Source organism: Astatotilapia calliptera, unplaced genomic scaffold (assembly GCF_900246225.1).
Source record: "Astatotilapia calliptera unplaced genomic scaffold, fAstCal1.2 U_scaffold_2, whole genome shotgun sequence".
Taxonomy (NCBI): Eukaryota; Metazoa; Chordata; class Actinopteri; order Cichliformes; family Cichlidae; genus Astatotilapia; species Astatotilapia calliptera.
In genome coordinates, this window is record NW_020535729.1 from 653566 (window position 1) to 724843 (window position 71278).

The 71278-nt window shown below is 39.9% G+C and overlaps 5 protein-coding genes across 7 annotated transcripts in view; 2 read left to right on the forward strand and 3 right to left on the reverse strand.

Annotated features, from left to right (window-relative positions):
• The first annotated feature begins 7486 nt into the window (after positions 1-7486).
• Positions 7487-12123, forward strand: LOC113017748 (uncharacterized). 2 transcript variants are annotated; one of them, XM_026160861.1, is made up of 13 exons: positions 7487-7645; positions 8001-8038; positions 8341-8425; positions 8525-8615; positions 8757-8845; positions 8926-9053; positions 9148-9199; positions 10039-10136; positions 10238-10374; positions 10458-10523; positions 10711-10757; positions 10923-11071; positions 11790-12123. In XM_026160861.1, exons 2-13 carry the CDS (start codon positions 8014-8016, stop codon positions 12110-12112), a joined length of 1290 nt encoding a protein of 429 aa, XP_026016646.1. In that variant the 5' UTR covers positions 7487-7645; positions 8001-8013; the 3' UTR covers positions 12113-12123. The 2 variants fall into 2 exon arrangements, with proteins under 2 accessions (XP_026016646.1, XP_026016644.1); XM_026160859.1 differs by having other exon boundaries at positions 7487-8038.
• A 1-nt stretch (position 12124) lies between these two features.
• LOC113017772 (mitogen-activated protein kinase kinase kinase 2-like) lies at positions 12125-14009 on the reverse strand. The gene is made up of 3 exons (XM_026160892.1): positions 13808-14009; positions 13337-13444; positions 12125-12774 (listed from the first exon to the last, which is right to left on the reverse strand). Exons 2-3 carry the CDS (start codon positions 13400-13402, stop codon positions 12337-12339), a joined length of 504 nt encoding a protein of 167 aa, XP_026016677.1. The 5' UTR covers positions 13403-13444; positions 13808-14009; the 3' UTR covers positions 12125-12336.
• A 2565-nt stretch (positions 14010-16574) lies between these two features.
• Positions 16575-18551, forward strand: LOC113017738 (protein ANTAGONIST OF LIKE HETEROCHROMATIN PROTEIN 1-like). Its single transcript, XM_026160847.1, has 3 exons — positions 16575-16583; positions 16683-16888; positions 17427-18551. The coding sequence occupies exons 1-3, from the start codon at positions 16575-16577 to the stop codon at positions 18322-18324; spliced, it is 1113 nt and encodes a 370-aa protein (XP_026016632.1). The 3' UTR covers positions 18325-18551.
• A 25304-nt stretch (positions 18552-43855) lies between these two features.
• LOC113017778 (von Willebrand factor A domain-containing protein 7-like) lies at positions 43856-57825 on the reverse strand. The gene is made up of 17 exons (XM_026160899.1): positions 57551-57825; positions 54614-54806; positions 53340-53425; positions 53132-53225; positions 52857-52985; positions 52572-52758; positions 49300-49469; positions 48954-49066; positions 48572-48688; positions 48038-48241; positions 47824-47959; positions 47411-47563; positions 47191-47283; positions 46787-46896; positions 46137-46301; positions 45588-45911; positions 43856-44913 (listed from the first exon to the last, which is right to left on the reverse strand). The coding sequence occupies exons 1-17, from the start codon at positions 57743-57745 to the stop codon at positions 44500-44502; spliced, it is 2883 nt and encodes a 960-aa protein (XP_026016684.1). The 5' UTR covers positions 57746-57825; the 3' UTR covers positions 43856-44499.
• Positions 57826-68417: 10592 nt separating this feature from the next.
• LOC113017773 (bryoporin-like) overlaps positions 68418-71278 on the reverse strand; it is a 4581-nt gene continuing 1720 nt past the window's right edge. The window contains exons 1-3 of one of the 2 annotated variants that reach the window (XM_026160894.1): positions 70197-70240; positions 69643-69722; positions 68418-69357 (exon numbers count right to left, since the gene is read on the reverse strand). In XM_026160894.1, the coding sequence (XP_026016679.1) occupies positions 68937-69357; positions 69643-69710 (489 nt within the window). In that variant the 5' untranslated portion in view covers positions 69711-69722; positions 70197-70240 and the 3' untranslated portion in view covers positions 68418-68936. Of the gene's footprint in view, positions 69358-69642; positions 69723-70196; positions 70241-71278 lie in introns of those variants that run through there. The other variant, XM_026160893.1, reaches the window with a different exon arrangement.

Sequence of the window (71278 nt, forward strand, 5' to 3'; positions counted from 1 at the left end):
AGTAGGCGTATCTGTAATTTTCAAAAAGGTAACAAGTGGACTTGCAGATATTTTCTATAAAACCTGTGGGGCAACAGGCTTTGTGAGTCAATACAGTCATCAAATGTTTTTGCAGTGGCACCTCAGTGATTAAAGAAACACACGCAAGGTTACGCTAAAATGATTCTGCTTCACCAACATGCAAACCATTAGGAAAATCAAGCTGTTAAATATGAAAAAAAGGAAATAAGCTCAGACGTCATTCTCGGAACAGACATAGTTGTTAGGAGGAACAAGTGGGGAAGGATTATGGAGTCTGTTGGTCTTCCTTGGTCTCTTGTGTTCTGGGGGCCTCTGGATGTCTGGAGTTTTGATCTCCTCCATACCTGCTTCATGCCCTGGAGGACGGGGCTGTGGCCCCCCCACACCCTCTAGCAGATCATTACATGAAGAAACCTTTTAAAAAAACAAGCGCGTCCATGCTCACAGGTGTACACACGGGTGATCACACCCACAAACTACAGCCTTTTTGGCTCCTACCTCAAAGCACACTGTGTTCTGTTGATCTTATGTGCTGCACAATAATGTTTAATATTTAGTGTTTACTGTCATATTCCCATATATCATTGTGATGTTGTTTATTCTATTACTCTTGTTCTCTTCTGCTTGTTTTCTTTTTTCTTTCTCAACAGGTGATCCAGGTGATCGATAGATGCATTTTTTTTCTCTTTTTTTTTTCTGCCCATTCTGTTGGTTTTTGTTTTTTGCCCTTCTCCCCCGTCCCTCTTCTCAGCTGTTTCTCTTTCCCTCTTTCTTTCTCCCCTTCTTTCCTCCAGTCAAGTCTGTCCCGTATTCAGCAAGTGAAAATAAAATAAACAGTAAAAGGTGAATCAAATGGACCATTATGGCAAGGCTGGGATGGTCCATTTGGTAAAGTAAATCCGTTGGGCATCTTTCTTTGCCTTTAGACAATAATTCTGATGGCAAAAGAGCCAAACGGGACAGGCAAAAAGAAAAAAAAAAGGATTATGGAGTCTGTGTCTCCATGATTCAGTTTGTTAGTGAACCTAAGGGATGGGAATGCTTAGGCCTCTAAATCCTAACCAGTCGCTGGCTTTAGACAGGAAACAACATCTGTAAAACCTGAAAAACTGAAAGCAGCGACTCTGTGCTTTTCAGTAAGATTTGGGTTATTTCAGAAATCCAAGGCATAGTGTCACAGGAGAAGATGAAAGTCAGACAGAGAGTCAAAAAACAACAACATGTAGCTTTGTAGTTCACTACCAAAACTTATTAATATAGTGGTATTTTTGGCCATGTGACCATACCTGTTTCTTTAAAACCAGGAATTCTGTAAATGACGTGCCTCAATGCTTAAAGAAACATAAGCAAGGTTACACAAAGATGATTCTGCTTCACCAGCATGCAAACCATTAGGAAAATCAAGCTGTTGAATAGGGAAAAAAGCAAATAAGTTCAGGCATGGTTCTCCATGATTCAGGGCACTGTACAGGTTGTTAATAAATCTCAGGGATGGGAATGCTTAAGCCTCTAAATCCTAACCAGTCGCTGGCTTTAGACAGGAATCATCCAACTGTCTTTAAACGTCTGTAACACCTGAAAAAATTTCAATGGTTTCTGAAAGCAGCGACTCTGTGCTTTTCAATGAGATTAGGGTCATCTCAGAAATCCCAGGCACAGTGTGACAGCAGCTCCACAAAGCTGAAAGTTTAGAGGAAAGATAGTCAATGAGTCTGACGCAGCTTACATAAAGCTGGCATTTTATTGGACACTTGGTTGTTTTAGTAGGGTTTTTTGTTGTTTTGTTTTGTTGTTTTCTGTATTATTTGCCAAGATTTGGATGTGGCCATAATGGCCCTAATAATACTGAAGTCTTTGAAAATGAGAGCACGGTCACTTTCCAAGCAAAAACCTTGGCCTGTGAACACAGTTCCTAAATCCCAGCAGACAAGACAGGATAGGAGAAATTTAAAAATTTTCTTTTGTTGTTTTCAAAGCTAAAAATAACCCGAATAAAACTACAATGTTTAATGTTGAGCAAACCAATGGAAAATGAAAATGACTTTAATAGATGTGTACACTGTTTCTACCACTGAAAACCAGCAAGAAAGGACAGAGGTAGACTTTGGTCAGATCTACTGTGGATTATCATTAATAATTTTCCTATAATACATGTAGAGTTATGTGTGTGCTGTTAAGTACCAACACTTCACCAAGTTCTTTTGATTCCTCAGAGGCATCCAATGGAAGACAAAACACTGCTCAGTAGATCATTTCACACTTTTATTCTCTTTCACATTACTTCTAGAAGGGAGGTGCGTCCTGCATGACACGCTGTCGCGGATCTCAAAATGGCGATGTGCCCCTGACCGTCTCATTACAGAAGCTCTCATTCCAGTCTAAACAACAGTGTCTCAGTAACTTTCCACTAGAGATGGTCCCTCTTATCTACATTTTCCCAGGCAAACATGAGCGAGAGTCTGCAGCTTTCTACTCCCCAAGGACACATGGTCTCATGCCTTTATTTTTCAGGGCTGTGTCCACTTAATACTACACTGTATGACTTTATAACACTTATTAATATATACTATATATTAATATATATATATATATAGTCTTTAAGTCTTGAATTAGGTTTTGGTTTTTTGGTTTAATTTAGCCACAGTCACGATGTCTCTGATAAGTTTTATTTTACACTATGTTTAGTGAGAGTGCATCTCCTTTAAAGCTGAATCATTTAACTCAGCATTAAATCTGCAAGTTTTTAATGGAGTTTGGTTGTCAGCAGCACGTCTGTGAAATAAAAAAAACCTCCTACATTTAGTCAAATATTGATTTAAAACATTGTTTACTGACAGAGTGTGAGGCAGGTATTGTGTTGAGCTTCCGAAGCGCAGGTGACAAAGCACAACAAAACACCCAGGTCACATGACCGCGACTAAAACAGATTTTGGTGTGCTTCACATCAGTTTTGGCAGGTGGTGTACCTGCTGCTTCTACACTCTGCCGCCGGCAGGATTCACATTTTCATTGAGCACAGTCATTTGTATTCACTGAATTAATGTTTTTGATACGACTACTTCAACTTATTACACGTGCATGTGTAAAAGAAAACAATCCCGTCTCTCTCATTATTATTTTTAGGATACAGGATACAGCATCCATTTTGTTTTGTTTTTTTAAATGTGTTGCTGCATTTTGTAGTTCATACTAGAGTTTTAATAAACAAAACACTAAAACTATTCTGTTATACTTGTCATGGCCTGGTACTAGGGACTAGGGGTGGGTTTTTATAATCGATTCATCAATTAAAATCAATTCTAGCTTGGATAACGTAAAATCGATTCATTAAAATCCTCAATCGATTTTTTAATATAAATTTATTTTGCCCGAAATGCCAGAATCTCTGGTGACATCTCACAAAATTTCAACAACCACCAAACAGCTAAAACAGTAAATGAGAGCAGGTACAGGGATTCTGCACATAGACTTAAACACACAGCGTGACCCGCGGATCAGAATCAGTGAGATGTCGCCTTTCTCAGTCGGGGCTGAAAGCCGACAGCTCGCTGATTCTGATCTGTCGGCGCTTTGTGTTCACGCCCTTTATGAGCCGATTCTAAAGCTGTTAGTTTGATGTCTCTCCAAACAATATTGACCGAACCAGCAGCAGAAGAAGATCCAAACGCTTCACATAAACATCGTCATGAATTCTTTTGTTTTGTTTTGTGAATTTTTGATGTACTGCAGAATATTTTTATAAAATCCCAGGCCAGGAAAATCACCTTCATGTTTTTCTGTGTTTTATCCTCAGCTACTTTGACACAAAGGCATCTGCTGTGATGCTCACACCTTTGATAAAGTCTTGCATGTGTCAGCTTCCTTTTTATTGATACAAAAATATGTAAATGTACTGATCTGAATTATAATATTTCTGACTGTCAAAATTTCCCAGATTCAAATCAAATTGAATCGAATCGTGGATCGAATCGATTCGGGACCTTGTGAATCGGAATTGAATCGATTCTAGAAATCAGTGACGATACCCAGCCCTACTAGGGACCCAGGGCTCACGTATTTTTCTATATGTTTAATTTTTTCTGTGTGTAGTCTTTTGTTGTTTTCTCTCCTTTTTTGCCCCGTCTCTCAGTGTGTGCTCCCAGATGTTTTGGGTCACCTTAGGAATCGCGACCCGGAAGTGTTCCTGTGCTGGAGGCAGCCACAACTGTATGGAGTTATTTTTGTGCCACTATTCTGAGCGCACGTAAAAAAAAAAAATTTGAGTTCATGTAAAAAAAAATTGCAGGTTGCAAGTGTTGCATTTTGAGGAGAAATTTATTTTGAGCGAAGAAAAGCTACATTTGAGTGAACACAATTCATTGCTGCGTCACAATGTGTTGCTCTGATTGGTCTGAACAGTCTGATTGGCTGTTCTGGTCTCCAATCAGCTCGAAATGACAAAATGCAATATCTTAAATAAACTTTCAAGATATTTTCATGCGGTGTAAACTTTAAATATCTGCTTGATTTATCAAGACATCACATTTGCAAAGGTGCTCTAATGTTTTCGGAGATGCACCTTCACAGTGGACCCATTGTAGACTTGAAAATCTCCAGACATCCTATTTAAGGGAGGTGACGGCCAAGCAGAAAGAAAGGTCATAATTCTCTCTGTGAGGGAGAAGGTTTTAAGGATTGGGCTGAAGGTATAGCCCCCTTGAGATATAAGAGTTGTGGAATGTTCTTTATCTGTCTGTGTCTTTAACATGTGAGGGCAGCGGCCAAATTTCAGAGATTATCCTAGTGTTTAGCTGTGATGTTTCTCTCCACATTGCAATGTGCTTATTAAACCACTTCAAAACGCTCCCTGGGGGTGTTGGAGGTTGTTGTTAAAATTTCAATAGCAGCACAGACGTCCGAGATCCATAAATCAGTTGTTAAGGTTAATTTAGGAATGCTTTACAAATATTAATTGATGAACTTACACACTTGCTTTACTTCTCTGGGATACCTTTCTTCGAGATGAAACACTGGTTATATAGCGAGGCTCCAGAAGACTTCAGTGTAAAGTAACTCTAGACCGCTGACAGGTCTTGCACACAACAGCCACTCTATCACGTGACGCACACTGCTTCGACGTGCTAAGGTCATGAGCCGGGTTACGCCATGTCACAAGTTTTGTGAGGTGCTCTTGTGATACTTAATGGATTGAATTACAGTTTTTATTTCGCCCCGATATGTATTGGTATTGGTCCATCTCTAATATTCAGTATGATATTAATTATTAATATTATTACTACTTTTTATGTGTAACTTTACACATAGTGATTTATACTAAGTTGTCAGCAAATCAGTTGCAAATCACGTTATTACATTAAATATGACTGAAATGTACAAGACTAAAATTAATAAAACCCAGATAACAATACTTTTTGTTTGAGCCTGATTATTGGATCACTTCCATTAACCACACTGATGGTGTAAACAGTAAGCAGTGGACTGATAGCTTCCACAGATAGAGGAAAACTGGTGGATGTGGTCCATACAGGTGTGGAAACACGAGGTCGTTATGGGTCTAAATTACAGTCTAAATCTAATGTTTTCATTCTCTTTTGGCTGTTTGTCCTACAGCAACAACTACAGGATTATGCATTTGTATTGGGAGAGGTAAGAAGTCAGTTACTGCAATCTACTAAAATCTAGGTGATGTCATTTAAGTCAGTGAGGGTTTATTTATTAATGATGTTATAATGCACATTGGGACTGTGCCAAAAACCTGTGAAAAATAAAGCCTGACAGACACAGAAACGCACTGTCTTGTATATGCAGAGCACCAGTTTACAGGCTGTGTTCAGCCGGGAGGATGATCACACACACCTGCAGCTGATAAAGCCTCGTCAGAGGTTGAGCTCTCTCCAAGCCGGATCGTTATGTGAGACTTCCCGTCAGTTTCCCAGCAAGTCAGTCTGCGAGAGTGCTCTTACGTCTCCCTCTGTGATTTTCCAAGGAGGACTGCAAAAACGAGAGGGCCGCAAGCACGAGGTGCACGGAGATTAGGGAGTGAGGACATTAATCACGGACACTGGGAGAAGACACGTCATAGAAGTCGGGGACGCATGAGGATTTTTTGTTGTTGTGTATGTGTAGCCGCTATGACTGGTGGACCTACATCTTACCCACCACGTCTGTATACATACAAGCGAGAAGGGGGGTGAGCGGGTCAGCGCTCAGGGCACAGAAACTAAGCTGGCTTCAAACACCATTTATTTCCATAAAAAAAACACAGCCAGAGTCACAAATACAAGATAAAATTCCCCGTATACAATAAAAATAATGTTGCAACCCGCTAAAAACCCTGCCGGCAGAAATAACTATACACTATTAAAACAAGGCTAAAACATGTTTTCCATATACTAAAATTACCCTCCCATAGTCCCATAATCCCACAGTTCAGCCACACATGGGCGAGTGGTCCTTATATAAAAGAGACAGGAGAGGAACTTTTCTTCCGGTATGATAAAACTCATCAGCAGTAGACCAGGGAGGAGGCCCCTATCACAGACCTGTCTCCTCCTGACAGCGCGTGGCCGCACAGTCCCGCCCCACTCCACACCTGAACACGGCCTCCCTCGTCTCACCGTCAGATGCAGGCAGAAGGGCATCCCTGCCCTGTTGTGCACTGCAGCCATCGCCACCCACTGTTGCTGTTCCTGCGTTGGGACTGGATCGCCGAACGACTCGCGGCACCCCACAGTCAGGCAGCAGTTCCTTCCACACCCGTGCGGGCTTGCACGCGTTCCTTTTTCTCCTGCTCACCTTTCGTGCGTCACTCCTCTCTTTGTCTCTGCGCTAGTGATGTGTTGTTCGCGAACGAAATGGCTCTTAGAGCCGACTCTTTGAAGTGAACGACGCAAGCCGGCTCCTTATCGCAAGCCGTCACATGGGTTTTTTTTTTTCTCTCACCCTCTCTCTCGCACTTTTTTTCCACTTCACTCTGCACGTGAGCCTTGTGCTTTAGATGGGCAGAGGGGGGAGGGGCGGTAGTTATACTCAGTAGCACAGGAACAGAGCCAGAGGGAGAGAGAGAGAGAGAAAGAGAGCAGGGTACGGTGTACATTTTAGGACATCGTCAGGTATCAGACAAAAAATTGTCAGGTGTCAGTTGTCAAAAAAAAAATTGTCAGGTATCAGACAAAAAATTGTCAGGTGTCAGTTGTCAAAAAAAAAATTGTCAGGTATCAGACAAAAAATTGTCAGGTGTCAGTTGTCAAAAAAAAAATTGTCAGGTATCAGACAAAAAATTGTCAGGTGTCAGTTGTCAAAAAAAAAATTGTCAGGTATCAGACAAAAAATTGTCAGGTATCAGAAAAAAACTTGTCAGGTGTCAGAAAAAAAATTGTCAGGTGTCAGACAAAAAAGTTGTCAGGTGTCAGAAAAAAAATTGTCAGGTGTCAGTTGTCAAAAAAAAAATTGTCAGGTATCAGAACACAAGGTACCAGAGAGAAAATCTTCCTGCAGGTGGCGCTGCTGTCATGTCCCACCCGAATTGATTTCCAAATATGTCATCAACGTGTGACCGTGGGAGAGGGTAAGGTCATTGACCTCACCGGAGTTTTACCGTGGTTCAGGCTCCTAACGACACAAGGTAAGTTTAACTTTTTCTCCCTTTTGTTCATATTTTTGCCACAGTTGTGTTATATTAAGTTGCAGTTATGTTGTGAAAGTTACATATCAGAGACGGAAAGCCAGTTTTGTACGAAACCAAATCAGTACTATTTTTGTCTGGCTAATTCATTCTAGCTAGCGACAGTGGTGAAACGTGATTCAAATTTAAACTGTTCAGTAATTGTTTTGTGTACATTTCAGCAAATGGACAAGCTGAAAGCTCACGAGCAGCCTGCATCCTTTCTGTCGCTCTTTTTCTTTATTTCTCTTTTCTATATTGCTACTGTCGGGATATTTTTTGATCCCGATATGTTTTTTTCTGTTGTTGTTTTTAGACTTTGCTGCAATATGTCATCTGACGATGATGAAAGGAGTATCCGACTCTGGCTGGTTCCCATGACTGTACCAAAAATACATTTTTTTTTTTTTATTAAAAAAAGAGCATTAAAAATAAATGACTAAAGTACAACTTATTTATTAACTACTGTTCACCTCTTTCGTATCAAAGAAGTGTATTTTTTGCTACACATGTTTTATTTGTGGGCACTGAATAGACGATGCTTTTAGTGTAATTGCCACATAAAAAGATTTAGTACTTTACTGGTTAATTACTTATGTTCAGTGTAAGAGGTGGGTGATCAATTAGACTGTTGTTGTTACACTTAACCTTTCAAGATATGATGATAATAACATTGTTCAACAAAGGCTTAAAACAAAAGGAAATCAGCTGTGCACTGAATTCATATGGGCATAAAATAAGGTAAGTCTGCATTTCAACAGTTTCCGTGACAACTCTCTAAAATGACAAAACATGCAGTTTGCATTTAATATAATGTAAGTCTGTGTTGTCTTTTAACAGTGAGAGGCATCTGAGACGAGTTTTAAAACTTCTAGGGTTGAAGCGAAGATGCCCCCAACGACCTTTTACTGAAATCCACAAAGCTGTGGAGGTAAGCGTTAAAACATCAGTGCAAAAAATATATATTTTCCTGAAGTCTGTGTCATGAGCTATTGTAGAAACAATAAATGTTATTTTCTGTAGTGATTTAAAAAAAAAAAAACATTCAACTGTCTGTTTGTTTGTTTTTTAGAGTGAGATGAAACAGTGGTCTCCTGAACAAGGAATCAGGGCAATGGTAAAGCGGGTAAGGGATGTCAGAGGAGTGCGGCCTTGTTACAGGTTGGTTAAATAGTGTGTATATGATCGAGTGTTCTCTTGTTTTACTGTTGAGCTCAGAGTAAAATCTATTGTTACTGTAGAGACGATGTTGCTAATATAATGAGGTATATGGATGCAAGTGGTCTTCAGAGGAGATCTCCTGGAAAGAAGAAAATTCCCCGTCGGAATTACATCAGCCGTGGTCCAAATGACACACGGCACATTGATGGTATTTATTTTATCTTTTCAATTAACCTTCCAAACATGTTTTGATGGTACTTCTGTTGAAACAAATTGTAATTATTATTTGTTGTTTCATATAGGCAATGATAAACTGAAGTTCTTTGGAATGTGGATACATTTGGGGATTGATGGGTAGGTTTGAATATGGCATTCGCTACTTAATTTATTATATTCAGTGATAGTACAAAGTTGCTTCAAGATAAGGATGTGCGGTAAACTGAGGTGTTATCTCTCCTGAGTAGTCTAGGGCAGGGATGGGCAAGTCCAGGCCTCGAGGGCCGGTGTCCTGCAGGTTTTAGATGTGTCCTTGATCCACAGCTGATTCAAATGGCTAAATTACCCTCACAACATGTTTTGTAGTTCTCCAGAGGCCTGGTAATGAACTAATCATTTTATTCAAGTGTGTTTACCCAGGGTGATATCTAAAACATGCAGGACACTGGCCCTCGAGGTCTGGATTTGGCCAAGCCTGGTCTAAGGGACCAAGATAAAGTATGAATAGTGAAGGAGGATTCAAGATGGCGGTTTTTAAAAGGCTTATTTCCTGCTAGTCTTAAAGTTCCATTTCAGACTGGCAGTTAATTTCAGGGAGGGCCAAGACCAACACAACAAACAAAACATCCCTGATATAAAGTAAACAGAATTTAACTCCAAAGAAAATAAAATGTACAATTTACGATAACCTACCTAACCAACACATAAACAGGAGAATACAAGGGATTACAAAACAAAAGGCAGCTCTCCCCTCGCGTCAGTCTGAACACAGTCAAGAGTCACATTCAATTCCAAAGGCATGTAAGCCTACACAACTATGGCAGTCAAAATGGCCGGAGGAACCAGAAACAACGCCTAGACATAATACAATGGAAAACCAGCATACTCTTGGGGAATGTAACAAAAACCAAACATAGTGCCAAAACATGATTAAATCATATGTACAAGTGGCCACTTTTCTGTTTCTTTCTTTTCAGATTTTCCAGGAAGGTTCTATGGCTAAAGGTGGGCACATCCAACCGCAAGCAAAACTTTGTGGCCAGATACTTCTTTGAGGCTGTTCAAGAACAGGGTGGTATGCAATATAATAAAAAATGGAGGGTTAAAAAAGATTACATTTTGTTAATAAATTTATTTTTTCATCATTCACTAATTATCTTCAGTTTGTGTCTTTAGGCTGTCCTCAAATGATTCGGGGGGACAGAAGAAAGGAGAACCTTGTTGTGGGTCAAATGCAGATGGCATTTCACATGCGAGATCTTGGGAATCAGGCATGGAGGTGCTTCAGAATGGGGACATCAGTGCACAACCAGGTATGTCTTTAAGCTGGTAAATGACTATTTCTAAAGTAACAACCTGACAACAAAACTGATAATGTCATGTTTCTGTTGTTTAGAGAGCTGAATGTTTCAACAGTATTTTAAAGCGGACATGGATTAAGAAATGGCTGACAACATTTGAGGTAAAGCAAATCTTTCACCTGTAAAACCTATTAACAAAGAGTAGCCATCCAAATTTCGTTAAACATACGATGGATTAGTTTATCTGAAAACACAAGGCCAGAATCTGTGTTTATGTACATCTGTACCTTTTCACTAATGAAATTCTCACCTTCACAACTTATGTCTTTTTCAAAACAACATGCGTAGGCCATGATGGAGTCTGGGATCCTTGAACTGGACAATCCTGTGCACATGTAAGTCAATATTTTTAGACATGAAAAATAATCAAGCAGCAGTATGAAAGTATGTGGTCTAGGAATGCCTTTGTTTTTTGAGTACTGATTAAAATTTAGCTTTTACTTATTCTACCTCAAAGAAGCAGATGAACATATTAATTTTTTAATTCTCCTTTTTCATAGCAACTGCTTGCAGTACTCACACTTGCCACTGCTTCAAAGAGACTTAAAAACGGAGCAAACAGTTTGGAACACCCATGACATCCGCAAGCAACGCAATGCACCTGGTCCATTTGGGAAACCCGACCTTCTGTTTACCTCACCACCTCCTGGTATGTCATTTGAAAGCCTGTGGGGTTTTATTTTTTTGTTTGTTTTTTAACTTTCATTAGTTTACTTTTACTTTGATATAGCACTCTTCACAGGATAAAAACCACAAAGTGGCTTCACAATAATATAAAACAGATAAACATAAAACAGCACAATCGAACATACAGAATAAATGCAATCAAGGAAACGTAATGATGGAGGCAGAGCATTCCATGACCTGGGAGCCACCGCTTTGGAAGATCTCTTGCCTCTGGTCTTCTGGTGGGACTACTAACAGCCATTGATTAGATGATCACAGGCTGGGAGAGGGAGCGTGGGGTTCTATAAGATCAGAAATTAAGGCAGGAGCTTCACGATTTGGAGCATTGAAAGTCATTACTAAAATTTTAAAATGAATTTTCTAAAATATACTGGAAGCCAGTGTAATGAGCGTAAAACTGTTATAATGTGCTTTCTCTTTTGTGTCTTCTGAAGAAGCCTACTTGTAGTACAATAAGAGATTTCTGAATTTCTACTGTCAATACTAAAATGGCTTCATATTGACACCTTTAACTAAAAATTTATCTAAATGTTTGAGTGATATTTCCATCTTTAAGTTTCTGTAATAACATCTGTAAACACTGACTGCTTCTTATACAGGTTCTAGAACAGCTTTGTCATTATTCATTTATTTTTAACATTCAAAGTGAACATCTTTTCAATATTGTCTTTCATTCGTAGGATATGGCAATGTGCTGCACATTGTTGACCCAGACCTTTTAGACTATGCCAAGCAATTAATCTGTGAGAGGGAAGAGCCTTCACTGGTAGCAAACCAGGAATTCAGAGACATGTGCCAGAACATTTTAGAAAACAGCCAGTTTCCCTGCACACCTGATGGTTGCCTTGCTGCATACCTCATGCTAGTCCAAGAGCTCACAACTGCCATGAACAGAAATGCAGTTCCTACACTTTCTACGTTTGCCGAGGCAAATGACATATACATCTTTCTGAAGAGAGAGAGGATGGAAGGTGCACCAGTAAACATTTCCAATGACCAATAAAATCATACAACAGTGTTTGTTAACATTTATTTATCCTTGTTTAAAATCAACAGGTAATTTGAAAACTGTCTGACCAACAAAATGTACAATAAAATGTTGAAATACAATTGACAAGGTGCCATCTTTCATAATGATTCAGTGTTTCATTTACCACAACTTTTGTTAACAATAATGTAGAACATAATTCACATTGAAAGACTTTTGAACTGCAGACTGTAGCAACATTACCACTTGTAGCCATATCGGCTCGTAAGATCAAGGCCTGACTTGAGAAACTTAACAACATCAGATGCGGAAGGCCTTGAGTCTGGGTCATAGCTCACCAAACCACCAAGAAAACTGTTTTTGTCACTGAGATGTGATAGGGCATGTGGTGGGGTTTTGGTGGCCATTAGTGCAGCCAGTTCTCTTTGTTTTTTAACCATCCACGGAGCGGAACCCGTCAGGATCTCCAGATATGTGGCTCCGAGGGACCACATGTCTGTCTGGAACGAGGCCTCTTCAAACATCAGTATGCATTCAGGGGCCATGTAAAGATATGTGCCACCAGCTGGACCAGTAGCCTGGGCAGTGAACTTACTCCCTTGACGAAGCATCACAGTGTCTCTTATGTTTGCCATGCCCCAGTCTGTCAGGACTGCCTTCTTAGAAGGGTGGTGAACCTATAAGGTATACATATGAGAACTTACCAGGTTGTCTAAAATTTCACAAATGTTATCAAAAATGTCATTCCAAAGACCACAGCTCATAATTGGGGAAAAAAAAAACCCTCAAAGCTTTTAGCACCCAGATCACCCAATCACTGCAGATTTATTCTGAGATTGTTTATTATACCCAACATTAAAATTAACAGATTGGTTAATGATCCAACCCGGTTTTATAGTCCTGTGCATTTTTTAATCCCCATTCCACTTAAGCAAGTGGTACAGACTAATAAAATAATAGAAACTTTCAGTTTGTAAAGCCTAAACTTACAACATGTTTGGGAATTTTGTAGGTGTGCAAGAACCAACATATTAAAGAAAAATTGGACTATTAAAGAAACAATGTAAGGCTTCTTACTTTAAAAAAAAATCCTTTATATGAATATGCCAGAAAAGTTTCTCATTGTTCAAATGTAGTGTTTAATAGACTGAAGAGAATAAAGTTAAATAAATAATATACTATTTTTATTTTGATCTTCAAAAACAAAGTGGAGAAAAAGAAAAATACAATATGGCTTACCATGACATTTGCTGGCTTTATATCCTGGTGAATGATTCTCTGTGCATGGATGTACTCTACTGCCATGGATAAGTCCAGTGATATGAAACCGGCATCATCCCCTTCAAGCTATCAAGACAATATATAATATTAATAAAACAATGCATAGCCAGGTGTGACAATCTAACATGTCTACCACTGGAAATGTATTACTTCAAATAGGATTAGTATTCAAATGCAACTGCTCGTAAGCTTTCAGCTTGTCCATTTGCTGAAATGTACACAAAACAATTACTGAACAGTTTAAATTTGAATCACGTTTCACCACTGTCGCTAGCTAGAATGAATTAGCCAGACAAAAATAGTACTGATTTGGTTTCGTACAAAACTGGCTTTCCGTCTCTGATATGTAACTTTCACAACATAACTGCAACTTAATATAACACAACTGTGGCAAAAATATGAACAAAAGGGAGAAAAAGTTAAACTTACCTTGTGTCGTTAGGAGCCTGAACCACGGTAAAACTCCGGTGAGGTCAATGACCTTACGCTCTCCCACGGTCTCACGTTGATGACATATTTGGAAATCAATTCGGGTGGGACATGACAGCAGCGCCACCTGCAGGAAGATTTTCTCTCTGGTACCTTGTGTTCTGACACCTGACAACTTTTTTTCTGACACCTGACAATTTTTTTTCTGACACCTGACAACTTTTTTTCTGACACCTGACAATTTTTTTTCTGATACCTGACAATTTTTTTTTGACAACTGACACCTGACAATTTTTTGTCTGATACCTGACTTTTTTTTTTTTGACAACTGACACCTGACAATTTTTTTTCTGACACCTGACAATTTTTTTTCTGATACCTGACGATGTCCTAAAATGTACACCGTAGCAGGGACAACAATGTCACATTAGAAAGGTATAGTGATCATCCACAACTATTTTCAGTTGCAGATGATAAAGGATTCAGAAAGTTTATTTATGCGGGCCCATATGACAGAGAATATGCATCTTCTTTATGTTTTCATATTATAATTTATATTTAATTGTGTTGTGGTTTGCAGTGTTTTGTGTTGTTTCACTTTAAATTTGTAAAAGGAAAAAGCTGAAAATTTAAATAGTTAAAAGTTGAAATGTGAATAGTTGATTTTTGTATTATATGATTTATTTATTACATTTTATGTGGAATGAATAAATAAAAGTGTATTTACGGTGGCTCCTAGAGACGAAGCACATATAAACTTCAAATCACGTACGAACTCTGAAGCATGTACAAACTCCAAAACATGTAAAAACACTTACAAACTCCAAAACACGTAAAAACTCAGAAGCACGTACAAAAGACAACAGAAGTGCTCCAAGATGCTGGGCGCAGTGTTGAGCTTTTGTTATCTTGTGGCTACACAAGCCAGCAAGTACCAACGACCGGCTTTGGTGTGTGGTAGTAACAGGTAAATGAACTTTTTTTTAAATTATTTGAATATATATATGAGTGCTTGTGTATGAATACACAAACAATAGACACATGCTTTCAATTGTGTAATTTAAGTGATCTAGTAGCTCTGCTTTGGAAGTTCAGTTCATGCTAGAAATGTGTTTTGGAGTTCGTACGTGTTTTGTCTCTAGGTGCCACCGCATATATTTATATATAAACATATATAAATAAAACCAAATTTTTTACGTTAGTAATTCCTTTTGTGCATAATTTTATATTATTGTTAATAATAAATTAATTAAAGCAACAAAACAATCTGAAGAGCCGGTTCGGAGCCGAAAGAGCCGGCTCTTTTTAGTGAGCCGAACCGAAAGAGCTAGTGATGGGATTTCCGGCTCTTTTTAGAGAACCGGCTCTTTCGGTTCGACTCACTAAAAAGAGCCGGCTCTTTCGGCTCCGAACCGGCTCTTCAGGTTGTTTTGTTGCTTTAATTAATTTATTATTAACAATAATATAAAATTATGCACAAAAGGAATTACTAACGTAAAAACAAGTGGTTTTATTTATATATGTTTATATATAAATATATGCGGTGGCCCCTAGAGACAAAACACGTACAAACTCCAAAACACATTTCTAGCATTAACTGAACTTCCAAAGCAGAGCTACTAGATCACTTAAATTACACAATTGAAAGCATGTGTGTATTGTTTGTGTATTTATACACAGGCACTCATATATATTCAAATAATTTAAAAAAAAGTTCATTTACCTGTTATTACCACACACCAAATCCGGTCGTTGGTACTTGCTGGCTTGTGTAGCCACAAGATAACAAAGGCTCAACACTGCGCCCAGCATCCTGGAGCACTTCTGTTGTCTTTTGTACGTGTTTTGAGTTTTTATGTGCTTCTGAGTTTTTATATGCTTCTGAGTTTTTACGTGCTTCGGAGTTTGTACGTGTTTTTACGTGTTTTGGAGTTTTTACGTGTTTTGGAGTTTGTACGTGTTTTTACGTGTTTTGGAGTTTGTACATGCTTCAGAGTTCGTACGTGATTTGAAGTTTGTATGTGCTTTGTCTCTAGGGGCCACCGTAAATATACTTTTATTTATTCACTCCACATAAAATGTAATAAATAAATCATATAATACAAAAATCAACTATTCACATTTCAACTTTTAACTATTTAAATTTTCAGCTTTTTCCTTTCACAAATTTAAAGTGAAAAGAACACAAAACACTGCAAACCACAACACAATTAAATATAAATTATAACTAAAAGAACATGCATATTCTCTGTCATATGGGCCTGCATGAATAAACTTTCTCAATCCTTTATCATCTGCAACCGAAAATAGTTGTGGATGATTACTATACCTTTCTAATGTTGTTGTCCCTGCCTCTCTTTCTCTCTCTCTGGCTCTGTTCCTCTGCTACTGAGTGTAACTACCGCCCCTCCCCCCTCTGCCCAGCGTAAAGCACAAGGCTCGCGTGCAGAGTGAAGCGGAAAAAAAGTGCGAGAGAGAGGCTGAGAGAAAGAAAAAAAAAAACAACCACGTGACGGCTCGCGATAAGGAGCCGGCTCGCGTCGTTCACGTCAAAGAGCCGGCTCTAACCGTGTGTTCACACCGAACGCGATGGGCGCGTGAAAAAACGCCCCTAACTTGACGCCTGCACATTCGCGACCTCTACGCGTGTCCAAGAAAAATCGCTCGCGCCCCAAAATATCATATTTTCACGCGCGTGAACCGGAAATGTGGGAGGGATGTGGGAGGGATGTGGGAGGAAGTTGTGCTAGACCGGTATCTTTGAAAGATGGCAGCTGTCGAGCTAGCGCTTGAAGAGAGAGTCTCCCTTCTTTATTTACTGTGGAGAGCAGAGCAGCGGCGTAAGAGACGTCCTCGCCGTACCTGGGTCCATCAGGTCCTCGAGACGCGTGATCAGTTTGGTGAGTTTCACCATTTGCTACAGGAGCTGCGCCTGGATGACGGCAGATTCCAGCGATATCATCGCCTGTCACTCGGCCAGTTTGAGGACCTGCTTTCCCGCGTCGGTCCCAGAATTGCCCGCCTAGACACCAATTACAGGCGCTCAATTCCACCAGCAGAGCGCCTGTCCATCTGCCTGAGGTTAGTAAAAGTGTTTAATACGGTAGTCCTGTAATGATACCTGCGCTAATATATGCTAAACCATCCATTTATACACTGCTAACATGGATGTGCTATGCTAAGAGTGAATGCTCTCGGTGTTTACCGATAGCAAACTGGTACGACACGACTTCACAATATTTGTAGTGATACACTGACGGTCTCATCAGGTCCCGATTTAATTCGATTTATGCTGTTATCAGTGTTTGAATGATAGCATGGCTGTGGTGTCATAGGTATGCTCTCGGTGTTTGCTGATATCAAACTTGTACTAGGACCAATGTGGGTTAACCTTTGTAGTGATACTCACTCCTTTTCACATCTAGACCTGGTTTAATTCTGGGATAGTTGAATATTTGTTTAAAATCACGGCAGATTGTTCCAGATTATACCAAATATATATCATGTAATTATCCTTATATTTACAAAATTTTCTATGCAAGATTCATGTTTTGTAATTTCTATAATGTATTTTGTAACTGAAGTACACATAATACTCATTTTGAACACTGTTGTCCAGGTTCCTTGCCACCGGGGACTCCTTCAGGACCATCGCGTTCAGTTTTCGAGTCGGTGTGTCCACGGTGAGCCAGATCATCCCCCAGGTAGCGACGGCCATCTGGGACTGTCTAGTGGACGATTTCATGGCTGTGCCTTCAACTCAAGACTGGCGGTCCATTGCAGAGGGATTCCAGGAGCGCTGGAACTTCCCTCTCTGCTGTGGAGCTCTGGATGGGAAGCACGTCCAGACGAAGGCACCCCCCAACTCAGGATCCATGTTCCACAACTACAAGGGAACTTTTTCCATTGTTCTCCTTGCGGTTGTGGATGCAGAGCATCGCTTCCGCGTCATTGATGTTGGGGGGTACGGGAGGACCAGCGACGGTGGTATCCTGGCCAACTCCACCTTTGGTCAGGCTCTTCGGGCTGGGACTCTCCATCTGCCTCCAGACCAGCCTCTACCTGGTGGAGAACACCGTGGAGCCCAGCCCCACGTCTTTGTGGCTGATGAAGCGTTCCCGCTGCGGCGTGAGCTCATGAGACCTTTCCCTGGACGCCTCCTCCCTTTACAGAAGAGGGTCTTTAATTATCGCCTTTCCAGGGCCAGGATGATAGTGGAGGGTGCCTTCGGTATCCTCTCCTCACAGTGGAGGTTGTATCGGCGCGCCATGGAGCTCCGTCCTGAAATTGCCGAGAAGTGTGTGAAGGCAACGTGTGTTCTCCACAACTTTCTGCGCTGTGTGGACGAGAGAGGGGCACCTGCTGTGGGAGGTGTGGCGCCTGCTGTGGTGGAGCCGTTGCAAGGCCTGGGTCGTGTGGCAGCAAACAACTCCTCCAGAGAGGCTGTCCTGGTGAGGGAGAAGTTCATGGCTCACTTCTCGGCAGAGGGAGCTGTGTCTTGGCAACCAAAGGAGTAGCCTGTTTGAAGTCTGAACGACTTCCCCACAACGGCTCTTTTAAGAGCCACCCACAAACCTCTAAAGAGTGTTCCTGTCTTTTTAACATTTTCTTAATGAATGGAGCTCTATTCCAAAATAAACTAACCTCTTTTTACTCTGCAACTTGTCTTCACTATGTTCCTATATACAGTGTGGTGCAAAAGTTTGGGCAACCTTATTATTAGTGTCTGTGAAGGTTCACAGTCATTATTTTCCTGTATGAATCGCTGTTACAGTAAAAAATGTTACTTACATATATCATATAGGAGACACACACATTGATATACACTACATATTTATGTTATTCCTCTTTTTTTGTGTTGCCAATTTATGCACCTGCTTCATTTAGTTTAAAGTTATTGCACTTTCTGTAAATCCAGTGAACTGCATTTCACTTCTCAAATATCACTGTGTGTCTCCTATATGATGTATTTAACTGACAATTTTTATTGTGACAACCAACGATTTGTACAGGAAAATAATTACTTTTCACAATGTTGCCCAAACTTATGCATCCCACTGTATTAGTATGTTTTGTTATTGGTGTAATATGAAATAAATTCTACTTTTGTCAAGTCCGGTGCCAATATTTGCTGTGTAGTAGAACAAAGACATTTGTCAGTATAAATGTTTATTTGATAAAATATATAAATTCAGTAACAAAAGGATAAATATATGACATCAACTATTTACAGACAGACAGGAATAAAATATACAAATTCAGTAACAAAAGGACATAAATAACATAAATATATGAGATCTAACTATTTACAGAGAGACAGGGATAAAAAGGACCCAGCTTGGAGTGGAAGAGCCTCAGGGAGAAGGAGGAGAAACATAAGAACATTGTTTCTGCCCTGGAGAGCTGCTGCCTCATCAGTAAACTACTGATCATTAGGGTCCAATGTTTCCAAATTTAGCACAGCTGTGCTGTTTTCAAAAACTGATTTATAAATTTGGAATTTCACGAATTCTCGTGTCTGAGGCGGCATAATAGGTAGCATCGTATAATTCTGGATGATTTGCCACAGCACTGATTAGTTTCTCCTCCATTTTGAATGCAGAATGAATGGCTTTGGCTGGATCTGCCCCTTTGAACTAGGTAACAGCCACGTCACCAGGCTCCTGATTGGTTGTCGCGGCGCGATTTTACGCTGGAGTTCAGATTTTTCCAACTCGAGCGGGGGAGGCGAAACGCGCGTATGCACAAAATGCAACACATAAACTCACGCGCGTGGATTTTTTCGCGAGTCAAACGCCTGAAACGCCCTACACTCACGCGCGTTTCTGGCGTTTTTGCGTTTTCGCAACGCCAAAACGCTTCCGAATTTTCACGGGGGCCGCAATCGCGGGTCAGCGCGCCTTTCCATTGACTTTACATGTAAACCTGACGCTCCGCCTGCCTCTATCGCGTTCGGTGTGAACACACCGTAAGAGCCATTTCGTTCGCGAACGACCCATCACTAGAAAGAGCCGGATCTCTAAAAAGAGCCGGAAATCCCATCACTACTCTGCGCTCACTATCCCCTTTAACAGGTCAACCTGGCGGCTGATAGGCCACCTTGGGGAACGCCCCCACCTCACAGGTGCCTACAATTGTCTGTTTAGTCCGCAGTGGATTAAAGGAACATGGTACAACATTAACACACATAATATAAATATGAGGATAAAACCATGCTGTATAAATATAAATAAACAAACATGCAATATAAATATCACAATAAAATCATGCAAATAAAATCAACACTATGTACCAATACACAGATTGTTAAAACATAAAAACACAAATTTCCACTGTGTGACATATGACTTACTTCACGTAAACAAATACACTGCTTTCATCGCACGAAGTCCAGCATTTGGGTCCTACTTCCCCACATCCCCACCATGACACATGGATACGTTTCTCAGGAGTTTTCAGTCATGTCTTTTTTTTTGTCAACCTTTCTGTTTCCACTACAGCTCCTCTTTCATAGACTGTATAAATGTATAAATGACATTCAGGCCTTTTACATTTGAATGCCTCTGATTTTAACATGGACCTCAAACTTACACAGAGAGGAAAAAAAAACTTAAGAAACAAAAAAACGTCAGTGTCAAACTAGCTTTAATTTTATGGATCTGTAGCAATGTCACCTGATTTATCACTCAGTGTAAAAACCAACAAAGGACTCATTCATTACATATTACTTCTTGTATACCTGCTAACATGACATATTGTTTTCTTTACCATCTGTGTAAGGCTACGTTCACACGTACCCGGGTATTTTTGAAAACGCAGATTTTTCTATGCATATGCACCTTTCGTCCACACGTAAACAGCGTTTTTGGTCACTGAAAACGGAGATTTTTAAAAATGCTTTGGCATGTTCCTAGCAGCGTTTTCCTTCATTTCTGCCTTTACGTGTGGACGGGATTATTTTTTAAAACGAAAACAGAAAATCTCCATTTTCAAAAAAACCGTGTACGTGTGGATGTAGCCCAAGTCCGCCAGAGCTTATATTATATTTTTACATGCTGTAGTGCCATTTTTGGGAGCATTTCAAGTTGCTATACATCAATACAACCATTATAGCCCAGATGTTAATAATATGTATTCATTAAGTGCATAGTACTTTCATAAATTGCAAAAAAGAGCAATAAACTACAAAAAAATTAAAAATCGTTTTTGTCTTTTTAACATATATTTCTAGTTGGAGAAATTTAAGAAGCTGATCCCGCAAAACTGTAAATACAAAAAAGTTGCACAAAACAGTTTCCCACCACAGGAAATTTATTTTGAGTGTCTTCATAATTTTATTTTTGAAATAAACCAACTTTTATACACTGCAGGAAAAACCAAAATAAATATTGTAATGCAAATTTGCAAAAAAAAAAAAAAAAAGGCATATGCATCAAAATAAACTATTCCCAGCAGTGCAATTTGAGTTCTAAGTATCCCAGATATGATACAGAAAGTCATAAAGTCAAACATAACTTTTAAAAATACCAGTATAGGCTTATGAGGCCCTGAAGTAAAAAAAAAACTACATTTCCGCGAAAATGACGTCATTTCCTGTTTCGGGCCGGTCATGGCGGACATGCGACAGTTCGCGCTGACTTCTAATCCAACGTAGGAAGTGTTACAAACAGCTGATCGGATCGGCAAAGCGTGTTTCTGGAATATTATGTTTTTGTTGCTGCAAGCGCTTTTTATACAATTTTTGCAAAGCTATATGTGGAAGGAAACTGTGACCGAGGACAAGCTGATGGCATAAGATTTAAGTACAACTCCTCCGGTTTCATATGCAAAAAAAATTATTGCGCTAGCTTACGTGGTTCCAGTTCTACCGGGATTTAAAAATAGTTACGCAAAACGGAGCGTGCCCGCTCCGACCGGCTTTAAAGGGTTAATGGTAGAGCTGGATCTTTGACATGAACGACACGAGCCGGCTCGTTGTTGCGAGCCGTGGAGTTTTTTTCTTTCTCTCACCCTCTCTCTTGCACTTTTTTCCGCTTCACTCTGCATGCGAGCCTTGTGCTTTGCGCTGGGAAGAAGGGGGAGGGGCGGCAGTTACACTCTCAGTAGCACAGGAACAGAGCGGGAGGGGGAGACAGACAAAGAGAGCCAGGGACAACAACATCACATTAGTGGTTTGCACTGTTTTGTGTTGTTTCACTTTAAATTTGTTTAAAAGAAAAAAGCTGAAAATTTGAATAGTTAAAAGTTGAATTGTGAATAGTTGTTTTTTGTATTATATGGTTTATTTATTACATTTTATGTGGAGTGAATAAATAAAAGTATATTTATGGTGGCCCCTACAGACAAAGCACATACAAACTTCAAAACACGTAAAAACTCAGAAGCACGTACAAACTCCAAAACACGTACAAACTCCAAAACACGTAAAAACTCAGAAGCACATACAAACTAAGAAACATGTACAAAACACAACAGAAGTGCTCCAGGATGCTAGAACTATTTTGTTTAATTATCTGAATATGTCACAGTTCTGGGTCCGTTGGACCCAGTATTTTGAGTTTATTATGTTTTGGTTTATTTTTGCATTATGGATTGTTTTCTGATGTTCTGGTGCTTTGTTTATTATGATCATTATGGATCTGTTTCTGTTATTCTTGGTGAGGGATCAGTTCTTAGGTTTTGGGTTCTCATGTGAGTTGCAGTTTCTGTTCAGTGTCAGTGTCATGTCTGCATCTGGTTTAGTAATTCTTGTTTCCTGTCTTAATGTGAAAGTCTTTGTCTTATGTTAGTGTGTGCAGCTTAGCTCCCCCGTCTCGTTAGCCCTGATCTCCCCCAGCTGTGTCTCCCTTCTGTTGCCCATTCCGTCATTACTACCCTGTGTATTTAAGCCCTGTGTTTTCCCATGCTCGGTGTTGCGTTGTACCCTCAGATCTTGCCTGTGTGCTCCTGCTTGGTTTCATGGTTTGGTTTGGCTTCTGTTTTTGTTTCATGCCAGCAATAAAAGCTGTGGTTTTCAGTTACATTTCGTCTCGGAGTCGTGCATTTGGCTCCACATTTCCACCTGCCCGCACACAGAGCCCTGACAGAATATATATGAGTGCTGGTCTATAAATACATAAACAATACACGTATGCTTTCAATTGTGTAATTTAAGTGATCTAGGTAGCTCTGTTTTTAAATTCAACATTTGTAGATGAGAATTCAGCTGCGTTGTTTTTTTAAATTTCACTGTAAAAACCCCAAAATGCTCTTTATTTAGGATGATATTCTTATGGATTCTGTTTGTTTTTTTTTTTAATATATTTTATTCTATGAATAACATTTATGCTATAAAAAATATTAAATTTTAAATGAAGATGCAGATGTTTGATAAAACACATTTTTAACAGAGCCAAAGAGCACAATGGAGAAGGCTATTGTGTTTTTAACATATATTTCTGAAATTTTAAGAGAAATTTAAGAAGCTTATCCCTCAAGACTGCAAATACAAAAAAGTTGCACAAAATAGTTTCCCACCACAGGAAACTTATTTTGAGTGTCTCTATAGTTTTATTTTTGAAATACACCAATTTTTATATACTGCAGGAAAAACGAAAATAAATACTATGATGCAAATTTGCAAAAAAAACAGCATATGCATCAAAATAAACTATTCCCAGCAGTGCAATTTGAGTCCTAAGCGTCCCAGAAACGACACAGAAAGTCATAAAGTCAAACATAACTTTTAAAAACACCAGTATAGGCTCATAAGGCCCTGAAGGTAAAAAACTAAAATTCTGCAAAATGACGTCACGTCCGGTTTCGGGCAGGTCATGTCGGACATTTGATAGTTCACCCTGATGAACTAGGAAGTGTTACGAACAGATGATCGGATCGGCAAAGCGTGTTTCTGGAATATTATGTTTTTGTTGCTTTTTATAAAAAAAAAAAACCAGCACGCCCCTGTGGGCGGTTTATCCTTCAAGCTCGGGTCCTCTAACAGAGGCCTGGGAGCTTGAGGGTCCTGCGCAGTATCTTAGCTGTTCCCAGGACTGCGCTCTTCTGGACAGAGATCTCCGATGTTGTTCCCGGGATCTGCTGGAGCCACTCGCCTAGCTTGGGAGTCACCGCATCTAGTGCTCCGATTACCACGGGGACCACCGTTACCTTCACCCTCCACATCCTCTCGAGCTCTTCTCTGAGCCCTTGGTATTTCTCCAGCTTCTCGTGTTGCTTCTTCCTGATATTGCTGTCATTCGGAACCGCTACATCGATCACTACGGCCGTCTTCTTCTGTTTGTCTACCACCACTATGTCCGGTTGGTTAGCCACCACCATTTTGTCCGTCTCTATCTGGAAGTCCCACAGGATCTTAGCTCGGTCATTCTCCACCACCCTTGGGGCATCTCCCACTTTGACCTCGGGACTTCCAGGTTATACTCGGCACAGATGTTCCTGTACACTATGCCGGCCACTTGGTTATGGCGTTCCATGTATGCCTCTTGCACCCTGCTGTTATGTGCTGGATTGTCTCTGGGGCATCTTTACACAGCCTGCACCTGGGGTCTTGCCTGGTGTGATAGACCCCAGCCTCTATGGATCTTGTGCTCAGAGCTTGTTCTTGTGCTGCCATGATTAGTGCCTCTGTGCTGTCTTTCAGTCCAGCTTTGTCCAGCCACTGGTAGGATTTCTGCATATCAGCCACCTCCTCTATCTGCCGGTGGTACATACCGTGCAGGGGCCTGTCCTTCCATGATGGTTCCTCGTCTCCCTCCTCTTTCTTGGGTTTCTGCTGCCTGAGGTATTCACTGAGCACTCGGTCAGTTGGGGCCATCTTCCCAATGTATTCTTGGATGTTCGTTGTCTCATCCTGGACTGTGGTGTTGACACTCACCAGTCCCCGGCCCCCTTCCTTCCGCTTAGCGTACAGCCTCAGGGTGCTGGACTTGGGGTGAAACCCTCCATGCATGGTAAGGAGCTTTCTTGTCTTTATGTCAGTGGCTTCTATCTCCTCCTTTGGCCAGCCTATTACCCCAGCAGGGTACCTGATCACGGGCAGAGCGTACGTGTTGATGGCCCGGATCTTGTTCTTACCATTCAGCTGACTCCTCAGGACTTGCCTGACCCTCTGCAGGTACTTTTCTAGCGGCCTCTTCATTATTCCCATTCGCCTGCGGGATCCCCAGGTACTTGTAACTGTCCTCTATGTCTGCAATGTTGCCTTCTGGTAGTTCAGTCCCCTCAGTTCTGACTACCTTCCCTCTCTTTGTTACCATCCGACCACACACACACACACATATATATATATATATATATATATATATATATATATATATATATATATATATATATATATATATATATATATATGTGTGTGGGGTGCAACAATACACAAAATTCACGGTTCGGTTCGATACTTTGGTGTCACGGTTCAATATTTTTTCAATACAAAAAAATGTTCATGCCTTTTTAATTTGTCATTTACTAAAATTATAAATATATATTTTAACTCAAAAGTACAGTTTTTAAATTTAGTAATAAAAAAATAAATCTATCTGATCGAGAAATCTCTCATCTTTGGAAAAGAGAGTTTATTACAGAGAAATGCCTCTTTCCAAAATAAAAGCTATACTATACGGTTCTTCTGGGCTATATTCTCAGCAGCATATTAAACATATCAGGTCCCCATAAGGAGAATCATGTGCTAATGGCTGTCTAAATGACTCGGCTAAAGTTTGTAACATGCATGCTTGTTGTTTTTGTCTGCTTCCACTTGTCTTTGCACTAGGATGATGTCGGAGTAAATGTGCAGTCACATTCATTGTGTTCCCACTAGTGCTGTCAAGGTAAGCAGAGCCAGTTCAATCAATGTCTGCACATTGGATTGCTGTCTAAATTATTCCCACAAGTGTCCTGAATGCTGTTGTTGGTGAGTTGACGAGAAACGGTGGAAAGCTCCAGTCTCTACAGGAGTTAGATGTTAGCAGGAAGGTAGCTCGCTAGCTTCCACCTAAACATGATATACCATGTTCTGACTGAGAGATTTCTGAAAAAATTAAAGTCTACAGCTCTGCTATCACTTCAAACATAAATGAAGACAGAAAACTAAACAGTAGTAACGTTTTTAGGGTTACTGAAGCTGGCGTAGCTGGTATATTATGATACACTACATGGTGGCTCACTACAGAGCTATGGTTAGCATGATATAAAAACATTAGCACAGTGAAGCTGGAGGATGAACGATAACCTTTTTCCATTCGATAAAAGTTAAAGTGAGGGTTCCCGATGGTTAGGGACAAAGGCGATTGTATGGCAGGATGCTGTAAACGGACGAAACTTCAGTCTGAGATAATCCATCCACAATACGAGGTTAGTCATTAATTTGCTGTTGCATGGGCTGGGCTGTAGTTGCATTGTAAGTTTTTAAAAACTGAGCTTAAAAATGAACAGGGATCTCTGCCTTTTTTTAGGGTTCTTACGTTCGTGCCCCTAAAGCCACAAAACGGCCACACTCCAAAAAGTGCTATAAAAATGTTGTATATTAGTATTTTTTCCACTTTAAATGAGTCAGTTTTTTAAAACTACTCCTTTAAATCCCAGTATCTTTACATTACTTTTTTTTTTTTACAGAAAAAACTAGAAAATTAAATTTTTTTTCATAAAATACATTTAAAGACATGTTTTTTTAATTATAATTAGGCCTTTAGATGGATCAAAGATTGGCACCAACATTCATTTTGATCCATCATTTTTTTTTTTTTGCAGTGGCACAGCAAATTCAGTATAAATGCTAAATGATTATTACCTTGTTGTGTTCTAAAATAAAATGAAAAATTATGTAAACAAAAATACAGGAACAGTTTAAACCAGAAAAAAAACATTTATTTTAGAACAATAAACATTTATGTTTTTTGGGAACAGGAAAAGGTATGAAAAAAGAGCGAGTAAGAGGTTGAGAGAGAGAGAGAGCGTATGTGGAGGTGTGTCAGAGTCCTGCTCAGTTGAAGCAGAGGCTGCAAATGGACAGACTGTGGTCCTTACATGCGAGCCTTCCGCATTTGCAGCAGGTGCTGACGATTTGTCTTTTTTCGGTGTAAACTCGCACTGCCTCATGCCCTTCGGTTAAGGATTGGAGAGGGGCCTGCAGCAGCACCCTGCGCTCTTGTCACAAAGTCTGCAGAAGCTGATGAGCGGGGAAGGCGCCCTCGCTTCAATATGTGTGGGTTTACCAACATTTCACCCACCTCTTCAACATACAGCCACCTCCTGTGTGTTTTCCTCTGCTTCCAGGATGGGTCATTGGTGTCCACAGCACGTAGGCATTGTATAGTGAGATGTCCAGCCGGTTGTGGAAGAGGGCCACTGGCCAGCGATTTGTTCTCCTCCTGCAGGAATAGGTGTCAAGAACCTAACAAAAAAAACAAAACCTGAAACATAAAACCTATGAATATATACAAATAAGGCGGAACATCAGGCTTGATTTAGCAAATTGTGCCAACCAGGGCCAGTTTCCTCCTGAGTAGCTTTTCTGCCAGGGTGTAATGAAGTAAAAAAATTGTCACAGGTGATGGCGCGTCCCTGGAGCCCCTCTGTTAGTTCCAGGACCACCCTAATCCCCTGGTTGACCTCGGCACGATCGCCATCTTCTTTGCCCGTGTATACCTGCAGTCAGGCGTTGGATGTTTTTCACATCACACACAACCCATATTTTTAGATCATATTTGGCCGACTGTTGGCATGTACTGCTTGAAGTTGCACCTGTCTCTGAATGCGACGAGCTGTTCATCGACACAAATGTCTCTGAACAGCAGCTCCAGACGATGTGTCCAACAATCCCATACCTTGCGGAAGGCAGACAGCTTGTCGGGGTCGGGAAAGTTTGTCATCAAAACGCAGCACCCTGCTGATTTGATGAAATCGCTTGTGGGACATGATAGCCTGGAAAATGTCCCGTCCGGATTTTTCACTCCAGAGGCTGAGGGTCGATTCGGTAGACACCAGCCAAAATGAGCGGCCCAACATAAGCACAAAATTCATCTGAGTCCATTTCTCGCAAGTCGGCGACTGCGCGTCTCCCGTGCACATTTGTCATGGCCACGGTGTGCTGCACAATTTCATCAGTGAGGAAGAGTGCAAAGCTGGATGTCGGGTCACTGATTTAGGCAGCAGCATAGTGTGTAGGTCCCGGGGTGACACTTGTGGCTGCTGGGACATAGTGGAGCATCTCCAAATTTGTGGGCAACCAAACGATTTTCCCGTTTTTTGAAGTCCATCCCGATGCTGCTTCATTCATCCATCTCCCCTTCGCTCTCATTTTCAGAGGATATTTCACAGAAAATTGGACTCCAGCTACTCTGTTTCTACAGAATAATCCGTCTCATCTCTATAATCCTCGGAGGAGGATGATGAGAAGACATCCTCGCACTTAGAGTCCAGGACCATTTCCAATACCTGGTGGACAAATAAAAAAATTGCAAGTTTAAGGCCAGGATTCTAAAAGGAAATCATAACATAAAATGATTCCTTACTTTATGTTATCATAGTTTTGGAATGAAAAATAGTATTTATAATTGTTGTCAATGGGCCAGAAAATGGCCATTAGGATAATGTGTGTGAGTATTTTTGCTGCTTAGGCATTTTAAGCTAATTTAAGAAACTCAGACCGAAGCTTAAAGAAGCTAAATTTAAAAAAAAAAATTATATCCTTTGGCAAATTTGGCTATATTTCATTCAACAGGAAATGGCTTGAAATAAAAAAAAGCAAGTGGCAGAAAATGGTCCCGGGGACACAAACAGAGTATTACCGAATTACACTAACCCGGGAGGCACAAAACTAAAATACTGCACCCAGCATTTGTCTTCATTGTGCATTCAGCTATTACTCTGAGGCTACGTCCACATGTATTTTTGAAAACGCAGCTTTTTCTATGCGTTTGCACCTTTCGTCCACACGTCAACGTTTTTTTTTTTAGTTTTTTACACGCTTGCATACAGACACACTTACTGTCTGTTTATTTACAAAGACAGAAGCATCAGAGTGAACTTCTCCATTCAACACGGACACTCTCACAACCCTAATCCCGACGTCGGTTTTGAATATTTTTTTTTAAATTTATGTATGCTGTATGCATTTTGTTCGTTTTTAAGTTGTGAGTCTACACCAGCCAAAATACTGTCTTTAGTCATTAACATTTGAAATGACGCAGGCACTTAAAAAGTAACACAAAATTAGCTGCCTTTCCAAAAAAAGTTTTTAGAAGTACTTAAGGTTTTTCTCTCCCAGCCATCTAGACTTCTGATTGACCAACATTTCTACATGGTTAGGATTGGCATGTTCTTGACAGCGCTTGACTTCGTTCTTGGTGTTTACATGTGGACAGAGATATTTCTTAAAAAGTGTACAAGTAAACAGGATATATTTTTTTAAAAAAAACCAAAAACACAAAATCTCAGTTTTCAAAGACACCCGTGTACGTAGTCTGAATATAAATTCTAAAACTGAAAATATTGTTACGCCTCCAATTCACTTGACTGATTTACGCTGACATAGCAACAAGCTGCAGCCACACTAAGTCTCTGGCAGGAGTTTTGAAAAATCTCGGTTTTCAATGATCGAAAACGCCGTTTACGTGTGGACAAAAGGTTCAAATGCATGGAAAAAACTGTTTTCAAAAATACCCATGTACGTGTGAACATAGCCACAAATTATATTTATGTCAAACGTTTATACTTCCTGCATTTGAATGATTTTAACCATATGTAACACCTGCATTTGTGGGTGGGTTTTTTTTTTTTTTTTAAGGCTTTGAATTTGCAAGGCAAAGCTATGAACAGCAGTACAGAGAAATCCAGGCAGCCAGCCCGTGTCTGTCCAACCAATCAGAGAGCTTCTTATGTCCCACAGAATGACTAATTTGCATTGCTTCAGGATTTAAAAAATGAAATTGCTAATTCAGCAACTAATCCAATAGTTAATCCGTGAGTTAACAGAAAAGGTAAATAGATTTTAAATTAACAATTTAAATGCCAGAAATAAATCGTTGATTTTTGAAACTATTTACTTGTTTCTGTTTTTTAAGTTGTGTTTTAAAAACGTTTTTTAATTTAGAATCCAAAAGTGGTTCTGTTCAGAGTTTTTTTGTGAATTTCATTTTATTTAGAAATGTTTTAATAAATTAAGTGATTTTAAATGAATTTGAAAAGGAATTTACAAATGCAGAATTGATTCTACAATTAACTTTTAAAGCATAGAATTCTTTATTTTTAATTGTGTGGCTCTTGTGGTCCTCTTGTTTGAAATTCTAGGTGGTAGCACACATACGTTTTTCTGTAGTGTCTCAGGGATCACAGGGCTACACAGCCAAGAGACTCAAGCCACCAACAATGGAAAGGATTCACTATGTATTTTCCTCTCCAAGAACACCTCTTCCACATGTTGCTGCAGAATTCAGCAAAATGCAGAGGTCTCAGTGCAAGACTGGTGTGAATGGGCAGCTTCAGTTACTTGTTAATCACATCAAAACCTCTGTACATGTGAGGCACATTTACTAATAAAACTAACCATGTGTACTAAACAAAGGTTCATGAGTTGTATTCTTTTTACTGCTTTCAAAATGGCAGGGCAGATTATGTTTTACCAGGTGACCGGTGTGGCATCGTGAAGGAGAAAAACTGGTAAAGGTGCCTGAGCGGTGTTGACAAAGCCACATGGGGAGGTACTTACACCCCAGGAGAGATTACAATAGCCAGTGCAAACGTTGTAACAGTTATAAAAGGCATACAGCTTCATTATTACAAGCAGAGGTGAGGTAAGTCAATTTCACAAGACAAAGGTTATTGGACAAAACAACAGCAAATATACAACTGCAGATAAGAAAACATCTTAAGTAGCAGGGCTGGCAATACTGAATCCTTAATTAAGACACTTCATTAACAAACATTACTTAAAAGAACAAGGTTTGCTGCCACAATGCTACCCTAGTTAAAATAACAGCTCAGAGTACTGCTTTAAGTACCGGCCTCTTGGGGACTCAACCTACAGGGAGTGCCATGAATTACTCACCCGTGCAGTCTCTGCGATCCTCATTGCCAGTCTAACTGCAACTTAAATGGCGCGTTATACCTGTTTCCCGGTGTGCACACTCACATGCATCAGAGAGATTTCCACCACACATGTCTAGTCCCCATAACAGGTGGTCACACTAAAGCAAAATAAAACAAACCACCTTAGGAAATATAAATAAACAGGAACACACACACACACAGACTCACTTGAGTAAATTTGAGGTTGCAGTTTTTAACTCCCACCCTTTGGGGACACCGGTTTCTGTATGGTTTAGAAGCAGGCTCACAACTGAATTTTACACCTCCAAGTCCAATGAAAACACAAGTCACCCGAGATTTTCATTTTAAGCAATATTTCTCAATACAGTAGTTTGACACAAGCATCCCTCAGTCTATTGCACAAGCTTTTCTTTTTAAGGCATTAATGTGATTTCTAATTTCTTACCCCAGTACAGTTTCTGTCTTTCACTGCATAGGGATCTCCATTGATGCATTGAGTGCAGTCCAGCTTAAATCCTATTATTATATTTCAGAGCATCCTAATAAAAATTAGTCTTACCTTCAGGGTCAATGTCAATATCATCAGGTGTTTGGCCTTTTTGTAGTGTGAAAAAGTTCCGTTCTCCAGTGTCAAAAGCTCATCTTGTGCTCATCTTAGCAAGCTGAAGTGTTCCCTGAGGCAAGTGGTATACTGCCCGTGCACACGTATGTCATGACCCAGAAAGTCTGCTAGTTGGTCTGCTTCATTTTCTTTGAGATTAAACAACCACAACATTGTTGGTATATGTTTTCGAAGTCTTCTTGATGTTCAGATTTCAGGGTGTTTGGCCCCACTCTCCTTTGCAAACATTTGGATACAGTCTCCTCTTCGATAGGCAGATAAAGCTCCTGGTCTAGCAAACATGGAGATGTTCTCTTTAGGGACACCACAAGATTCACGAGTTTCCACAACAAGCTCCATTGCAGAGACCGTTGATAGTTATAAGAGAATAGGAACTCCTCTCCCTTGTTTTCCACAGGTTTCTACTCTGGTGAAGAAATCACTTTTTTTTTCAAGTGAGGTCAGGCAAGCAGCCATGTCCGTATAGATTTCTGGATTTCTTCTGTCTTTAAAGGTGGACACTTCCATTCTTGATACTTCTCCTTCTTTTCTTCTGTTAAAAATGATCACTTGAGCAAGTGTCACTTTGGCAAGCTTGCATGGCTACATGGCGGGGGAGACGATCTCAGCATTCTTTCAGCATCACCTTGAATAGTCTCCATATGGTGATCCAAGCAGGAGTAGGCAGGTCTCTGGAACGTATTTCTCTCTGGATTGTGCTCTCAGGATTGTGCCAACTCTTTAACTGCACATATCAAATGGTTGAAGTTTGCAGGATAAATCAGTTCCTCTGCCTTTTGAATGGGGCTATTTTTCTGAAGTATAAGCAGCTGGCCCCCAAATTCCCTAAGACTTTGCCTTATGTAGTCATGTCTGTTCTTTCTTGAACCATTTAGATCACACAAGTTCTGTCCAAACTGCAGAAGAAGTTGGCCATTTTGGATTGAGTAACTTTGTCATATTTCATGCAGGAATCACACTTTTCAAGCTGTGAGGCATAGAGGACACATGAAAACAAATGTCTTCAAGAAAGGGTTTTCTTTATTTTAACCCTCAAAAAGGTTCAAAAGACAAAATTCTTAAACATAAAACTACTCATAGTGACCTAAGGGTAGCTTTTACAGTGGTTTGGCCAAACCATTTACACACAATAGGGGGAAAACAAAAACTCACACTAATATTAACTAACATAGGCAAACCTAAAACACCCCTTTTTCCTGATAAGCACATGGTTGGTCCTGCTGAGCAGGCATTATGTTCTCAGAATCCTCAGCCACACCTTTTACCCAGACAGGAAACAGCCACCACCCAAAACCAGGTAACTCAAAAAAAGAGAAACACAATTAATATAACAGAAAACATTTTTATAAAAAACACACAATGCCTTTTGTGCGCGTGCCTCATAATATCAGTGTTAGGTTTAAATAAAATGATTAATGGATTATATTAATGAAGAAAACTGCAAACCAAACTAATAAAGTGAACAAATGGACTGATTTACCCATGTGTGGCTGATGCCACCACATAAGCCCTCTCCAACGTCACGAGCAACAACAGTTTTCAGTGCACATTTGGATCGAACCCTCTGTTTCCCACCCTGTGAGTCACCTTCTTTCTTTGCTGGGCATCTTCTCATGTACTTCCACAGTGTTTTCAATGAATGAAAACACCTGTTGCACGTACTGTGAGTACGTGCAACAGGAATAATAGTAGTAGGACTATATGTTTGCTAGCTTCAGTCAACTATCTCAATTCTATGGTCTACACAAATATAATATTTGTAAATACCTACAGATCAGAGATTGGGTCAGGAGCCAAACATTAGGGAAAAATAACTAATTAATCTCACAATTTTCTGTCATTAATCACGATTAATCGCAATTACTTGATGAATAGCCTGGCTGCAATTACACTTTTTCAACTTTATATTTAAGCTTGTAACAGACATTTATGCAATATAATGAAATAAATGGAGAATAAACAAAGACTGTATGCTTAAATTCAAAGAGAATTTGAATAGTTTTCTTAAATCTTTTAGCACAGGTTCTCTCCTGTGAAATGCAACTTTAAAAAAAACCAAAAGAAAAAAACCTATATACTAATAGGTAAGTATACACTAATATATAATATATATTAGTGCTGTCAAACAATTAAAATGTTTAATCAGATTCATCACAGGGTTACTGTGGATTAATTTTGGTTAATCACGATTAAATATCATTCATTTTTAATCTATATTAATCGCAGTTCATTTTGTATGAGTAAACAGACTCTGAAAAAAGGTAAAATGTAGACACTTAACATGTTTATTGAACATCTTGAACATTTATGTTAACAAAAAACTCTGTAAACATTTGTCCACTCTCTCTCTCTGTCACTCTTGGGGAGGCACTTCAAGTCCTTGAAACGAGGAACCAAAGCTATGTAAAGTGCGTGTTCTCAACAATATTAATCGGTCTGCAGTTTGTTGCAATCCACTTATCAATTGTGTCGGTCAATATGTCCGAGGTAGACTTACTGAGTCCCTGATGCTCCGTGAGTGGCTTGTCTCAAGCTCGGTGGTGCATTAGCCAAAGTCCTAGCAGCATCCCCGGCTAACGTATACGTCTGGTCAATGTGATATTTTAAGCTGGAAATGCTTCAGTGAAAAGAAAATATCTTCTTGCAAAATGTGCATAATACATTATGTCGGTCGACTGTTCCTTCTTGTTATATTTTTCAATACTCAAATTTCCCATCGAGAGGGCCAATGTGCGTTTATCGTCTTCCCAAAGTTTATTGGTTCAGCTGCCCGTCACTACCAGATCAACTGCCATTTGTGCATGTGCAAAGGTAACTCCACTTGGACAAACTGCCCGAAATGCGTTGACAGAAACATTTCAGGAAATTTGAGTCATTCTGCACTCCAGCGTTAATAACGTTAATTTTTTTGTTTCGCCTTAATTGTGATGACGGCTTAATCTGTGTTAACGCATTTATTTTGACAGCACTAGTTTATTGTTGTCATAAACAGACAAGAAGACAACAACAAACTGCTCCTCCTATTCAACACATTTCAGTCCATATCCCAGCAAACTAAATCATCTCCATTTACACATCAAATAGAAACATGAACCACTTGTAATGATTATGTTACGTCCCTCTGCAGCCTCTAATCTGCTCAGTGTGTTCAGCTGGTGCTAATTGACCACACCTAGTCAGGTGTGGATAAAAGCAAACCTGAGGCAAGCGTCCAGAGAGCTCACTTGTCTTTGCCTTGGTGGTACCAGCCATTTGAGCCAACCTGCTATGCCATTTTAAGATAAAGCCTCTTCTCACTAACACTCTGGTATTCATCTCCTTTTTTATGTTGCGGCTTTTGAGCCGGGTCGTAACAATTAGAAACTTGATAGAATTTCAAATCTAGTTTGGGGAGTCATTCAGTGAGAAACAGTGAAATGATTTTCCATGTGAAAAGGTGGACAGCAGAAACAGAAAGAAAGAGTGAGAACTAAAAGAGAAACAAAGAGCTTTGGAACAACGAGGCAGCAGGAGGACAGCTGCAGTTTAACAGCTTCAACAGTCACACTTTTCATTTTATTGTAAAATTTACACAATAGTAATTGAAGTAGTGAAGTGATTCTCAAGCAATTGGTCAGAAAACTTACCATTGTATTGCATGATAAGAAAGGGTAAAGACAGCTGAGTGCTTTTCAACAATAACCTGCAACACACCCAGTGAGCTTGATTTGAAGTGGGTTTAATAAACACATTGCAATGTGGAGAGAGCATCCCAGTGAAACACCAGGACCATCCCTGAATTGTGGCCACCGCCCTTACATCTTATATACAGAGACACAGACAAAGAACATTCCTCAAACTCTTACATGTTGGCCCCTCTCACGGGGGGGCTATACCTCCTCCCTCACAGAGAGAATTATGACCTTGTTTTCTGGTTGGCCGTCAACTAAAGATTTACATCCCTGATAAGCAGAAGCACTATCTGTTTTAATGTCTCCAATTACAATGGCCTCACTGTGTTAACTTTCCACATGCATGTAAACTAGTGACAGGAGTGCTCTTACTATAGTAAAGTGAGAAAGTGATATTACTATAACTAATGTGAAATGATTAAATATGTGATTAATACATGAGAAAAGAAATCTGCCAGCACAGTTCACTGGTTCCATTGCGTGATCCTAGCTAGGTGAACATTGCCAATGTGCAATTTAACTGAGAATATCCAAGTGCTGCACCCATTCTCATGAGAATATACGATGAAAAGTATGCCACTACACCAGGGGTCTGCAACCTTTAACACCCGAAGAGCCAGTTGGACCCGGTTTCCACGCAAAAGAAAACACTGGGAGCCGCAAATACTTTTTGACATCTAAAATGAAGATAACACTGTATATATTGTTTTTTACTTTTATGCTTTGTGTGAACAACGTAAGTAAGTAAGTAAAGTTTATTTATTAAGCGCTTTTAACAGACAGGCAGTTACAAAGCGCTGTACACAAAGATTAAAATAAACAATACAATCAATAGACATTATACACAATCTAAAAGATCAAATGTAAATAATGTAAAGAATATAAAATACGTAGATCAACAAAAGGCTTGTTTGAACAGAATATTTAACTGCTTTTTAAAAGAATCCACAGAGCAACTAAGGTGTGCTGCTTATGACATCCATGAAGTGCTACAGAGAAAATTACATTTTATTTATGTAATTAACACATTTTGAACTCTTAAAGAAATATAACAAAAGGAAAGACACCCAGCTGAACTAAAATGATCCATGTAGCAAACAAAAACTGCTGTGAGCCGCCACCCTCATATCGCCTTTGGGCTTTTGGAGCCTTGACATGACTTTTAAAAACTAATTGGAAAAAAGCACTATGCTGCTGAAAAGCTACAGCCGGCTGTATGCGAACAGCAGCCGTGTGTGAAAAGTGGTCAGTAAAGAGATGCTGAAAAGCGTGTTCATGGAAACATCGTCGGGTCTGCCGTGATATGTTTACAATGGGACTTCTGCTCCTGAACCTCTGCGCACAGCGTCTGCAAATCAGGGCTTTCATCTTTACGCAGGACTGTAAGCTGTCATCTGTGAGGCGTGAGCGGTGTTTGTTTTTGACATAGTTCATGGTGGAGAACAGCTGCTGACATAATGTGGATCCGAAGATCCATAATTGGCCTACCTGGGGTTGAAAGTCTCGATAAATGCACAGCGTTTCGGCGGGTACACCGGCTTCCGCGAGTGTGACGCTTATTTTGAGCGATGAAAAATAATAAAATATAATTTTATTTTTATATTTCAATATCACAATAATCTTCCAATTTAGAACTAAACACAAATAAAATACACTTCAACTAAATACTTCTAATTTATTTTCCCAAACCACCCAGAGCCTCAGTATAAGGACAAGAGCCGCATGCGGCTCCATAGCCGCAGGTTCTCGACCCCTGCACTGCACAAAATAATCCCAGGGAAGTGAGACCAAAGAATCTACACAACTTACTAAAAGGATAGCACGGGGTCCAGGAACTGATTGTTCAATGCACTCCTCAGTTTTCATTTTCACCTCATGTTATATCATAACTGCTTTAAGTCATACAGAATAGATATCAGAGCCTTAAACAGGTTGACTTCTGCTAAATGGGTCAAACTGGGCAGAAAGTCTACAAACACATAACATCCTTATAGAATATGATGTAACACTATAGAGCAACTTACCTCAGAATATATAAAGCATATAAACAATTACAGCAATATGATGCAACAAACACAGCAGTGCTACTGATCCAAAATACTCAAAGCTTCATAGAACTGAAACAAACATTTATTTTCAGCTCCATTCTGCTGCTGATACATAGTAGAGATCTTTTTCACCACAAGATTGACAAGTTTCCACAAGGAGCTCCATTGCAGAGATCATTGATGGTTTTAGGAGAATGGTACTGGGAGTCTCTGGGAGTCTCCTTCACTTTCTTTCTTTGCTGGACATCTTCTCATATGCTTCCACAGTGTTTTCTTGGCATAGAGTCCCTGGCAGTGATAAGAATATATGAAATCAATGCCCCCCCATGGATTTCCTTGGTCTATGGCAGGCCTGTAGCTCAGGGGCGGATCTAGAAGGGTGGCATGGGGTGGCAAGTGCCACCCTAAAATGATCTCTTGCTTTGCATATGACAGTGTTGTTTATTAAAATAAGATAGCATTAACAGTTTGAGCGTAGTTACAGTCAACAGTGAATATAAATGCTAAAACTGAATATATTGCATAGTGTTCCCCCCCTGCACCATTAACAAATGGTTCAGCCCATAGCAGGACCAGCTTTTTTCTTGTTTTCAGTAGCAAGTGATGCTTATGATTTTGCCAGAGCACATTTTGAACACCATGGGAATTTCACTTTTTACACAGGTGGTTGGATGTTACACTCTGGAAATGGAAGGAAGATGAGTGTTATTAACCCTCTGTGGTCCACGGACACGCTGCACCTCCAAATCACATGACTGATCTAAGGTGACATAAGCTGCAGCCACGCTGAGTCTCTATTTCAGCCCGTATTGAAAGTTCGGACTTCAAAATTTTTACATTTTAATGTCAGGCCAGTAAATCCAGAGTTATGATAATATATATAAGCCACATGTTTTTCTAAATACTGTCGTCACGTTTTTGTGTGTGTGTGTTTTAAGCGTTTTCTAAGGACAGTGCGAAAACAGTAAAGAAAGGAAATAAAGCCACATGTTTCCTATCGGTGGAAAAATGTACCATGTCGACCAATTTTTTTTTTTTTTAAAAGTCAACACGTGGGATTTGGTTGTTTAGGAAGAGGGAAAAGTTTTCGGAGTGACGGCAGCGAGACTGAGCGAGCGAGTGAGAGAGAGAGAGAGAGAGAGAGTTTTTAGATGTAGAGATTTGTGACGTTTAGTGTGGAGTGTATACTTAGTGTGTTGTGTTGTCTTGTGTAGCTGTTCTGTTGTGTAGTCGTTGTTTTGTGTGTCAGTGAGGGAACTAATGAATGTCACAAATAGGGATGGGTATCGAAAACCGGTTCTTGTTGAGAACTGGTTCCCACTGTTTCAATTCCTTGGAATCGTTTGCCATTTTTGCAAACGATTCCCTTATCGATTCCAGTCGCCCCGAATGACGTCACCACGTTGCGGAGCGTCATTTACCTGGCAGGAAACACGGCGCCTATGCGGCTCAAACGCTCAAAAGTTTGATTATACTTTATGAGAACCGATGACAACAGGGCAACTTGCAAAGTAGATATTTCATTTAAGGGAGGAAACACTACGAATATGCAAAAGCATTTGCTCACAAAACACGCGATGACACGCGTTTTTAATTCCGCTCCGGACTCGTGACTCTCAACCCAGCAGCAGCGCTAACGTTTGCACGTCCTCTCCCGTTAATGCGGCAGGTAAATAATCAACTAACAGTGCATATTATGTTAGCGCGATCTGCCTTATTACAAGACCTGCCATTACTGTACATGTAGGTGACCATGATGAGAGAGACAGACAGAGTCTGGCTGGCGCTCGCTGGCAGTTCTCGCTGCAGTCTACCGGTAGCGTCTCCTTTCAGGCCAGGATAGACGAATGTCACCGAGCAGTGTCTAAGTTTGTGGTCAAAGCCTTGCACCCATTTGCCACAGCAGATGCCCCGATTTTTGGTAAGTGAATGTGTTTAATTGTAGGCAGGGACATTACTGGATATTCTTGTGTAATTGCCACAGAACAATTTATGTTATACTTTGTTATTGCTACAGAAGAATATTTATTTTAGTATTTTACATTTACAATTTTTTTTCCTGGGGACCCTGTGACACCCCATTGAAGAGCCGTAGGCTGGATCTCTTAAGATCTCACTGTTGGGTTTGTAAGGCCATGTTACTCCTAAATTTCTATCTTGTTCAAAGAGAAGATATAAAACAAAGTTCTAAGCTAATCAACCTTAGTGTTCTCCTTTTTTAAAAAAAAAAAAGAATCGATAAGAGAATCGATAAAGAATCGAATCGTTAAACAGAATCGAAAATGGAATCGGAATCGTTAAAATCTTATCAATACCCATCCCTAGTCACAAAGGCACATTTGCAACGTAAAAACTGTCACTAAGTAGGAAACCAGCGGAGTGATACACCTCCTGTTGTCAGGCCTGCAGGTTTGTCCCTGTGCTCTTCTGTCTTTTGGTGGACAAACTTTTTTTTTTACTGGCACACATCATTTGTGGGGCATCTTAATGCGACACCTGATTGTTCTCTCATTTTAGTTTTGGTAATATTTTTAAATGCTTGTACAAAATGGAAAAAAAAAACGGCAGGTGTATTGGCTGCATTTTTAGATGAATAGTTGTATATGTTTACAAAATGTACAATTTATATTTGCATTTCAAGTTATAAACATTTACTCAACATGTCTGTGGGGTGTTTTTTACAGTAAAAAATACTACTAGGATTTTAAGTTCTTTGTGTGATTTCAGATCAGTAATACTATTGCAGTATGTCAGTGAAAAAAACAACTAAATCCAGTTGAGCTAAAAAAGAAAGATACCAAACAAGGCAAGGGGAAATAAAATGAAACAATCTGAGGGTGAAATACAAACATAAACTCAAAAGGAGTCACAAATGGCCGGTTGTGTTTCAGACCTCAGTGGGTTAATCCAACAAATCATGAAAAATTAGGTTTAAATATTTGTTCATGACAGTGCAGATTTCTGATATTTTGTGTAATTTAAGCTGTAATAATGTGACTGTTTTCTAACAAAAAACAGTGAAACTTAAGTTAGACTTGTGTTTGTAAATGAACCGCCCCATGTTGTGTAGCTTTCTGGATTTTATACTTATTGGGCTACATATTTATTTATTATACAGGCTATGCAGTACATAGCATCAAAACTCACATGTTTTATGTAACTAAAGTGTGTAATCATGTGGGTAGCAGACAATAATTAAGTTATAGACTATATTTATATGAAAAACATGTATACTTACTGCAATTTAATTATTTTAACCACATGTAACCACCTGCATATGTGTTTGAAAAAAAAAAGGCTTTGATTTTGCCACCCCATTTGATTTCTTTGCCACCCTCATGCCACCCTAAGAAAATTTCTCTAGATCCGCCCCTGCTGTAGCTCAGGCCAGCTCCCCTCTTCACAACACTGCCATTATGGGCAAAGTTTCCACATCTTCTAAGGATGTTCAACCTATTGTGTCTCACTCTTGAATTTTTGGGATATTTAAATGCAAGAGCAACCTCTACATTTTTAAGTACAGCCTCCAGGTGTTGTGCAATTTTTGACGTAGGATGGAGACAAAACAAACAGTAGTTTCTCTTATCATACACACAGCAACTTCCAGACTTTGAAGGTGGTAACAATTTGAGTCCAAAATCTGTTCAACACTGCAATTCTTTGGTGAATGTTCATTGCTATCTGTTGCACTGTGGGATGAGAAGTTTCTGTGGAGTTTCTGAGATGCTCTTCTTAGGAGTTATGACACCATTATCTTTATTAAAAATTTCTGAAGAATTTTCTAGTTTTTGTGGAGATAAATCAGGGTATTGCAGAGAAGGCAGAGGCTTCTGTGCAGCTGGATAAAGAGGCCCATCTTCATCTAGATGACAGGAACTTCCTTCATAGTCTGGAACATAATCAGCATCACTATGATGCTCTTTACAGGAAGGGTCAGAGCAGACTCTACCTGCTGAGGCGGCTGAGGTCATTTGGAGTCCAGGGAGCGCTTTTAAAGACCTTCTATGACTCTGTGGTGGCATCTGTCATTTTTTACAGTGTGGTATGTTGGAGAAATAGTTTATCAGCAGCTGAGAGGAAGAGGTTGGATAAACTCATCAGGAAGGCCAGCTCTGTTCTGGGATGCACCTGGACCCAGTGCAGGTGGTGGGAGACAGAAGGACTCTGGCCAAAATAACATCTCTGATGGACAGAGTCTCCCACCCCATGCATGTAAATGTTGCTGAACTGCAGAGCTGCTTCAGTGACAGACTGCTGCGTCCTCGATGCATGAAGGAGCGTTTCCGCAGGTCCTTCCTCCCTGCAGCTGTCAGACTGTACAATCAGAACTGCTCCCAACAAACACAGATGTTTACATCAGTGCTGTAACTGCAATAAGTTAATTAACCGATTCGCACTACAACATGGTTTGCCTCTTATCTGTAGTTATTTTTTATTTAATTTAATAACTGTACAGTACTCTCTGTATATAGTAACCATTGTCCCTAATGCAAATATGTAAGAAAAATAGTGTATGTTTTAGAGATGGCACAATACCACTTTTTTATGTCCGATACTGATATCATAAATTTGGATATCTGCCGATACCGATATGAATCCGATATAGTGTTTTTTAATCAATAAAACTGTTTTTTTTAATATCTTGCTGCATTTTTTACAAGTTCATACTCAAGTTTAAATAAACAACAACACTAAAGCTATTCTGTTATACCTGAATGTAAAAAAATACACAGCACCCAAAATATTTCATAGTTCAGCAACACTGATCAATCTAATAAATTTAAACCTACTCCATCCTCCTATTCTGGTATTTTAAAGAGTAAGCAACCTAACTAATAAGGTTGCAAACTCCCAGCAAAACAGCAGTCCTGTGTACTGTTTTTTGTATATGTGTCTTTCTGGCTGCTGTTACAACCAAATTTCCCCTTGTGGGACAATTAAAGGATTATTCTATTCTATTCCATTCTATTTTATTCTATTCTATAGTCTGTGCGATTGAATTCATCAAAAGACATTTCTGTATATGTCGAGACCTTGGGGAAAGAATAACATCTCTTTAAGATTTGAGGCATGACTTAAGTATTTGGGTTGTGGGAGTTTAAAGGTTAAAGACATGTATGTTACACATTTTTTACCTGTTTTTGTCTTGATGACCTCTTTTTTTCAGTATTCAACAAAGCAATTCTTAGATGCTGATTGAAGTGATGATGTTGTGGCAATTAGATGAGGAACCGCAGCCTTAAAGGATGGACAAAAAATAAAAACTAAGTGTCTAAAAATACCATACTATTACAATATATTTTTGATATCTATGAAACCAAAGAAGGAAATATTAAACTGCAAAAGTCATACTGCTACAGCACAAAATTTAAAATCACTGGTTTGAGGATGTACATTTGAAGAAAAAAACCTAATTTAGAAAACAAGCTTATGCAGGGCATTTTTTTTAAGAGGGACATGAAAATGAACATTAAAACTAACCTAAACTGCACAGCAATGCACTTGTTTAAATTTAAAGACTTGTTATCAAAAGTTTTGCTTCTTGCTGCACATCTTCCAGTGTTTCATCTCCAAGGAGAAATGATCTCATAAAGGTATCGGCTATAAAGGTAAAGAAGTGCATTATATAGCAGACAAATATTTAACAATAAATAAACCATCTTTGTGAGTGCCATTACATATTAAATTATACAGTACTTGTGACATTAATCAAAGATTAGTGTAGCTAAATGTCATGTTGAAAATTTGTCGGAGGTATTTAACTTGGGCTCGTGGCGACAGCCAACGTGGGATGATTACTCCAAACTGAGAAGTGAGAAGTGTGCATTCTGGTATGCAGCTAGTGCTAATTGTGGACTTTTTGTGAATTTCCTTCTTCCTCCAGGAGAGTCGGGTGGAGAGGAGAGTTGGGGAACACATGCACGCACGGAGCCTCAGCACAGAGCACACGGGGAGCAAAGGACGAGCACTGTTTGAAAACTGCACTCATTGATTAAATTGTTGGACTTACCTGTTTTTCTCACTGTAAATAAACGCACTGTTTTGCCTTTGAAGAGAAATGCACCTGGATCCTCTTTTCACCTTCGTTTCCGTGACAAAATTCATGTCAGGGGTATTTTCTGGCTGGGATTTTAGTTGTGAACAAGAGTGATAAATGCGATGCTAGTTTTCAAAAGAGAAAATAAAACCAGCAAGATCTTTAAATCTTAATCCTCCTCACACCGTGTATGGCCAGAGTGTTGCATATCCACTACACTTAACATAAAAAATGTTATCATCTATCAAATAAATCTGGATACAAGACTTTGTATGCACTTGATAAATACCCAAGTACATTACTCACAACAGCATCCAGTTCTGTCAGTTCCTGTGCCAGCTTTGCACGTTTCATTAAAATCATGGTGTAATATTTTTCCTCAGCATTTTGCTCATCCTGTCTTTCTGTGACTTTTCAGGCATTTCTCATGATGCTGCTGCAGGTTGACTATTTGTGACTAAGTAAACAAACTAAGCAAATTAATGAATACATTAGACAGTAACTTAGTTTGTATATTTTATTTAAATGAAAAAAGACAAATATAATTTCAACTATCATTTGTTACCACACATAATTAGTACCACCTGATTTATTAATTAAACAAATGTGAGCTGGTAATGAGCTGGTAAACTATTCAAACTTTGAAGCAAAACTATCATAACAGATTTCATTTAATCAGCAGTACCACTTTGCCACCAATTACCTTAAATAACTTGACAGCTAAAATGCCTAGGTTGTAAGAGCTGCAAATGTGTGTTCTGATGAAGACATTCAGTATTGTGATTAAAATCACCATTAGCTAGTACTAACTCTGAGTCACCATGCCCTGTTCATTACATTTTGTGTTCATAGTACTTTCATATGTGATTTCATGGAAAACAAGTGAAAATAGAAGTGATACCAAAGGTCTGAGTAGTGGTGTATATATGTAGAGGGAGAGAGCTTGTTGATTAAATCACAACACATAAAACAGCAATTTATTGTAATTTTGTGTGTAACATTGTATTTGGTTAAAATTACAGTCATTACCTGGCCAAAAGGTTTCTAATGAAGTATATTAGCTAAATATGCACCAAGGCTTTAGGTTTTAAAGTTTTCTAAGTTAATTTAAACATGCCAATGTGCATGGATAACATCAGGTCTCACTATCAAAAGAGATTTTTTTCTCAGTGTTTTGCTTCATAGCCCTTCAGCTCAGCAAGCAAGGATAGGTCATTTCACTCATTTGCCACAGATTGACAAATTCTTTGCAATTCTATTTCTGTTCTCTGTTACTTGCAAAGTACTGAAAACACAACACTGAGCCAAAGAAAAGTGTTCCATTCGGAGGATGTTGCTTGAACTGCAGATGTAGTTGCAGGAAGAGGTGTGGTAAGCACTCTAGCCTGTCCCACACATGTCCCCACATTTCCTACACTATCTACAGCAATCACCTCCACAATCTGTGAGCAGCAGGATGCAGTGTAGGTAACCAGTGTAATATTATCACCCCCTGCTCCAACCACTGTGCTCATATTCAGAGTACCATTCCCTTGGCTGATTGTTAGACTCTCAATGCCAGTTCCATTGATGCCATCAGTGAAATTAGCGATGAACTTCCAATGTGAGGAAGCACAAAGCAATGAAGAGGAGTCACAGGTTGATGTACTGACTACCTGGCAAACTGGACGGGTAACATCTGTCACCTGGAGACAGAGAAATAGAAAAGATGGACTGGGTTGGATATTTGTCACATCAGTTATTAAAGGTAAAAAGAAAAGACCAATAATTAAATCTTTGCATGTCAATTAGATTCAATTTATCCTGCCTTCCCTGTCTTTCTCATTAAGTCTGTCTTTGTGCTATTTGATCTCACATTAATGTGCTATTTTAGTAATCTTTTGTCCCTCGTGTCTTGCATTTAGTGTTACTTTCTTTATGATTGTTTTTTTACTTGCATGTTCCACATTCACCTAATTTTCTTTACGCATTAATATCCTCAGTTCACCCTTTGTCATTTTTGTGATGTCTTTCTCATTTTCTCCAGGCCAGTTATTTAGTACTTTGGATTCAGTTCACTTTTTATGTAAAATTTGTTGCTTTGTTTTATATCATCCAAATTACAAATAGGGGTGTTTTTGTTTGTTTAGCCAGTTTGCATTCATCCTTGTATAGCAACTCATAACAGACAATTTAACAACAATAATCCAGAAGTATCACACATAAAAAGCCTTACTGTTACCACAAAACACCAATATGAAATCAAATTATTTAAAAGCAAAATAACAAAAACATGTATTTCTTTTAGATACATTATTTGCATGACTATTAGTTATTACAGAATTTAGAATGACATTGAAATATCACCCTTTTCACTTACCTTAGCAGTCACAGAAAACCTGAGAACTACATAGTTGATGTCGGTGGCAGTAGCACTTTTTGCCTCAATGGTAAGGGTCACGTCTGTTCCTGGTGGAGCACTGGATGGAGCTGTTAGGGTTACAGTGCCATTGGCTTTACCCCCACTGCCAGCTAGAATAGCAACGCTGCTGGGTGAAGTGGAAGCATAATTGCGGTCATTGCTGACTAGCATGGTAAAAGTCTTAGTTACAGAGTCATTTATAACTCCATCAGTAGTTGTGGTGACTGTGAAAGGAATGGAGATAGTGTTGCCTGGCTCTATGTTGGTATTATTAGCTTGGGCCTGGACAAGGAGAGAGAGAGAGGGGAGCAGGGGAAGGAAAATATATTTTTAAAGACTGTAGTAAATAATATTTTGATGTATGAGATGACCTGACACTGAAAGAAGCACAGTGAGAATGTGTGCTGTTTATCATTGTAAACTCATTTCCAAAACTTGTAAAAATGTTTCAGTTTACATATGGTGGCATTAAATATTCTTCAGAAAGCACACATGAACTGTTCTCACAGTGACAGAGATGCTAGAGGTCTTGAGCTGTGTGGACCCTTGTCTCTGAAAGCTGCTTGAAGTGGATTTGGAATTGGAGCTGGTGTCTTCTCCTTTCAGAATAAGCACAAATTCACCTGCTGGGATTCCAGTAAATGTCACCAGAAAATCACTTCTTCCTAATGACTGTGTGAGACAAAAAGAAGCAACATGCATTGTCACCAGATAAACAGTAACCAAACCAAACAATATATAACTACATTTTTACTGCAGGGAAGGGCAAGTGCTAGGACTACCTGTGGACCTTGCAGAACAACATTCAGGTATTTAAGGTTTAAAAATTACCTGCCAGGAAATAGAGTGGCAAAAATGGCTGCCTTCATTGTATGAAAATAAAACTTCTTCCATATAAATTCACACAATCTTAATTAAACTCTTAAATGCCAACAACATCTCTTTATTAGGTAGTAATCGTATAATTTCAAATAAATGTTTCTTCGGTTCATTTATTTTTATGCACAGCTCGTGACTTCCAGTGAACCAATGCAACACATTCTTTTTTTCTTTTTCAGCCATAGCGTGGTAGATGTGCTGGTGACACTAGGGATTATTGCCTTGTTGCATGACCCAAGTTCAACCAAGCCTTATCTGTCAGATAAATGGCCTCACACCTGCAATGATCCTTTGACCTCTGTTGGGCCTGAGTTGTCAAAAAGTGTGATATCTGTGACCTTCACTGTGTCACTTCCTGTCACAGTGACCAAGATGCTGGCATTACCACCTAAAAGAGTGGTGAAGAGAGAAAGATAACAAGGAGTATCATCATGACATGCCTTCAAAGCAAACATAATCTGCACAAAAAGGCAGGTAAGGTAAGTTATGGGAAAGGATTGTTTAGGTTGAACTTTACTAACCATAGCATGATGGAGCATAAACCTTTGGGAGACTGAGTAATAACTTTTTTTTACATTTAGATGACTGTTGTTTTAAAGATGGCTGTGTATGTATGTGTGGGGAAAAAACCGTCTACCACAAGAGAACTTCACAAACTATGAAAATCACTATAAAACTAGACCTGACAGAGGACGTCCTTCTTTTAGACTGAAGTCCCCATGGGCGCCCTCATGCTCTTCGACAAGGTTATAAATGAAGTTCACTGAACTTTGACCTGATACATAAAATAGATCAGAAAGGCTGGAATATGCAAGTTAACATTAGAAACAGACGTAGTCAATACATTTTTTAAAAAACATGATGTAACTCAGAGCCTAAAAATGAGTTTTCATAATACTGACCTGTGACCTTAACTAAGTAAGGGTTGTTTGAGCTAACACTGATTTGCCATAGCCCCGTTTGATTATCAGTGTTAAAGCTTAAACGACGCATGTTTCCTGCTGTGGTAAAGGATGCCAGAGGACCACTGGACTGACTGGAAGTCTGAGAAACACCTGGAGAGGAGATACAAACAATCATAAAGATATTTTCAAAATGACTCCGTAAGAAATAAAAGGTTAAAACCAAACAAAATATCAAAAAGAGCCTCAGAATTAAAAGCCTTAAACCATGAAATAATTGCCAGAAAATATGTGTTTCGAGAAGCTTCTTATTAAATAAAATTTAAAAAATATATGTAAAATAATTTGCATATATGAGTTTTTATTTGTGTTGTATTTTCTACAGGATAAAGAGACATTTGTGATGACAAAACCTGTGGAGCTGGTGAGGGTGAAGGTGAGAGGTGAGTCTCCCGTGATGTAAGCTTTTATGTTCCTTAATGAGCCATCAACAGCAAAAGCAAAATTGCTTGACCGTCCAGGATTCCCAGCTGCCTGAAGAACTGTCACCTAAGAGAACAAGGAGGAAAACATCACATTTACTCACAAATCTTCAGTCAGATATCATTCTCTTGATTCATTTCTTACCACAGCGCTGGCTGATGAGTCTACTATAACACCGGTAGCCAGTGAGAGTTCTGACTTAGTGACCTGAATGGCCTGACCTCCAGAAGACTGAGCTAAGTCTCGGTATAACTGGAAATCAAATTGGCTCATTGCACGAGGAGCCAGACCCTGAGAGGTTCTGCGGCGGCGGCGGCCAGCTGCAATGCTTGTGAGCATGAAAGTAACCTGCAACCACGAGGAAAAAAATCTCAAAAGTTCTATTCACTATCAAGGACCACAAGCCTAAATGCAAATGAAAAACATTATTTGATAATGAAGGTGAAAGAATAATGATAATCAGTGAGCTAGGTTAGGGGCAGCAGCTTCCAGACCCGACAACCATAAGAGGTGATGAAAACATGAAAAGGAAAGGAGGGAGGAGCACAGGAAGGAAGCACCCAAACGTCAGATAATGTTCTTCTATTTTGAGACAAATGATATACAAATAACCAGATCTTACATGCCAAAATGTATTGCATTATTTAAGAGCAAGGATGGTACAAAGTTAATTCTTACCTCAGATTTTGTGCTCTCTGTAAGAGCAACAATAGTGTTTCTTAGATAGGCATCTTTGGCTGGAGCATCAGTGAAGAGAAAAATCTCAGAGAAGGGTGGAGCTGCCGTCAGTGCAAGCTTCCATATTATTTGTCAGACAGGACAAAATATCAACATTTCATTATCAATATTCAAAAATAAAACAAACAAACAAACAAAAACAGTCTGAGTGCATTTCTAGCCACCTGAAGTACATGTGTAGAATAATAAAGAAATTGATAAAAATTTATTTTGACAATACTGTGTTTATATTTTACAACTATTTCTCCTAAATCAAACATGAGATTTATTTTTTAATTTATTTTTGTCTAAAGTAGAAAACAGTCTATTGTACTGTTAACACCTGCAGTCCAGACAAAGCCATTTCTGGGGCATCTCCTCCTCCACTTGCAGTCAGACTATTGATCTGTCTTTTGAAGATGTCTGGATCAGCTGTCATCTTCAATGGTCCAAAATCTGGATACAGAATATATAATATTATATATAATATAATAATAAGAGTTCTACGTGATACATTTCCTCTGTTAGAGATATGCTGTGAACACAGCTGTTATTATATTCTCATTTATGTGGAAGACTAAAAATAACAAACAAATCAAGTCAAAAGCACGATCGTGTTACAAGATGTTTCTCAAAAGCTTCTTTCCTAGTTAATGGTAATGTACAAATTCATCCTGTGAATGATCTACCTGGGTCATTGAAAGGTACCAATATATAACCAGAGGGTTCCTGTCCTGTTCCCCTTTTTCTGTCAATGATCTCAAAAGAAACCCTCTTTGCTTCATCAATGTCATCACTCATACTCCCTGTTGTGTCTATGACAAAACACAACACAGGAGACTGGGAGAGGCCCATTAATCTGTAGAAACAAACATGAGACAAAAATCTACTTACAAATTGTCATATTATTAACGTGATTTATTTTAAAATATGCATAACCCTATGCATTTAGGCATTTAGACATGGCCGAGATGAAATTAAATTTACACTGAAGATCAGAAAGGGGGAGACAAGTGATTTGAGTGACTTAGAATGTGGCTTGGTTGTTGATAAGATAAGATAACCTTTATTAGTCCCACACGTGGGAAATTTGTTTTGTCACAGCAGGAAGTGGACATTGCAAAAGTTATTAATACAATAAGAATAAATACAGTACACAACTGTACAGAAAAGAATAAAATAAAATACTATATACAGTAGAAAAAAATAGAATAAAATATACAATAAGATAAAAATAGAATACAAATGCTATATAAAACTGAGTAAAAATACAACGATGCCAGAAAAGATTATTGCACTTAGTGTTATTGCACATGTGTGGATGTGTGTGTTTGATCAGTTAAAGTCTTTGTTGTGGAGTCTGACAGCAGTGGGGAGGAAAGACCTGCGAAATCTCTCTGTCCCACACCGTGGGTGCCGCAGTCAGAGTCTCCTGCATGGGGTGGGATATGTTGTCCAACAGGGATGACATCTTACCCACCATTCTCCTGTCACTCACCACCTCCACTGGGTCCAGAGGGCTGAATAGAGCTGGCCCTTCTGATCAGCCTGTTCAGTCTCTTCCTGTCCCCAGCAGAGATGCTGCCGCCCCAGCAGACCACACCGTAAAAGATGGCTGAGGCCACCACAGAGTCATAGAAGGTCTTCAGGAGTGGGCCCTCCACTCCAAACGACCTGAGTCTCCGCAGCAGGTACAGCCTGCTCTGCCCTTTCCTGTAGAGGGCGTCTGAGTTATGAGTCCAGTCCAGTCTGTTGTTCAGATGAACACCAAGGTACCTGTAGCTGTCCACAGCCTCAATGTCCATACCTTGGATGTTCAGTGGTTGCTGTGGAGGATGTTTGTGCCTGCAGAAGTCTACCACCAGCTCCTTGGTTTTACTGGCGTTGATCTGGAGGTAGTTCAGCTGGCACCAGTCCACAAAGTCTTGGGTCAGTCCTCTGTACTCCTTGTTGTCCCCATCAGTGATGAGGCCGACTATTGCAGAGTCATCAGAGAACTTCTGCAGGAAGCACTGGGTGGAGTTGTGGGAGAAGTCTGCAGTGTAGATGGTGAAGAGGAACGGAGCCAGAACCGTTCCCTGTGGGGGCCCCGTACTGCAGACGACTCTATCCGACACACAGCCCTGAGTTCTCACATACAGTGGTCGGTCGGTGAGGTAGTCCAAAATCCAGGTAGTGAGGTGATTGTCAACTCCAGAGTTCTCCAGCTTGTCCTTCAAGACCGTGGAAAGAATGGTGTTGAAGGCACTGGAGAAATCAAAGAACATGATCAAAGGAGCTTGCAAAGAAAAGCGTCTGGACTTCTTTAAGTTGCTTGAAGACGTTTCACCTCTCATCCGAGAAGCTTCTTCAGTTCTAAGGTCAAATGGTGGAGAGTCCCAGATATAAACCTAGTGGGAGTGACCCCCCACAGAGGGACAAAAGGACCCCCTGATGATCCTCTAATCGCCTGAGCCAAGGTGTGAAACTGGGTGTGGGCCCCAATCAGCCAGAGTTTCGGGTGGGTTCATTGTGAAACCTGGCCCCACCTTATCATGCGAATTCCTGAGATCAGATGGCCCAGGATGTGAGTGGGCGTTAAGGCGTCTGTTAAGGATCTCAAAACTGGATTGTAGATGGCAGAGAGTTGGTGTCGTAAACCCCCGCCTCTGTTCAAAGATGGTCGCTCACAGTGGACATAGATGGCTTCTTTCACTCCTCTTTCAAACCATCTGTCCTCTCTGTCCAAAATGTGAACATTGGCATCCTCGAAAGAGTGTCCTTTATCCTTAAGATGCAGATGGACTGCTGAGTCTTGTCCTGTGGAGGTGGCTCTTCTGTGTTGTGCAATGCGCTTGTGAAGTGGCTGTTTGGTCTCTCCAATGTAGAGGTCTGAGCATTCCTCGCTGCACTGTACAGCATACACCACATTGTTAAGCTTGTGTTTAGGAGTTTTGTCTTTCGGGTGAACCAGTTTTTGTCTGAGTGTGTTGCTGGGATGTCGTGCTTGGAGAAAACTCTCCTGAGTTTCTCTGATACACCGGCTACATAGGGGATGACAATGTTGTTGCGTCTGTCCTTCTTATCCTCCCTCGCTGGTGTCTGGTCTTCTTTTCTGTGCCTCTTTGGTGACTTTAAGAACGCCCATTTAGGATAGCCGCACGTTTTGAGTGCTTCCTTTACATGTGTGTGTTCCTTCTTTTTTCCTTCAGGCTTAGAGGGAACATGTTCTGCCCGGTGGTGTAGGGTCCTAATTACTCCAAGTTTGTGTTCCAGAGGGTGATGGGAGTCAAAGAGGAGGTACTGGTCCGTATGTGTGGGCTTCCGGTAAACTTCGATGTTGAGGTTGCCGTTCTCTTCAATGTGCACAGCGCAGTCCAGGAAAGGCAAACAGTTGTCCTTTGTGTCTTCCCTGGTGAACTTGATGTTTTTATCCTTTCAAAGGAAGAGTACCAAGGCTCTTGGCTCTTTCAAAGGAAGAGTACCCAGCCACTGGTACAGATATGTGGACGACACCTGGGTCAAAATCAAGACACAAGAAGTGGAATCCTTCACTGCGCACATTAACGCTGTGGATAAAAACATGTTATGTCATGTATGTTACTGTTACTGCTACAGATCTCAGTCCAACAGAACTGCGTTAGACTGGGAGAATCAGATCAAGGACGTGGAGCATCTAGGTTTTGCTATTGTGTCAAATATGGATCAAAATCTGAAAGTATTTTTCAACTAGCTTTCTGAATTTGTGCAATGGAAAATTAAAGCTGTTCTAAAGGCAAAATGAGATCAAACCCAGTACCAGAAAAGTGTATGAATTAAAATGGCCAATGAGATTATATCTAAAATTATTATCAAATCAATGAAAAGGAGGAGGCACTGGAGCATGACTCAGTACTCAGTTCTGTGCTTTAGCTCCATATACCCCACATTTGATTCCTCTTGTGTGAACCTTCAGAATAGGTCAGATATAGCTAGCTTATACCTCATAAAGTTTTTGCCTCCTGCGGCTAATCTAATATCCTCCAGAAGCTCCATAGTGGCACGAATAGCCAGATCAGCCGCTTCAAAGTGACTCAAGCCATGACTGGAATCAAGTGTATCCTTACTGATCCCTCCCACTGGATCCTTCCTGCTTGTGCGGTCAAAAAATCCACCATGGCTGCATTTACCTGATCAGGGATAAGATTTTATCATATTATCAAGAAATACTGAAAATAAACAAAAACGTTATCATAACACAACAAAACAGATGATTTATCCAGGTTACCTGCAGGTTTTGCTGAGAATAAGATCCTGAAGTAGCCTGAAGTCAGAAGTCCCCGATTCAACACATCAGGCAGAATGTTGTTAGTACAGTTCTTTCCTACACAACTTCTGCAAGTTGGAATATTTCGTCCTGTAGCAATATCACATGAAACAGAAAAATATATTGCTTTACATTTTTAAAATAAACATAAGAAATCCCGCTGAAATTTTAATTTAGATAATATTTAAACTGGAATTCTCAACTCTAAACAGAAACAGTAAGGGGAGGGTGCCAACCTGCCAGGTTCTCAAGAGGTTGGTCAGGTCTGATCAGAGCACTGTATGGAGCTTTATTTCCTAGCTCCACCCAGTTACTGTGGCTGTAGAAATCCTTAAAATACATCAAATGAGACAGATTTATAATATCACTTTTGCATTTTGTTTGAATTATACTATGCTGCCATCTAGCAGTCTCAAATATTAGCAGTAAATTATGTGTCAGTACCTGTAGGGTGTGACAGATTTTCCCTAGAGACAACCTCCCTCCGAAAAAGTTTCCTAGCTTAGTGTGGCCCTTCACCACAGACAGACCTTATTATCAAAATACAAAAGGTTGTTACATACAAGCTGCAATAGTGTAACTTGCACTGCAAAACCTGAACTACAACATGAGTTCGAAACTAACTATATCTTATTCTATTATATCTTATTGAAAGATAGCGAATCCTTCAACTGAAAAAAGGTGTAATGCATTTTAAATTTACAAGCGCATTAAAAAACAAAGTAAAAAAAAAAAAACAATTAAAAAAAGGCTTAGTATTTATTTTTTTCTAATGTACAAAACCCTTTCATAATAAAGTTCTAAACACTACAGATCTGTATTCAAAAAGCTTCATCACATAGTATAAAATTGTTATGTTTATGGAGGCATGTGACACACGACACAGGAACTCTAGTTTTACACTCCAACTTTAGTCACCTCTGAACATGAACTGAGCATATTGCGCCCAAACACAGCAGTTATCAGACCCGGAGTTAGCAACATCCGCCAAAAACCCGAGGAGTAGAGTACTGGTCCCTAGCCCTGCCAGTGTAGCAGAAATGATGACGGATGATGATGGCAGCAGCAGCCGTTCTTCTCTGCGTGAGTAGCTTAATGTTGTTCGTGTGTAATTTACGTTGAGTAGGCTAACCACGTTATTACATTAATGCATGTAAGGTGAACTAGCAAACATCATCATAGCTACATGCAGCTGTCCTCTTGTTTGATGGCAGATACTCCCTTCTCCCTGGCCAAAAAGGCTAAAATGACCAAAGAAAAAGTGCAAAACAGCTAAACATGAGAGGTTTTTGGACGAAGTTTGTGTTTTTTCCATTCTTTAAGCACTGCTTCCAGCCAAGAGTGATACCATATATGCCCAATAGCTGCAGAAAAGGCTAACATTATTATCTTTTTACAAAAAAACAGCTGAACATGAGAGGTTGTTGGACAAAGTTTGTGTTCTCTATTCTTTAAGCACCGGTTTGAGCACCGTTTAAGCACCGGCACCGTTTCAAAAGTACCGGTTTGGCACCGGTATCGGATAAAACCTAAATGATACCCATCCCTACACAGGAGCTCTAGTTTTACACTACAACTTTATTCACCTCCAAACATGAACTGAGCATATTGCTCCCAAACACAGCAGAACCCTTCCTCCCAGCTTGGGTGTGAGTGCAGCCCTCTAGTGGGTCGCCACATGTTAATTATTAAACTGTTACTGTCAAGCATTGATATACCTTTAGTGATGATATCCCGTCCTTCTTTGAATGTCTCATCATCAAAATGGTGTGCTGCACTTAGGAGAAATAATAGGTCTACTGCTGCATTGCTTAAGTATATAGTACGAATAGCAGCTTCAAACATAATAGTGGATGTATCTGTAGATAAACAGGCCTTTTGCACCTTTCCAGCTGACAAGTTGTTATCAATCTGGAAACAAAAAGTTTGCATATTATTACTTCTTAAACATGTTACTCTTATTTTAACCAACATTTGTACAAACTACAGTACTAAAGGTGACAGTTGTCTTATTTTATCATCATCATCATCATCATCATCATCATTTTCTGCCCGCCCGAAAGACCTGTACAGCACTCGCTGTCTCAAGAGGGTATGCAGAATCCTATGGGACAGTACACACTAGAGATGGACCGATCCCATATTACGTATCGGTATCGGTCCGATACTGACCTAAATTACTGGATCGGATATCGGAGAAAAATAAAAAATGTAATCCGATCCATTAAATATCACGAAAGCACCTCGCAAAACTTGCAACACGCCGTAACTCGCCTCAGAACGTTAGCACGTCGGAGCAGTGTGCATCACCTGATAGAGCGGCTGTGGCATGCGGGACCTGTCGGTGGTCTGGATAGCATGTGGAGCTTCGCTAGGAACCCGGCATTTCATCTCCGACAAAGTTATCCCCAAGAGAAGTAAAGCAAGTGTGTAAGTCCATCTCTGAATGTTTGTAAAGTATTCCTGCGTTAAGCTTAACAAGCGACTGCCTCTTCTTGCTGCTACTTCAATCATGAAACTGATTAATGATCAGCTGATCGGCTTTTCTGTCGCGAGTCCGTCTCTCTTGTTTGTTTTTGGTCCACTTTGCACCAGAAAGAGGAAACCAGCGGCTGAACAACAGCAGCACGTTTAAGCTTGATAAGCTGTTGTTACAATTTATTTAATATTACTTTCTACACCAGGATCTTTTTCTACGTAGCTGACGCTGGTAACTGTGCAGGGGCGGATCTAGCAAAGTTTAGCCAGGGGGGCCGATAGGGCATTAACTGGGAAAAGGGGGCACAAAGACAGACTTTTCTTTCTTATTCTCATTTAAAATGTCGAGCTTTTAATAAATAATTATCTGACACCCAAAGTTTTAATTTGATGTAAAAGGAATAGAAGTCAATTACTGTATATAGTGACTATTAAGTCTAATATATATACCCTAGTAAGCTATAGTACTTTTTCCTTTGGGAAGGTACCATCTGTGCAGTCTGCAATTTTGTTGAAGAAAGATGTTGAATCTATTTAATATTTCTTGAAAAATAATTGATTTCTGTGCATTTTTTTCCACACTGCATCAAATTAAGGTTGATTACGTCGATTAAGCATCATGAGGTGGAGCGTGAGGGGTGGTTCCCTATTTTTTATTTATTTATTTTTGTTGTTGCTGGGAGTTGGAACCCTATTAGTTAGGTTGCTTAATATTTACGTTAAGTACTCTTTAAAATACCAGAATAGGGAGGATGGTGTAGGTTTAAGTTTATTAGATTGATCAGTATTGCTGAACTATGAAATATTTTTTTTTTGCATACAGGTATAACAGAATAGCTTTAGTGTAGTTGTTGTTTTAAACTTGAGTATGAACTTGCAGACTTGCAAAATGCAGCAAGATATTTTAAAAAAACAGTTTTGTTGATTAAAAAACACTATATCGGATTCATATCGGTATCGGCAGATATCCAAATTTATGATATCGGTATCGGACATAAAAAAGTGGTATCGTGCCATCTCTAGTACATACCCAGGACAACGGGTGTATAAGCAGCTGCCATCTGGCAGGAGATTCAGGCTGCTTAGGTCACGGAAAAACAGACTAAAGGTGTCATGAACCTGGGTCTTTTGACCCAGTGCTTTGAGCTTTGTGAGTTTTGTCATTCTGTATTAAGTTCATTTGTATTCTAAAGATCCCTAGGGTGTCACCAGATTACCTCTGGTATCTTTGACATCTGTCTCCCTTTGTGTGTCTGTGTTTATTTAACTATGAGTTTGTGTGCGTTGTTTCCTGTGTTTTATTCCATCGTGTTTATCATTTTTCCCCCAGCCCATTATGTCTGCTCTCTCCCTTGTGTTCCCTTGCACCCTCTCATCTACCTCTCCTCTACTCCCGCATCATGTTTCCTATTTTATTGTGAAGGTCGCGTCTTTCCATGTTCATGGTGTGATCCCACATCCCTCGTTATACTTCGGTGTATTTATGTCAGTGTCGCCCTCAGTTCTGTGACGCGTCCTCCCTCATAGCTGTGCGTTATTCTCCCTGTGTCTTCCCTGAGTTTATTCTTGTTAGAGTTTCCCAGTTTAGTTTTGTTCTTTGTTTCACTTCTGTGTTCTTGAGTTCATCTTTGTTTGAGTTTTACATTTAGATCCTCTCCTGCCTGCACACATCCGGATTATGACAAAAGGACAGCTTTTACATCAAAGCAATAGCCCTAATTAATGCTACCTCCCTGGACTTTTTTTTTTGGTGGGGGGGTTAACAACAACAATAATAATACTAATGTTAATAACAATGTGCAATAAACATCAGCTCATTCTTCTTTTTATGACTTAAGTTTAGTTACTGTGTTGTACGAAGTGCCAACGTGGGACAGTTTTCCAATTTTATTGTACTTGCTTCGGCACAATCCATCAGGATCTTTCAGACAATGTATGTGGATGAATGTGTCAAAATGACACCAACATGAATACTAGGTCACAAGGTTTCATAGCACAGCATTGAACTGTAAGAAGAAGAACGTAATTTGTGTTGTGGCTGACTGATATACGGTATTTCTCCACTCAGCAACATTTGAATATGAATAATGCATATTTTTAAGTAGTGTTAAACACTAAGCAAAGCACAGGTGCATAATTGTTCTTGCACTGCTTCTTTAAAAATCTTTTCAACTCACAATTAGATTGAAGTCCAGTCCTTTAGAAGCAGCGGTGTCTCTGCAAACCTCTGCTGTCTTTCGAAGGACTGCTATTCGTGTGATTTCACGGTGGGTGATAGACTTTGAGTAGAAGAGTGGTTTGAAGCTATGAAAAAGGCCTGGGAGGGAGAGGACCAGCACCACCAGAAGCATCACTGACTGCCTGGTAGTCATAGTTGAGCAGGAGGGCACGATGGTAATGCTAAAAGAAAAAAAAAATCCTGATGGAATATGCTTGTGAACCTTCACTGTAGTTTTTATTTGTTATAGCATTAATTTAACATTGTTCTGTCAGAAACCAAAAAGAGCAGGATTACCCACACATTCAGTATTTGCAGTGCAACTACTAAAATACATGAGAAAGAAAGAGAGGTTAAATTAAGCGGAAATAGTAAAAATCATTTTACCTAGTTTTATACTTTATTCCTCATATTAAAATAATATGGTTAAAATAAAAAGGATACTCTGAAAATACACAGATGGTACAATATATGTTTAACGTTGCCAACAAAAGAATATTAATTATTATCATAATATGATTGTGCCAGGCCTCTCCGTGAATCGCTACCTTATCGTGGTGGAGGGGTTTGTGTGTCTCAGGTACACCAGGGGCTATGTTGTCTGGGGGCTTTTGCCCCCTGGTAGGGTCTCCCATGGCAAATTGGTCCTGGGTGAGGGACCAGACAAAGAGCGATTCAGAAGACCCTTATGAAGAAAACATCAAGGGAACAGTTTACCCTGCCCGGATAGGGTTACCGGGGCCCCGCCCTGGAGCCAGGCCCGTCCATGGGGCCCGGCCGGGCACAGCCCAAAGAGGAGACATGGGCCCATCCTCGTGCAGTCCCACCACCTGCAGGAGGTGCCATAGGGGTCGGGTGCATTGTGTGCTGGGCGGCGGCCAGGAGTGGAGGCCCTGGCGGACTGACCGTCGGCTGCCAAGACTGGCAATCGGGACATGGAATGTCACCTCTCTGTTGGGGAAGGAGCCCGAGTTAGTGCGTGAGGTTGATAGGTACCGGCTAGATATACGCATGGCTTGGGCTCTGGAACCAGTCTCCTGGAGAGGGGCTGGATTATGTCTCAGTCTGGGGTTACCCACGTGAGCTGGATGCTCACGTGGGTAACGACAGCAAGACCTGGAAGGGCGTGATTGGGAGGAAGAGCCTCCCTGATCTGAACCCGAGTGGTGTTTTCTTATTGGACTTCTGTGCAAATTACAGAGCTGTCAACTGATCACCACCTGGTGGTGAGTTGGATCAGGTGACGGGAGAGAACGCTGGACAGACCTGGTGCACCTAAACACGTAGGGAGGGTGTGCTGGGAACGTCTAGCAGAGGCCCCAGTCCACGAGATCTTCAACGCACACCTCCAGCAGAGCTTCAACAGCATTCCGATGGAGACTGGGGACATTGAGTCCGAATGGACCATGTTCAGCGTCTCCATTGCCGAAGCTGCTGCACTGCGCTGCGGCCGCAAGGTGGTTGGTGCCTGCCGTGGTGGTAATCCCCGAACCAAATGGTGGACACCAGAGGTGAAGGGAGCCACCGGGCTGAAGAAGTAGTCCTATCGGGCTTGGTTAGCCTGTGGGACTCTAGAGGCAGCCGACAGGTATCGACAGGCCAAGAGGAATGTGGCTGGGGCAGTGGCTGAAGCAAAAACTCGGGTGTGGGAGGAGTTGGGAGAGGCCATGGAAAAAGACTTTCGGACTGCCTCGAAGAGATTCTGGCAAACCGTCAGGCGTCTCAGGAGGGGAAAGCGGTGCTCTACCTACTCTGTGTATAGTGCTGGCGAGTGTGAAGCAGCGGGAATGAGGATCAGCACCTCCAAATCTCAGGTCATGGTTCTCAGCCAGAAAAGGGTGGAGTGCCCACTCCGGGTCGTGGATTAGTTCCTGCCCCATGTGCAGGAGTTCAAGTATCTCGGGGTCTTGTTCGCGAGTGATGGGAGAAGGGAGCCGGAGATCGACAGACGGATTGTCCGTCGTGGTGAAGAGGGAGCTTAGTGTAAAAGCGAAGCTCTCAATTTACCGGTCGATCTACGTCTCTACCCTCAACTATGGCCACGAGCTGTGGGTAGTGACCGAAAGAACGAGATTGCGGATACAAGCGGTGGAAATGGGCTTCTTTCTAAGGGTGGCTGGCCTTTCCCTTAGAGATAGGGTGAGAAGTTTGGCCATCCAGGAGGGGCTCAGAGTAGAGCCGCTGCTCCTCCACATCGAAAGGAGCCAGCTGAGGTGGTTCGGGCATCTGACAAGGATGCCTCCTGGGTGCCTGCTGGGTGAGGTGTTCCGGGCATGTCCCACCGGGAGGAGGCCCCGGGGCAGACCCAGGACACGCTGGACAGATTATATCTCTCGGCTGGCCTTGGTGTTCCCCCGGATAAGCTGGAGGAGGTGGATGGGGAGAGGGAGGTCTGGGCTTCTCTGCTTAGGCTGCTGCCCCCGTAACCCGGCCCCCGATAAAGCGGATGAAGATGGATGGATGGATTGTGGCAGGGCATGACGTATGATGCCGGGGACAGGGAAGCGGATGCACCCGGGCGCCATCTGCAATCACGACTCGCCGCATAAAGTCTGTACTGGGTCCTATGGATGTTGTCATTGGAGTGCAAGGCTGCAGGCAAGTAGTATTGTAACACCAACCATAAGAGAATAAAAAGATGCTGACAAGCATGAATGTGTGCACAGGTCTGCTGTTACAGTACTACTGGTTATGAATTGCAAGGAGAGAAACATTTTGGACTTTTAACTGTTTATTAAGTGTTACAGCATGACCTTCTCTTATGCCTGTTCATGTTTTAGCAAAGTAATTAAGTAAAAGATAAACAACTAAATGACAGAAAAGTTCTCTTTATTTACTACTATAAAATACTATACTATAAAAAAATGACAATGGGTCCACAGTAAGAAAAAGTATCTGATGACCCATCATAGAGGAAGGAGATCCTAGCAGGGACAGGAGTTAGAACAGGATCCCCAAAGAGTGAATAAGATCAATCTTATGTCTGTGAAGGTTCTCAGTCATCCAGGTCATCAAGTCCTTTGACTAAGATCAATCTTACTGTTTCAATGAAGTCTGACTGTATAGAATATAAAACACATGAATTATTAACAGCAATATTTCCAGAGGAATAGAATATAGACATAACACCAACTGAACTGAATGACGGTAAGGCGAGGGAACTGAAGCAAGTGTCCTGAAGCAAAATAGAACAGAGGACAAGGCTTTATGATGGAAATGTCTTTTTTCAATAAAAGCAAAAAACAAAAATAACACAAATATAATCTAAAAGAAAAGAAAAAAAAGAAATACAAGAACTACAATGTTGTAAAAAAGTACTAAAAGGCAAGTTAAAAATTTAAATGACACGATTTTTTGAAGAATAGCTTGAACATGAAACAATAACAGTTTTCGATTAATTCGATACTGTAGGAAAACAGCCTGACCGGGTAATTTTCGATTCACTTATAAGGGTCAATGGAGAGCTGACGTTTTTTTTTTCCTGGAAATACAAACACACACAGTTTGTTGTGTGAAGAAATCAAACATGAGCTGAACAAACAGTAAAGTTCCTAAAGACAAACAAAGCAAACTTACAGGTTCTTCACACCGAGACAACAAGCTCAACTCCACACAGGACACTAAACATTGACACACAGGTGAGCTGCTTTATTGAAGTAGGCAGGACTCCACCTGAAGCAGGACAGGTGGGAGGGCCTGAACAGTACCAATCGAGTTCATTTAATTGGGCACTGGAACATTTGTCTCCTTTCTTATTGTTTTATTTGCATTAAATTGCCATTTTATGTCTCCATATGTCTCTGTGTTCAGATGTGACTGACATCTTGTTTTTGACTTTCTGTCACGGTCCTGGGTCTTATGGCCCAGTGTTTTGAGTTTTAGTTCATTTTGATGTTTATAGTATGTTTAAGCTCATTATGTCTCCTATGTTCATTTGCTTATTAGTTCCCTCTTGTGTTTTCTACCCCTGTGAAGTCTCCCTTGCCCTTCGTGTGTTTCATGTCTGTTGTCTTATGTTGTCATGTGTGCCTCTCATGTTTCCCGTTTTATTTTGAAGAGATCTCGTGTTTTTATATTATGGATTATGTTTTGAGTCCTTTGTCGTACTGTTTCTTGTTTTCCTAGATCTCAGTTATGGTTATCATAGGTTTAGTTCTTTGGCTTTGTCATATGGCTTCCCTGTGTTCCATGTTATGTCCACTGTGATGTTTTGTACCATGTTTCAGGTTCCTATGTTCTGTCTCCCCTGTTGCTGTTAAGTTGCATGTTTAGAATTCAGTCTGTGTGTTTCCTGTTTTACTTTGAAGGTCCATGCCTCATGTGAGTGTTTCTAGTTTTTCGTCCCTGTCTCGTCCAGCCTGATTACTCCCAGCTGTGCTCCCCTTCTGTGTCTCATTCCCTCGTTATCCGTCTGTGTATTTAAGCTCTGTGTTTCTCTTTGTCAGTGTCGTAGTCTCCCTCATAGCTGTGTGATTTTTCCCTGTGGCCTTGTGCTTTAGTCTCCCCAGTTTAAGTTTAGTACTGTTTTTTGTGTTTCACTTTATGCCAGCATTAAAGCTGTATTTTTGAGTTTACATTTTGTCTCCGTGAGTTTGCGTTTGGGTCCTCTCCTGCCTGCCACACAGCCGAACCATGACACTTTCCTGTTGAATGTTCATCTCTACAACAGACCTGTTTGTCACACACACGATATCATCTTCCCTAATTTGACTTTTAGACCCCAGAGAGTGTTTTATTTGCATTAAATTACCATTTTATGTCCTTGTGTGTCTGTGTTCAGATGTGACTGACTTCTTCTTTTTGACTTTCCTGTTTAATGTTCATCTCTACAACAGACCTGTTTGTCACACACACAATATCATTTTCCCTAATTTGACTTTTAGACCCCAGAGAGTGTTTTATTTGCATTAAATTACCATTTTATGTCCTTGTGTGTCTGTGTTCAGATGTGACTGACTTCTTCTTTTTGACTTTCCTGTTTAATGTTCATCTCTACAACAGACCTGTTTGTCACACACACAATATCATTTTCCCTAATTTGACTTTTAGACCTCAGAGAGTGTTTTTCTACTCACACATAAAAACAGGAAAGCTTGAACAGAGAATTCAATGACGTTTTTACTTTGTTATAATCCAGTGCTAAAAAAATATCAACCTTCTCATTAATTCATAACAGTTTAAAGAGTTTGGAAAGAAAACCATCTGGACTTCTTAAAGTTACTTTAAGACATTTCATCCTAGAAGCATCTTCAGTTCTAGGGTGAAATGGTGGTGAGTCCCAGATTTAAGGCCTGTGGGAGTGTCTTCCTCTATATTCTGCCATTCACCGCTTCACCGTACACTACATTGTTAAGTTTTTGTTAAGAAGTTCTGTCTTTGGGATAAACCCATTTTTGTCTCAGTGTGTGGCTCGATTTGAAGTATACTGTGATGTCGTGCTTGGAGAAAACTCTCCTGAGTTTCTCTGTGAATGACCATCTTTGAACAGAGGCGGTAGTTTACGACACCAACTGTCTGCCATCTATAATCCAGTTTTTGAGTTCCCTCCCCAGACGCCTTAATGCCCACTCACATACTGGGCCATCTGACCTCAGGAAATCACATGATAAGGTGGGGCTAGGGTGCACAATGAGTTCACCCAAAACCTGGATGATTGTGACCCACACCTGTTTTCACACCTTGGCTCATGTGATTAGGTAGAGGATCACCAGGGGGTCCTTTGTCCCTGTTTGTTTAAATCTGAGACTCCACCATTTGACCCTAGAACTGAAGAAGCTTCTTGGATGAGAGGTGAAACGTCTTCAAGCAACTTGAAGAAGTCCAGACGCGTTTCTTTCCAAGCTCCTTAGACTACGATGACCTGGATGACTGAGAACCTTCTCAGACATAATCAGGCACGCTTTAAATTAGAAATTTTATGAATGATGGAAAGAAGAAAAATGTTCCTTTACTGAAGACAAATCCAATCAGTAACATTTTCATAGATGTTGATCATTATGGAGACTTTACTGAATGTGTAATAACAGATTTTTGTATTTTTTTTTGCCGTCAAACTGCTCAGACTGGTCAGACTGGTCAAAGTAAAGTTCATTTGTTCACATGAAACCAAGCAGTTGTGGCTGCCTGTGTAAAGACACTGATACCAGATCAGCTATGACGAACCCACAAACACACTGCTTTGTTTGTAGTATAAATATTGATACTACAAACATTCAGAGTGAGTTTCTGTTTGTGATCTGTCCAGTCACATATTCTACCTTCACCTGTGCAGTAAAGATTGAGAGCAGAGCTGAAACCAACAGTCCAATCAGTGAGCAGCATCAACACCTGAACTTCATTATAATGTGGTGACAGGGTGGGGTTATTTGCATAAACATTTGCTGGCATGATCATTTAAAAGTGTGTTTCCTTTTTAACAGCAGTGGGCTGGACTGTGACAGAAGGAGAGTGGACAGTAATGTGGAAACAGAACAGTTGAAACTCTGAGTTTAAGTAATAAAGAATCACACTGAAATCTGGAAATGTTCTGCCCATCATCTGTAAATTAGTCTTTCTGTTTTTGATGAACAGACGAAGCTTCCAGCTAAGTGGTTCATAGAGGCTAATTTCTTAAGGGTTTATGTGTAGACAAACACCGTGCTGGACAAAAACAGCCAAACATGTAGCGTTATTACAGTTTATGTTAAGTGCAGTATTTGTGATTACAGGCTTTCATGTAACAGTGCATGCACAGCAGCAAAAATGAGAACTAAATTTATCTGAACACGTGTTTCACTGTGTTGTGTCCTTCAGTTTTTGTTTTCATTCATTCAGTGTTGTTGTCAGGGTCGGACGGTGCCCCGACTGGCCTGCCTGTGTGTATATGCGTGTGTGTGTGTTTTCCTCTCTCGCTCTGTTTCCCCTCCGGCTCCGCTGCGGTGTTTACGGAGGTCACCTATAGCAACAAGGGTCCTCCGACCCTGAAGTGCTGTTGCCCTGAGCTGCCTCACCTGCAACCGATTCTTCACCAGCTGCTGCCAATCATCCACCATCTTGGGCAGGGCTATTTAATGGTGTGGCTGAGCAACAGACAGCGCTGTTTTGCAGTAAGCCTAGTAGTGTTACGAGCCACTCATGTTTGCTCAGTGTTGTCTGCTCTACTTAATTAATCTTTACTATTGTCTGAGTGCAACTAGGAACTGGAACGGAGGATTCACTGGCACAAGGAAGCACTTGGAGGAGAGACGGGCACACTCTACCACTCACGGTCTGAGCACAGGAAGGAGGACGCAACAACTATTATTATTGCACATTCTAACTATGGCCAACTTTTATCCACTGTAAATAAACGCACTGCGTATATTCAGAGCTCGGCGCCCGAGTCCACTCAATCCTCAACCTTGACAGCTGTTGGGCCTGCATCCCCCAAATCACTGCATTCATGCAGTTACACTTTACACTTTACATAATATCCAAACTTTCTTGAATTGGTCTTTTATAAATATATCTTATAATACCTGGGTTGTAGATGCCATGATTGTCTTATCTTTTCTTTCTTCTACTCCAGTCTTCTTGGCATATATCTTAATAAAGTTTGCCGAAAGACTTTACAGCTGGGAGAAGAACTTGGAGTTGGACTGCAAATGGATTATAATTCTCTTGAATTTTGCACTCACCTACAAAAGGCAAAATAATAATCCAATTGACAAAACTCAGTTTGGCAAATAACAAGAATACAGTTATAACTGAGATTTACATGGCACCTTTCAAAAATCAATGGGAAATAATTAACAGAGGATTGTGATGTCATTATTTATCTGTGTTCTGCTGAGCATGGACTCTACTTAAATGTACAAAGCATTAAATGTCTTAAATGTACTTGGGAAGTTTATGTGTGGGCATGGGTAACGTGGCATGTGCCAGTGCTGAAGTTAAAATGTTTTAGTAGCTCATATCTATTAGATAGAGATGCACTACACACCTTACGCTGCCACATCATTCACTCAAAGGACTCATTTTCATCTTCATTTAAGTGAACCCTAATTAATTAATGTCTCGACTCAGTCAATCAGTAAAGACTCTTTCAATTTTTTCAGCCCAGCTACATTCAAACCACAAACTTGATGATGGCCAATGATCCCTTTCATCAGCAGGCATTGATGGGGTTGGATGGCAGCTGCATTATGAAACAGATTAAATAAATTAGTCCCACAGATTTCAAATTAAAAATGATCACCTCACCTAAAATACTATTTGAAAATTAAACATCTTTAAAGGAGGGGACTGCACATCACCAAGTGTATTAAGTAGATAAATATTTAATTTAAAAAAATAATTAAAAAATAGAAAAATATCTGTTCATGTTACGTCTTTTCTTCTCAGTGTACCAAAAACATACATAATGCTTAGGTAAATTACTGTGCAATAGCTGCAGTACAAAGTAAAAAAGAGTGCAAATACACAGTTGCAATTCTGTAATTTACAAATTACATCAAACCCATAAATAAAATGTATATTCATCCCAATGCACTGTTTCTGTGATAGAGCCCAATTAGCCTATGTGCAGGGGTTAAATTATAAACAATATCTATGTACCCAGTATAAGGGAAAAAAAAAAACTAGTTTAAAAAACAACAAAACAAGCAGATTGTGGTAATAAAAGTGGTTAAAATATATAGTTGATAAAAGGTTTAAAAGGTTTGTGTGAATCTGTAGGAGCGGACACAGAAGCTAACTCTGAAGAATACATCAGAAGGCATCGTGGTGTGGATTTTGCATCTAAGTGTATCATTGAGGTCGATTACCCATGGTCCTGATGTTACATATTTGTAAATGGTAAATGGCCTGCATTTGTATAGCACTTTACTCAGTCCCTAAGGACCCCAAAGCGCTTTACACTACATTCACCCATTCACACACACGTTCACACACTGGCAATGGCAAGCTACATTGTAGCCACAGCTGCCCTGGGGCGCACTGACAGAGGCGAGGTGTGAGGTCTGCAAGAGAAGCCGATGGATGCAGTGAAAGGAGAGGAGGGAGAGAGGTTTCTGCCCAGATGGACCTCTTACTGTCTTCACGTCTGAGAGCTAACTTTTTAGCTGCAACTGATAACTGCTCATTTCTGATTACCCCCACTAACAAGCTGGCAGGTCTCGTAAGTACTAATTGAAAAATAAAGTGCTTTTGGTTTATTGCTCAGTTTGAGTGAAACGGCCATAAGTTTTAGGCTTCACCTCACTGGGACTTCGAAACAGGCCTGCAACAAAAATTATGCTTCAGGTTAAATGGACAAGTGAATGTGTGTGAGTGGGCCCACTGATAGAAATTTAGTTTAAATTGATGATAACTGTTTGATGACATTTCAAAAGTGAAGTCCATTCCATTTTAAAGGTATAAGGTTCTAAAACAGGAAACAACATTTGCGGTTAAAGAGACCAAGTGTTTTATTTTGAAAATCTTTATTTATATACCATGTGGTAATTATTACAGCGGTTTATTTTATTTAGATTCATTTAATTCCATATGAAAGTAACTATTTCATTTCATTGAATTGTTTTTCTTTTCCAAATAAATACCAGATCGGGGACAAATGCTGTGTAAGATACAGTTGTAATTATTATTCACATTAGAGAGTACTGGTATCATATTAAGCAGCACAATGAACCCACACTCTAAAAACTAAAACTGACATTTACTTAAAATTTTTGAGGCAACACTTTTACACTTAAAAATATTGAGTAGATTGGAAACCAGTCACATCTGTTCAATGTATTTGATCAATTGAATAACTAAAGCTTAAACATATTAAGTTGAAATTAATAATTGTAGTTGTTACACAAACATGACAAAATTGAGTAAATGACACTGAAATGCTTGGTCAATGCAACTGAAATATCGATGGTCAGTTAATCCAAAATTTTGTTCCATTTCCTTAATATTTGAAACTGAACATAATCAAAATTGTACTTAATATTAAATGGCCTGTATTTGTGTAGCGCTGGACCCCAAAACGCTTTACACTACATTCAGTCATTCAGTTGTAGTTGCTGACAATAAATAATATTGATTTGAATAATTTATGATTTTAGTACGAGATACTGATGAGTATAGATACTTATTTCTCAAATATTTTGATTCAATTTTAAACAAAAATATTAAGTACATGCAACGAAGGTATTCTGTGAACCACATGCTGAATTTTAAATGTAAATAAATACCTTAATTTAACACAAACACATATGTTAACATTTTAGACATTTATTTCAACGTATCTCACTCAAATAATTACTAAAAGGATATTCATAGATTTTATCAGGCTCATCTAACTTATATTTATAGTGATATTTACTAAGCCTCTGAATTACTTTTTAGAGTGCCCAGTCTCACTGTGCCATACACTCCAGCTTTTACCATAGCTACGTGGGACCTGGATTAAATCTACATTTGAAGATGTCGCGTCTTTCATATTAGGCTATCACGCTTGTGTTAGCTTGACATGGTGCTATATTGTTGCAGCAACATGTTGCTGAGATTTGGTAGCACAGGCACAAACTTCATCTGAAGTTTATGTGCAAAGTCATACACCAATTCACACATGATCACTGGTTCATTTTAGTAAGATATTTGTTAACGAATGTATTTTTCTTTCAGCTAACCATGAAGGCAAATTGGTAGTAAGCCTGTACAGTTGTCCAAAAGGATTTTCCTGCTCTTTCCACAGAGCAGTACTGTGAACATGTGTGTCGAAACTAGATTTATATTGTTAAATAAATTAAAAAAAACATTTTCCAAACTGGAACTAGATCAATAAATTGAAAGAAATGTCAGGGAATGAAGCACAGAAGTGGGTTTCAGTAAAGACTGGTTTATTTCTTGATTCACGTTCAGAAAACAAAGAATCTCATGATTAAAGTTATGCACAAGAAACATAAAATCAGTATTTCACAGAAAGTATTTTGAGCAGAATAACAGATGACTAAATCCTTGAAACCTTTATGTTATCTGGATTCACTTACCCAACCACTTATCAGGATAAACAGTTATCACGTTTTAACATTGAATCATTAAAGATCAGCTAAAGCAGGTACAACATGCTGACTTATATGGGATGTAATGAGTTGAATCATTGAAATCAGACTGAAACTCTCCACCAAATGTTTTAGAAAATCATCACTAAACTGTGAGGAAGTAATGGAAGGTACACCGTGTATGCTGAACCTGCTCTGTAGTACAGGGCAATGGTCATATCTTCCTCTCCATCAAATAACTAATATATTTATGCACCTGGCCAATCCTGAAATGAAGGGTGATCAAGTCTTTTCCAAAAACAATCAGACCTCTTATTTCACCTCTCATTTTCATAATTATTTTATGTCCTGTACATCAACTTTCAGTGTAGCAACACTGGAGTTTGTCATAGAGGATTTAATAGTAACATCATCAACTGTGTGAATCAGATAATGACCATCAGCTTTTCCTCTGATAAAACCTCTCTCATCACCGTGATACATCTTACAATAAAGATCATAATCACAGTTTGTTTCCTTATCAAAGACTCCCACTGCGTACCAGTTAGAGTACAGGATGTAGTCAAAAGGAACAGAGAACATGACAGCTATTTTCTTATCAGCTCTGTCTGTAGCTGGATCATAGAGATCGTAGGTGAAGACTCCAACAGATCCACGCCCTGTGCCACCAGTCTTAGAGAACAGAGTGTTGCCAGATTCAAAACATTCAAGTTTTGTTGGCAAAGGAATTTGGCAGAGTCCGCTAGCAAGATACAGGCTAGTCAGAAAACAGAATAATAGTCATTAATATTCATATTCAAACAGGACCAGAGCTCATTTCTGTTTCATTTTATGTGCATTTCTCTTATTTTTAATTCATAAGCTTTTCTGTTCAACAGTAGTCACCTGCGTGAAAGGTGAATATGGATGAGCTTGTAAAACAAAGTGAAAAAAGTTTCAAGGTGCTTGCAGTTTAGCTTTTTAACATGTAGAAACGTAATTTACAGTTACAGAAAGATTAGAAACCATCACTGTAAACACTGAAGAACAAAGGTGTGTTCACCTGGGGTTACAAAGTGTGTAGCGGTCACTCTTGTTTGTAATATAAATTCCGGACTGCCGAGCACCCATGGTGTCTGCAAACTGAAGAACAAAAAAGAGTGAATAATGTTTTTCTGTCTGTGGGAGCGTCTCTGTTTGTACATCTGTGAGCACATGGCCAGAGATTCTAGTAACCACAATACAAACTCCATAGTAGTGTCCACTGATCATGTTACAGTCCCTGCATTCCACCCTGTGGGACCTTTCAAATAGGACACACCCTATCGAAAAAGTTTCCTTCAAAGGGCTCTGCAGATTTTTTCCCTTAAACTTCCCTTTGCTCATTTCATGCTTTGAATCTTTTTAAAAACTGTTATATGATCCCTCATTGTGTGTGAGCAGCTGTGACATTACTCATGTTTCCACAATGAACACTTCAAACACACCAAGCAGAGAAACAATTGAAAACAGATTCTGGAAATGCAGTGAGTCCGACAAGGAAGCATTTACAAGCAAGATTAACTAATAAACATGAATTAGTGTCTTTTTCAGTCAAATAAACAAAGTCAGACTCACAGTAATGACATGAATTCAGTTGGAAACGATCATCAGATCATGAATGACCAGTCTTCCTAGAGTGACTGAGACCAAACAATCCTCTGTTTATACTCTGAAAGTGAAAGTCGAATGTCTGTTTATGAACTGAAGGAAATTTGATTAGATCAGTTTTTTCCTTTTCCTGAAAAAAATGCCTCTTTTTTTTCAGAGAATGTGGCAGGTAGCACGCATGACGCAACCACGATTCTGCATTCTGGAGCATTTTAATTTTTTAACTGGTTGCTGCTCACATGCTTTCACGACTGCAGCTCCCTAGCTGCCAACCACACATATCCACAACAACAACACAACAGGATCCTACACCAATCTTAAGCTGGTGAGGCATGATTGCAATGCCCCGCAGGTGCATCCACATTCCCTGCCGCGGCACCACCGAACACGTCCCGCCACAAAGAAATTTTAGAAAAAAAAATCGTCCTCTCTAGTATCTAGTGTCTAATTTCTTTACCTTGATTTATATTGGTCACTGTGATATATAAAACAAATGCCCCCATTGCCCTGCAGGCGGTCATTATCCTTCAAGCTCAGGTCCTCTACCAGAGGCCTGGGAGATTGAGGGTCCTGCAGAGTATCTTTTCTGTTTGTTGGTTGGTATTTTACAGGATTCACTCCCAACATGGCTGAACATGATGGCTGCACTATGTTGATTGATTGCACTAAAAATCTATTCTCCATTCATGAAATTGGGGTACACAATGCTCTGTGCTGAGACTGCATAATAAAGGGAAAGTGTTTTATAAATTAAAAACTTTAATATAAAACTACCACCAGTTTGCCTCATACAGGTCTGTGGCAGGGTGTTTTTTTTCCAGTGTCTGTACTGAATAATGCTACTTTAAGTTCTTGATGATTTGGTGGACTGTCTGTGATTCAGAAACTGAAATGATGTTGCGCATGTTTCTCATCTATTTACTCTGGCAGGTAAAGGAGAAATATGCAATTCTTTTAACTTCTTTAATGACTGAGCCTTTATCTCGGGTTTGATAACTAAACACTCCAACCTAAAACAGGTAGAACAGATTGAAATCTCTGAGTGTTTT

Bases quoted from the DNA above. Each gene is read 5' to 3' on its own strand.
- LOC113017748 (XM_026160859.1), top strand. From the start codon at position 7,870: ATGGACAAGCTGAAAGCTCACGAGCAGCCTGCATCCTTTCTGTCGCTC. The intron at 8,616-8,756 runs GTAAGCGTTAAA...TTTGTTTTTTAG, and splicing joins AAATCCACAAAGCTGTGGAG to AGTGAGATGAAACAGTGGTC. The intron at 9,054-9,147 runs GTATTTATTTTA...TGTTTCATATAG, and splicing joins TGACACACGGCACATTGATG to GCAATGATAAACTGAAGTTC.
- LOC113017772 (XM_026160892.1), bottom strand. From the start codon at position 13,402: ATGGCAGTAGAGTACATCCATGCACAGAGAATCATTCACCAGGATATA. The intron at 12,775-13,336 runs GTAAGCCATATT...TATACCTTATAG, and splicing joins TAAAGCCAGCAAATGTCATG to GTTCACCACCCTTCTAAGAA.
- LOC113017738 (XM_026160847.1), top strand. The intron at 16,889-17,426 runs GTTAGTAAAAGT...ACTGTTGTCCAG, and splicing joins CGCCTGTCCATCTGCCTGAG to GTTCCTTGCCACCGGGGACT.
- LOC113017778 (XM_026160899.1), bottom strand. From the start codon at position 57,745: ATGACTACCAGGCAGTCAGTGATGCTTCTGGTGGTGCTGGTCCTCTCC. The intron at 48,689-48,953 runs GTGTTAACAGTA...ATAATATGGAAG, and splicing joins TGGCTTTGTCTGGACTGCAG to CTTGCACTGACGGCAGCTCC. The intron at 45,912-46,136 runs GTGAGAACAGTT...CTCCTTGTCCAG, and splicing joins CCTCTAGCATCTCTGTCACT to GCCCAAGCTAATAATACCAA.